The sequence below is a fragment of the Manis pentadactyla genome, chromosome 19, assembly GCF_030020395.1.
Source record: "Manis pentadactyla isolate mManPen7 chromosome 19, mManPen7.hap1, whole genome shotgun sequence".
Taxonomy (NCBI): Eukaryota; Metazoa; Chordata; class Mammalia; order Pholidota; family Manidae; genus Manis; species Manis pentadactyla.
Genome location: NC_080037.1, coordinates 428,853 through 500,941, shown reverse-complemented (window position 1 = coordinate 500,941; position 72,089 = coordinate 428,853). Strand labels below are relative to the sequence as shown.

General features: G+C 44.5%; 1 protein-coding gene across 1 annotated transcript; it reads left to right on the top strand.

Annotated features, from left to right (window-relative positions):
* The first annotated feature begins 26,511 nt into the window (after positions 1-26,511).
* MROH9 (maestro heat like repeat family member 9) lies at positions 26,512-68,958 on the top strand. Its single transcript, XM_036896841.2, has 19 exons — positions 26,512-26,675; positions 28,299-28,434; positions 28,958-29,044; positions 30,724-30,828; positions 36,933-37,068; positions 42,673-42,791; positions 45,680-45,829; positions 47,848-48,002; positions 51,227-51,392; positions 51,898-52,040; positions 52,498-52,635; positions 53,968-54,088; positions 57,785-57,922; positions 59,312-59,488; positions 61,603-61,755; positions 61,853-61,969; positions 62,484-62,586; positions 67,122-67,184; positions 68,512-68,958. Exons 1-19 carry the CDS (start codon positions 26,512-26,514, stop codon positions 68,817-68,819), a joined length of 2,679 nt encoding a protein of 892 aa, XP_036752736.2. The 3' UTR covers positions 68,820-68,958.
* The last annotated feature ends 3,131 nt before the right edge of the window (positions 68,959-72,089 follow it).

Here is a 72,089-nt window from a genome sequence, read left to right as displayed (position 1 = left end):
GATCCAAGAAGGGCAACACCAAGACACATAATAATTAAAATGGCAAAGATCAAGGACAAGGAAAGAGTGTTAAAGGCAGCTAGAGAGAAAAAGGTCACCTATAAAGGGAAACCCATCAGGCTAACGTCAGATTTCTCAACAGAAACCCTACAGGCCAGAAGAGAATGGCATGATATATTTAATACAATGAAACAGAAGGGCCTTGAACCAAGGATACTGTATCCAGCACGACTATCATTCAAATATGACGGTGGGATTAAACAATTCCCAGACAAACAAAAGCTGAGGGAATTTGCTTTCCACAAACCACCTCTACAGAACATCTTACAGGGACTGCTCTAGATGGGAGCACTCCTAGAAAGAGCACAGCACAAAACACCCAACATATGAAGAATCGAGGAGGAGGAACAAGAAGGGAGAGAAGAAAAGAATCTCCAGACAGTGTATATAACAGCTCAATAAGGGAGCTAAGTTAGGCAGTAAGATACTAAAGAGGCTAACCTTGAACCTTTGGTAACCACGAATTTAAAGCCTGCAATGGCAATAAGTACATATCTTTCAATAGTCACCCTAAATGTTAATGGGTTGAATGCACCAATCAAAAGACACAGAGTAACAGAATGGATAAAAAAGCAAGACCCATCTATATGCTGCTTACAAGAAACTCACCTCAAACCCAAAGACATGTACAGACTAAAAGTCAAGGGATGGAAAAACATATTTCAAGCAAACAACAGTGAGAAGAAAGCAGGGGTTGCAGTACTAATATCAGACAAAATAGACTTCAAAACAAAGAAAGTAACAAGAGATAAAGAAGGACACTACATAATGATAAAGGGCTCAGTCAAACAAGAGGATATAACCATTCTAAATATATATGCACCCAACACAGGAGCACCAGCATATGTGAAACAAATACTAACAGAACTAAAGGGGGATATAGACTGCAATGCATTCATTCTAGGAGACTTCAACACACCACTCACCCCAAAGGATAGATCCACTGGGCAGAAAATAAGTAAGGACACGGAAGCACTGAACAACACAGTAGAGCAGATGGACCTAATAGACATCTATAGAACTCTACATCCAAAAGCAGCGGGATATACATTCTTCTCAAGTGCACATGGAACATTCTCCAGAATAGACCACATACTAGGCCACAAAAAGAGCCTCAGAAAATTCCAAAAGATTGAAATCCTACCAACCAACTTTTCAGACCACAAAGGCATAAAACTAGAAATAAACTGTACAAAGAAAGCAAAGAGGCTCACGAACACATGGAGGCTTAACAACACGCTCCTAAATAATCAATGGATCAATGACCAAATCAAAATGGAGATCCAGCAATATATGGAAACAAATGACAACAACAACACTAAGCCCCAACTTCTGTGGGACACAGCAAAAGCAGTCTTAAGAGGAAAGTATATAGCAATCCAAGCATATTTAAAAAAGGAAGAGCAATCCCAAATGAATGGTCTAATGTCACAATTATCGAAATTGGAAAAACAAGAACAGATGAGGCCTAAGGTCAGCAGAAGGACGGACATAATAAAGATCAGAGAAGAAATAAATAAAATTGAGAAGAATAAAACAATAGCAAAAATCAATGAAACCAAGAGCTGGTTCTTCGAGAAAATAAACAAAATAGATAAGCCTCTAGCCAGACTTATTAAGAAGAAAAGAGAGTCAACACAAATCAACAGTATCAGAAACGAGAAAGGAAAAATCACGACGGACCCCACGGAAATGCAAAAAATTATTGGAGAATACTATGAAAACCTATATGCTAACAAGCTGGGAAACCTAGGAGAAATGGACAACTTCCTAGAAAAATATAACCTTCCAAGATTGACCCAGGAAGAAACAGAAAATCTAAACAGACCAATTACCAGCAACGAAATTGAAGAGGTAATCAGAAAACTACCAAAGAACAAAACCCCCGGGCCAGATGGATTTACCTCGGAATTTTATCAGACATACAGGGAAGACATAATACCCATTCTCCTTAAAGTTTTCCAAAAAATAGAGGAGGAGGGGATACTCCCAAACTCATTCTATGAAGCTAACATCACCCTAATACCAAAACCAGGCAAAGACCCCACCAAAAAAGAAAACTACAGACCAATATCCCTGATGAACGTAGATGCAAAAATACTCAACAAAATATTAGCAAACCGAATTCAAAAATACATCAAAAGGATCATACACCATGACCAAGTGGGATTCATTCCAGGGATGCAAGGATGGTACAACATTCGAAAGTCCATCAACATCATCCACCACATCAACAAAAAGAAAGACAAAAACCACATGATCATCTCCATAGATGCTGAAAAAGCATTTGACAAAGTTCAACATCCATTCATGTTAAAAACTCTCAGCAAAATGGGAATAGAGGGCAAGTACCTCAACATAATAAAGGCCATCTATGATAAACCCACAGCCAACATTATATTGAACAGTGAGAAGCTGAAAGCATTTCCTCTGAGATCGGGAACTAGACAGGGATGCCCACTCTCTCCACTGTTATTTAACATAGTACTGGAGGTCCTAGCCACGGCAATCAGACAAAATAAAGAAATACAAGGAATCCAGATTGGTAAAGAAGAAGTTAAACTGTCACTATTTGCAGATGACATGATACTGTACATAAAAAACCCTAAAGACTCCACCCCAAAACTACTAGAACTGATATCGGAATACAGCAAAGTTGCAGGATACAAAATCAACACACAGAAATCTGTGGCTTTCCTATATACTAACAATGAACCAACAGAGAGAGAAATCAGGAAAACAACTCCATTCACAATTGCATCAAGAAAAATAAAATACCTAGGAATAAACCTAACCAAAGAAGTGAAAGACTTATACTCTGAAAACTACAAGTCACTCTTAAGAGAAATTAAAGGGGACACTAACAGATGGAAACTCATCCCATGCTCGTGGCTGGGAAGAATTAATATCGTTAAAATGGCCATCCTGCCCAAAGCAATATACAGATTTGATGCAATCCCTATGAAACTACCAGCAACATTCTTCAATGAACTGGAACAAATAATTCAAAAATTCATATGGAAACACCAAAGACCCCGAATAGCCAAAGCAATCCTGAGAAAGAAGAATAAAGTAGGGGGGATCTCACTCCCCAACTTCAAGCTCTACTATAAAGCCATAGTAATCAAGACAATTTGGTACTGGCACAAGAGCAGAGCCACAGACCAATGGAACAGACTAGAGAATCCAGACATTAACCCAGACATATATGGTCAATTAATATTTGATAAAGGAGCCATGGACATACAATGGCCAAATGACAGTCTCTTCAACAGGTGGTGCTGGCAAAACTGGACAGCTACATGTAGGAGAATGAAACTGGACCATTGTCTAACCCCATATACAAAAGTAAACTCAAAATGGATCAAAGACCTGAATGTAAGCCATGAAACCATTAAACTCTTGGAAGAAAACATAGGCGAAAACCTCTTAGACATAAACATGAGTGACCTCTTCTTGAACATATCTCCCCGGGCAAGGAAAACAACAGCAAAAATGAGTAAGTGGGACTATATTAAGCTGAAAAGCTTCTGTACAGCAAAAGACACCATCAATAGAACAAGAAGGATCCCTACAGTATGGGAGAATATATTTGAAAATGACACATCCGATAAAGGCTTGACGTCCAGAATATATAAGGAGCTCTCACGCCTCAGCAAACAAAAAACAAATAACCCAATTAAAAAATGGGCAGAGGAACTGAACAGACAGTTCTCCAAAAAAGAAATACAGATGGCCAACAGACACATGAAAAGATGCTCCACATCGCTAATTATCAGAGAAATGCAAATTAAAACTACAATGAGGTATCACCTCACACCAGTAAGGATGGCTGCCATCCAAAAGACAAACAACAACAAATGTTGGCGAGGCTGTGGAGAAAGGGGAACCCTCCTACACTGCTGGTGGGAATGTAAGTTAGTTCAACCATTGTGGAAAGCAGTATGGAGGTACATCAAAATGCTCAAAACAGACTTACCATTTGACCCAGGAATTCCACTCCTAGGAATTTACCCTAAGAATGCAGCAATCAAGTTTGAGAAAGACAGATGCACCCCTATGTTTATTGCAGCACTATTTACAATAGCCAAGAATTGGAAGCAACCTAAATGTCCATCAATAGATGAATGGATAAAGAAGATGTGGTACATATACACAATGGAATACTACTCAGCTATAAGAAAAGGGCAAATCCAATCATTTGCAGCAACATGGATGGAGCTGGAGGGTATTATGCTCAGTGAAACAAGCCAAGCGGAGAAAGAGAAATACCAAATGATTTCACTTATCTGTGGAATATAAGAACAAAGGAAAAACTGAAGGAACAAAACAGCAGCAGAATCACAGAACTCAAGAATGGACTAACAGGTACCAAAGGGAAAGGGACTGGGGTGGATGGGTGGGTAGGGAGGGATAAGGGGGGGAGAAGTAGGGGGGTATTAAGATTAACATGCATGGGGGGGTAGGAGAAAAGGGAGGGCTGTACAACACAGAGAAGGCAAGTAGTGATTCTCCAACATTTTGCTATGCTGATGGACAGTGACTGTAAAGGGGTTTATAGGGGAGACCTGGTATAGGGGAGAGCCTAGTAAACATAATATTCGTCATGTAAGTGTAGATTAGTGATAGCAAAAAAAAAAAAAAAAGGGCAGTTCCTGTGTGGTAACCTCCAACGAGTTCTACACAAGGGTATAAAGGGCATATAAAAGTGTAGGCAAAGGGTCTGTTTGTGTTTATACAGAGGATCAAAGCCTAATTGGGCTACCCCGAAAATGAACTAAGATATGATATGAAAAAGAACTTCCAACATCTGCACCCTCTGGAAGACTCATGCCAGAAGATGATCATCAAAAAACCCCAACAAAGATCCACGCACTGCTACAGCTGTAGATGCACTCATCCCACCAGTTCCTGGACCTGCCATGGGAATGAGGAAGGAGATATCTAAGCTGGCCTGTGCATACAGTAAAACAACAAATTTGACTGGATCTATACTGTTGGAACGCAACCAAGAATTTGGAGAAGTGCAAATTGTAGCGCTCCAAAGTCTTACAACTACAAACTATTTATTGTTAAAAGAACATATGGCATGTGAACAGTCCCCAGGAATGGGTTGTTTTAATTTGTCTGATTTCTCTCAGACTGTTCAAGTTCATTTGGACAATATCCACCATATCATAGATAAGTTTTCCCAAATGCCTAAGGTGCCTAACTGGTTTTCTTGGTTTCACTGCAGATGGCTGGTAATTACAGATATGCTTTGGTTATGTAACTATAGTCCTATTATGTTAATGTGTGTGTGCAATTTAAGTAGTAGCTTAAAACCTATACATGCTGAAGTTACTCTACAAGAAGATATATCAAAGAAATAATCAATCTTCCCATGTTTTCTTCCGCCTGCTACTTCTATAGCTTTTCTTCTTCCTTCCTAATTACAACCCTTAAATAGAATTCGTGCCTCATATCAAATTTACCGAGTATCATAATTCTTCCAAGTGGTAAAGATACCTCAAGACAAATGCTGGGCATAGAAGCCACAGGGCATAAATATGCAAAGAAGTAAAAAGCTAACTTTTTCAAACAATAAGGCTTCTCTCTCACTTACCAACTTCACATTTCCCTGTATGGCCCCGGAAGATGACTGGTTAGCCAGAGACGGGTAAGATTCCTCAAGGGAGGAACAACCTAAGACAGGCACAGTCGCAGGGGGGCCATCAGGTGAGAAATTGGGGATCAACAGAGGTGAGGCTTAGAACCTCACCCCCCCGTTCTGAGAGAAATCTTCTGCATACGTGGATGTTTTATTGCCCTGGTCTAGCTTAGATTAACACATAGTCTGCAGGCACACACCTGATCATCTACATGTGCTCTCTTACAACACTAAACTATGTTTTCTACCTTTATCTTGTATCTACCTACCACTTCAGCATTTTATTAAAAATAATAATAATAAAGAGAGAAATGTGGTATCCACATATAAATCAAGTATAAAAACCAAATGAGTATTCATATTTGAACTGACTGTTTAGAGTTCATAATGCATGAGCAAAACCGAAAGTTTCTGTGATGACTGCCCTTGTACTGTTCACTATGTAACTTATTCATTATGTAAGAATTTGTTCTACATGTAAAAACTTGTTTGTTATGCCTCAGAAGATTGGAGACTGACAAAAATTAGGCTTGGGGTGGAATAATGATTGTGCATTGAGCATTGACTCCCCTATACAGAATTTTATTGTCGTTAACAACCATTTGATCAATAAATATGAGAGATGCCCTCACAAAAAAAAAAAAAAAAAAAAAGGACAGACTTCCAATGGTAAAATAAATTAGTAACCGGGATGTAATGTATAGCATAAGGAATATAGTCAAGATATTGTAACAGCCTGGTAGGGTGATAGCTGGAACCTAGAATTATGTATATAAATGTTCTACCACTGTGTTGTACACTTGAAACTCATGTAATGTAATACTGTGTGTCAACTACCCTTCAATAAAAAATAATTATTAAAAAAAAAAACAAAACAAAAGAAAAAAAAAAAAAAAGATTAACATGCATGGGGGGGTAGGAGAAAAGGGAGGGCTGTACAACACAGAGAAGGCAAGTAGTGATTCTACAACATTTTGCTATGCTGATGGACAGTGACTGTAAAGGGGTTTATAGGGGAGACCTGGTATAGGGGAGAGCCTAGTAAACATAATATTCGTCATGTAAGTGTAGATTAGTGATAGCAAAAAAAAAAAAAAAAGGGCAGTTCCTGTGTGGTAACCTCCAACGAGTTCTACACAAGGGTATAAAGGGCATATAAAAGTGTAGGCAAAGGGTCTGATTGTGTTTATACAGAGGATCAAAGCCTAATTGGGCTACCCCGAAAATGAACTAAGATACGATATGAAAAAGAACTTCCAACATCTGCACCCTCTGGAAGACTCATGCCAGAAGATGATCATCAAAAAACCCCAACAAAGATCCATGCACTGCTACAGCTGTAGATGCACTCATCCCACCAGTTTCTGGACCTGCCATGGGAATGAGGAAGGAGATATCTAAGCTGGCCTGTGCATACAGTAAAACAACAAATTTGACTGGATCTATACTGTTGGAACTCAACCAAGAATTTGGAGAAGTGCAAATTGTAGCGCTCCAAAGTCTTACAACTACAAACTATTTATTGTTAAAAGAACATATGGCATGTGAACAGTCCCCAGGAATGGGTTGTTTTAATTTGTCTGATTTCTCTCAGACTGTTCAAGTTCATTTGGACAATATCCACCATATCATAGATAAGTTTTCCCAAATGCCTAAGGTGCCTAACTGGTTTTCTTGGTTTCACTGCAGATGGCTGGTAATTACAGATATGCTTTGGTTATGTAACTATAGTCCTATTATGTTAATGTGTGTGTGCAATTTAAGTAGTAGCTTAAAACCTATACATGCTGAAGTTACTCTACAAGAAGATATATCAAAGAAATAATCAATCTTCCCATGTTTTCTTCCGCCTGCTACTTCTATAGCTTTTCTTCTTCCTTCCTAATTACAACCCTTAAATAGAATTCGTGCCTCATATCAAATTTACCGAGTATCATAATTCTTCCAAGTGGTAAAGATACCTCAAGACAAATGCTGGGCATAGAAGCCACAGGGCATAAATATGCAAAGAAGTAAAAAGCTAACTTTTTCAAACAATAAGGCTTCTCTCTCACTTACCAACTTCACATTTCCCTGTATGGCCCCGGAAGATGACTGGTTAGCCAGAGACGGGTAAGATTCCTCAAGGGAGGAACAACCTAAGACAGGCACAGTAGCAGGGGGGCCATCAGGTAAGAAATTGGGGATCAACAGAGGTGAGGCTTAGAACCTCCCCCCTCATGTTCTGAGAGAAATCTTCTGCATACGTGGATGTTTTATTGCCCTGGTCTAGCTTGGATTAACACATAGTCTACAGGCACACACCTGATCATCTACATGTGCTCTCTTACAACACTAAACTATGTTTTCTACCTTTATCTTGTATCTACCTACCACTTCAGCATTTTATTAAAAATAATAATAATAAAGAGAGAAATGTGGTATCCACATATAAATCAAGTATAAAAACCAAATGAGTATTCATATTTGAACTGACTGTTTAGAGTTCATAATGCATGAGCAAAACCGAAAGTTTCTGTGATGACTGCCCTTGTACTGTTCACTATGTAACTTATTCATTATGTAAGAATTTGTTCTACATGTAAAAACTTGTTTGTTATGCCTCAGAAGATTGGAGACTGACAAAAATTAGGCTTGGGGTGGAATAATGATTGTGCATTGAGCATTGACTCCCCTATACAGAATTTTATTGTCGTTAACAACCATTTGATCAATAAATATGAGAGATGCCCTCACAAAAAAAAAAAAAAAAAAAAAGGACAGACTTCCAATGGTAAAATAAATTAGTAACCGGGATGTAATGTATAGCATAAGGAATATAGTCAAGATATTGTAACAGCCTGGTAGGGTGATAGCTGGAACCTAGAATTATGTATATAAATGTTCTACCACTGTGTTGTACACTTGAAACTCATGTAATGTAATACTGTGTGTCAACTACCCTTCAATAAAAAATAATTATTAAAAAAAAAAACAAAACAAAAGAAAAAAAAAAAAAAAAAAAAAAAAGATTAACATGCATGGGGGGGTAGGAGAAAAGGGAGGGCTGTACAACACAGAGAAGGCAAGTAGTGATTCTCCAACATTTTGCTATGCTGATGGACAGTGACTGTAAAGGGGTTTATAGGGGAGACCTGGTATAGGGGAGAGCCTAGTAAACATAATATTCGTCATGTAAGTGTAGATTAGTGATAGCAAAAAAAAAAAAAAAGGGCAGTTCCTGTGTGGTAACCTCCAACGAGTTCTACACAAGGGTATAAAGGGCATATAAAAGTGTAGGCAAAGGGTCTGATTGTGTTTATACAGAGGATCAAAGCCTAATTGGGCTACCCCGAAAATGAACTAAGATACGATATGAAAAAGAACTTCCAACATCTGCACCCTCTGGAAGACTCATGCCAGAAGATGATCATCAAAAAACCCCAACAAAGATCCATGCACTGCTACAGCTGTAGATGCACTCATCCCACCAGTTTCTGGACCTGCCATGGGAATGAGGAAGGAGATATCTAAGCTGGCCTGTGCATACAGTAAAACAACAAATTTGACTGGATCTATACTGTTGGAACTCAACCAAGAATTTGGAGAAGTGCAAATTGTAGCGCTCCAAAGTCTTACAACTACAAACTATTTATTGTTAAAAGAACATATGGCATGTGAACAGTCCCCAGGAATGGGTTGTTTTAATTTGTCTGATTTCTCTCAGACTGTTCAAGTTCATTTGGACAATATCCACCATATCATAGATAAGTTTTCCCAAATGCCTAAGGTGCCTAACTGGTTTTCTTGGTTTCACTGCAGATGGCTGGTAATTACAGATATGCTTTGGTTATGTAACTATAGTCCTATTATGTTAATGTGTGTGTGCAATTTAAGTAGTAGCTTAAAACCTATACATGCTGAAGTTACTCTACAAGAAGATATATCAAAGAAATAATCAATCTTCCCATGTTTTCTTCCGCCTGCTACTTCTATAGCTTTTCTTCTTCCTTCCTAATTACAACCCTTAAATAGAATTCGTGCCTCATATCAAATTTACCGAGTATCATAATTCTTCCAAGTGGTAAAGATACCTCAAGACAAATGCTGGGCATAGAAGCCACAGGGCATAAATATGCAAAGAAGTAAAAAGCTAACTTTTTCAAACAATAAGGCTTCTCTCTCACTTACCAACTTCACATTTCCCTGTATGGCCCCGGAAGATGACTGGTTAGCCAGAGACGGGTAAGATTCCTCAAGGGAGGAACAACCTAAGACAGGCACAGTAGCAGGGGGGCCATCAGGTGAGAAATTGGGGATCAACAGAGGTGAGGCTTAGAACCTCCCCCCTCATGTTCTGAGAGAAATCTTCTGCATACGTGGATGTTTTATTGCCCTGGTCTAGCTTGGATTAACACATAGTCTACAGGCACACACCTGATCATCTACATGTGCTCTCTTACAACACTAAACTATGTTTTCTACCTTTATCTTGTATCTACCTACCACTTCAGCATTTTATTAAAAATAATAATAATAAAGAGAGAAATGTGGTATCCACATATAAATCAAGTATAAAAACCAAATGAGTATTCATATTTGAACTGACTGTTTAGAGTTCATAATGCATGAGCAAAACCGAAAGTTTCTGTGATGACTGCCCTTGTACTGTTCACTATGTAACTTATTCATTATGTAAGAATTTGTTCTACATGTAAAAACTTGTTTGTTATGCCTCAGAAGATTGGAGACTGACAAAAATTAGGCTTGGGGTGGAATAATGATTGTGCATTGAGCATTGACTCCCCTATACAGAATTTTATTGTCGTTAACAACCATTTGATCAATAAATATGAGAGATGCCCTCACAAAAAAAAAAAAAAAAAAAAAGGACAGACTTCCAATGGTAAAATAAATTAGTAACCGGGATGTAATGTATAGCATAAGGAATATAGTCAAGATATTGTAACAGCCTGGTAGGGTGATAGCTGGAACCTAGAATTATGTATATAAATGTTCTACCACTGTGTTGTACACTTGAAACTCATGTAATGTAATACTGTGTGTCAACTACCCTTCAATAAAAAATAATTATTAATAAAAAAAAAAAAAAAAACTAAAACCAAAGAAAATATGAATGATAGGCAAATAATAGGAACAGGTAATATTCAAAACAAAATGTAATGTAAACTAAGATGATTAAGTTAAGACAAAATGCAATATGTCTATCATTTTACAAAAAAAAAAAAAATCACAACTGTAGAAACTGTTACTTTGGAAAAATAAGCCATAAATCTAAGTATGATTGGCTGTTTAAAACTCTTCCCAGTAATAATACTGGTCACTTTGTTTAATTTGTTAAGCGGATGATCAATAACTGACACCGAGGATTTGAACAAACTTTATGAGAGGGTAATTTTATACTGAGGCGATCCTCCCCACCAGCCTTTTGTCTGTCCACCAGGCTGATTGGGAAAAAGTGCTCGCCGTCCCGCCAGCGACAGCCTGGGACCATCCGCAGCGAACACGAGGACCTCCAGTGGCTGTGGCCCCAGGGTCGGGGTGGGTCTTATACTCAGTGTTACTCGCCCTTTTAATGTGACTAATACGCAATATGAATTTGCAAAACAAGGCCATCACTAGAGAATCCTTGCTCACAAAGTATGTCCCTGAACTGGAAGTCACATAGCAACATGTTCTTTAATCACCACAGACTCTAAGAGGGAACTGACCATTCTAAGGGAAAAAAACTAATTTCCTATTATGACATTTTTGTAGCACGTTACAATAAACAATGTATCTAAGAGTAATAGGGGGTTAAGCATGAAGAAACTGTGGTAATAATTAATGCATTTATTTACTCATTGTCCCATATGTCAGTAGATATTCTTGGAAGTTGCAAGAATAGATAAGGTTTGCTACCTCAGAGAACAGAGAGGCAGCAGCCGGGGCCTACTGGAGGAGAAGGAAATGGCTCTGGGGCAAAGATCCAGCGCGCTGCACAGGCGGGGGGTGGGACGGGAGCGTGACCCCACCTCGTGGGCAGAACTCCCCTATTTCACCTGTGTGCACACCTCTTCTCCCAGAACCGCAGACAATGTCAGGTATGTGAGGCGGCAGAAGTCAGGATGCAAGAGGAAAGGCTATTTTTCTAATCTTGACTTATGTATTAGTAATGTTTTCCTAAAATTAAATATCATTTAGCTGTATATTTCTATCAGTTAGGATTTTATCTGCAAGTGATAAAATCTGAAAACAGTGGACTTGAAGCTATTCACCATTGATGAATGAAGTCCAGAGGTGGACCGCGCCAGGCCCCCAAGTCAGTTCCATCACCCAGCCCATGTTGTCACGTCCCCGCTGCGGGCAGCCACAGAGAGAAAAGGGGGACAAAGCCAGCCCGTCCACGGGAGGCTGCTTCCAAGGATCTGCATGGGGGCCGTGGGGAGGGAGGCTGGGGAGCACACAGTCCCTAACAACTGGGACTTCTGTCATCAGGGAAGGAGAGAATGCCACAGAACTCCTTCATGAAGGAAAAGTATATGAAAGAGAAATTTTGGAGTATATTAAAGAAAATTAAAGTGTATGGGAGCCAAGGAAGCATGGCTGGCCAGGAGAAGATGGTCTGCTTGCACCTTGGAAGCGCGATCAAATGTTTCTTGCAGGCACATCTGAATACCTCAAAAGCAGCATTCAACTAAAGAAATGTCACTACCCTCCTCATCTCCTCTCCCACCCTCTCCAACCCACATTAGGGCGTCAGGAGGGGCTGAGTAAGACAAAGAAAAGAACCACACCCACCCCCCTTCCTGAGGCGGCCAGACAGCCACCAGGCCCAGCTTGGGCGAGGCGAGGACAGGCTGTGATTCTCAGTGAAACTGGTTGAGTTATTAAATGAAATTGGACGGTTTTAATTGCTAAATTGTGATAGTTCTGCTACTTAAAGTGATTACAGAACTTTTTCATAACACCAAGGGATCGGAAATGTCATGGGTGTGCCTGAGGGCGTTGCAGGGAAAGGGTTCTCCTACCGAATGTAGTGTGGAGGGCTGGTGAGAAAGAAAGGCCGCCTGTGACTGTATCCCATAGGCACTGCTTGCTCAAAGCAATGTTTACAATAACTCCCTTTTCAGGTTTCTTTGGTGAAGATTATGTATGAAAAAAAAAGAATGTAAGAAAGTTAGAGAGCAAAATAAATAAATAAATGAATAAAATAAAATAAAGAAAGTTAGCAAGGCACAGAGAGGCACTAAATAAATACTGGCTTCCATCCGTTGATCCACACTATTCATTCAACAAATGTGTATTGAATTCATACTATTTGCCAGTTACAGTTTTCAGAATGAAGACATAGAAGTGAAAAAAAAAATCATAGCATAGTAAAAATGGATTTGAAAAAAATCTTACCTCAATTCTCCACTTCTATAGAGAATTTGATTTATCTGATTCAGGCCACCTGGGAGCAGCTGTGGAAATTTCAGCACAATTCCCAGGAGGGACTCTGTACTTGAGGTTTGGAATTTTATGCCTTTTCATTAACAGAGTCATCCTGTACCATCCTGGAGTTTTGCAAGCTCATTCAGTTTTCTGTGAAAAGCTGATGCCAACCCACATAGGGACACACACAGGAAGAATGGGGTCTAGGATCATTTCCTGGGGTGTTGGGCTGGAGAGAAGCCACTTTCTCTGCGTCATCTCAAGGCAGGCGCTCCCGTTTCCCTGGTAACGGGGTGGATTTCACTAACCTCTTCTTGCTTTCTGAGGGGCTGCGTCTGATTCCCACGACGTTCGCCTCACTGACACCTAGTGGCCGTGTAGTGATGAGAACGCTGTGGGGAAAAGGAGAGAAACAATGTCAAAAGTTTCCTATCTGGAGCAGAGACATGCAACGGGGATTTTTAGGGAGGAGGAAGCCGATGGTTCACATTTTCCTGTCTGGTTTGTACTTGTGATTATTTAAAAACAAAATGAAAACCAGAATTTGACATTCCAGATTTGAAAGCCACTTCAAAATCACTTTATAACAGACCCAATTGTGGTTCGGCAGTTATTTGTCTTACTCATGTCTTTCCTCTCCACCCATAGATTATAAAAAATTGAACTGAGTCAAGTGAATTCCCAAAGAACAGAACAGAAAAATCCAGTCCATCAGGCTTTTCTTCTTAAGTTTAAAATAGAAAAAAAGCACAAAAATAATGTAGCAAAGGCTGCATGTGCATATTTCTTTAATAAAAAATTTTTAAATATTATGGAATAAACTGACCGTACTTTCTTCACTCCATTCCAATCCCATTCTCCATCACTATTATGCATATGGTATTTATCCTCCCAGCCCATACTTTGTAAAAATAATTTGCTCTCTATATATGCATCCATCAAAAATATCATTCAGTGTGTATTTTAATTATATAAATATTAATATATTGTAGGCATCATTCTAAGTTTTTATACCTACCCATGTATTAATACATAATCTTAGTCCATTATTTTAACTGCTGAGCTTGATAGTATGAAAAGATCACAATTTATTTGTCCATTCTCCTACTGTAAGAAAAAATTTTCAACAGTTTTTTCCTAGTAAAAACAGCACTATGCAAGTACTTTTGTAATGGTGTAGTAAGGACTTCTAAAAATTTGTTCCTCTATAAAAGCAATGAGAACACTGGCAAAATTTTCAAAACCAACTTTTTGGAACCCAGGGAAATAATCAAAGGCTTGCAATCATGTAAGCAGTATTTATTTTTTAAAAGTGGCTGTAAACCAACAACCTCAAAACCACAGTAGCTGCTGAAAATATGCAGCCTTAGCCACTTCTAGAGAGAGCAGAATAGATTTATAGCTTCCCTCAAATTCCCAGGGAGCATCATTATTTGACTTGATTGTTATCTTCCTGAAAAGTACCATTCACAGAACTTGTCTTTATTTTACATGACTCAGAGCTCCTTCAGCAAAAACAGGTCTATTTCCAGAGAATTTGTCAAAACCAATCAGTGGCAGTTGTTTAACACTGCAGCTTTCTGAAGTACTAATACCAGTTAGGGCAAACAAGAGGCTTGACAAAAAACTTAAATGGAAAAGTTGGGGAATGAAATGTGCATATGGGGCTTTGAAAACTCTGATATATTCCTGAGGATCTAGAAGTCATATACATGTGCAGGGCTCTGCACACAGCAAGAAAGACCTGACCTGGGTGATCTTGAGGCTCTTTGCAATCAGAAAGTGAAGGCTGACAGTGTTGTAGACTGCGGGAAGTGTGTAAAGCATTCTACAGCACACACACATAGATCCCCTTGGCAAAGCTGGGGAGACTTACTGGTTCAAAGCCTTTAAGGAAATCTCTGTCTAACCATCAGCTAGCTGAGCAGAGGTTTCAGTGACCACAGATGACAAAGAGTGCAGACTGTAGAACACTAGTCCAGGAAAGTCACCACATTCACAGAATAAAACAAACAACAATAACAAGCAGAAAAAAAAACTCTGAGGAAGGAGTGTGATTTCCAGAGCTGCTTATGACACTATTTTAAGTGCCCAGACTTAAATGGAACTTATGACACATGCAAACTAAAAGGAAAGAATGGCCCATATACATGAAGAAAGAGCAATCAATAAAAACCATCTCCGAAGAAACCAGGTGTGGTGCTTACTGGACAAAGACTTTCAGTGACCTGCTACAATTACAGTGGAAGAGCTAAAGGAAACCATGACTTTAGGAACTAAAGGGAAACATAAAAACAATGTCTCTTTCAACAAATAGAGAATATCAAAAATTAAGTCAAAATTATACAACATAACCTAAAAAGAAATGAAGTGACTCAAATAATGTCAGGCAAAACAAATTTTAAAGCAAAAATTATTACCAGAGGCAAGAAGGACATTTTATAATGATAAAATAATCAATCCATCAGGAAGATACAACAACTATAAACATATATGCACCTAACCAAAGAGCCCCAAAATATATTGAGCAAAAGCTGATAGATAAAGAAAAGAAATAGACACTTCAGTAACAATAGTTGGAGACTTCCATACCCCATTTTTAAATAATGGGTAGAACAACTAGAAAATCAAGAAGAAAATAGAAAACTTGAACAACACTACAACCTAAGTGGACCTAAGAAACATTTATTGAACACTCTCCCCAACAACAGAATAATACACATTTTTCTCAGGTATACATGGAACATTCCCTAAGACAGGCCATAAGAAGCCATAAAACAAGCTAGAATGCATTTTTAAAAATTGAAGTAATACGAAGTATGTTGTCCATTTACAATGGAATAAAATTAACTAAAGGAAATTTGGAAAATGTTCAAACATGCAAGAATTAAACAGCACCCTCCTAGGTAAACAATAGGCAAAAGAAGAAATCACAAGGGAAATTATAAAATACTTTGAGATGAATGAGAACAAAAAAAAAAACTTAACACACCAACAGTTATAGGATGAAGGCAAATTTAAACAGTAAATACCTACATTAAGAAAGAAAAATATCATAACTCCTCCAAGTGGTAAAGATACCTCAAGACAAATGCTGGGCATAGAAGCCACAGGGCATAAATATGCAAAGAAATAAAAAGCTAACCATTTCAAACAATAAGGCTTCTCTCTCACTTACCAACTTAACATTTCCCTGTATGGCCCCGGAAGATGACTGGTTAGCCAGAGACGGGTAAGATTCCTCAAGGGAGGAACAACCTAAGACAGGCACAGTCGCAGGGGGGTCATCAGGTGAGAAATTGGGGATCAACAGAGGTGAGGCTTAGAACCTCACCCCCCCTGTTCTGAGAGAAATCTTCTGCATATGTGGATGTTTTATTGCCCTGGTCTAGCTTGGATTAACACATAGTCTACAGGCACACACCTGATCATCTACATTTGCTCTCTTACAACACTAAACTATGTTTTCTACCTTTATGTTGTATCTACCTACCACTTCAGCATTTTATTAAAAATAATAAAGAGAGAAATGTGGTATCCACATATAAATCAAGTATAAAAACCAAATGAGTATTCATATTTGAACTGACTGTTTATAGTTCATAATGCATGAGCAAAACCAAAAGTTTCTGTGATGACTGCCCTTGTACTGTTCACCATGTAACTTATTCACTATGTAAGAATTTGTTCTCCATGTAAGAACTTGTTCGTTATGCTTCAGAAGATTGGAGACTGACGAAAATTAGGCTTCGGGTGGATTAATGATTGTGCATTGAGCATTGACTCCCCTATACAGAATTTTATTGTTGTTAACAACCATTTGATCAATAAATATGAGAGATGCCCTAACAACAACAACCAAAAAAAAGTACACACTTCCAATTGTAAAATAAATAAGTAACCGGGATGTAATGTATAGCATAAGGAATATAGTCAAAATATTGTAACAATTTGGTATGGTGATAGCTGGTACCTAGAATTATCATGTATATAAATGTTGAATCACTGTGTTGTACACCTGAAACTAATGTAATGTAATACTGTGTGTCAACTACCCTTCAATAAAAAATAATTATCTAAAAAAAAAAAAAAAAAAAAGAAAGAAAAAAATCTCAAATCAATAAACTAATATTAGGGGGAACATAAATGAAATAAAATTATGGGGTAAAAAAGAACAATTAATTGAAACCAAACGTTGATTCTTTGAAAAGATAGCAAATTGACAAACCTTTAGCTATATTGCCCAAGAAAAAAGTAGAAGACTTAAATGGCTAAAATCAGGAATAAGAGGACATGACTATCAACCTTACAGAAATTGAAAAGATTGTAAGGGAATGTCCCAAATAACTATATGCCAAAAAATTAGATAACATAGAGTGAAATGGACAGATATCGAGAGAGACACAAACTATCAAAATTGACTCAAAAAGCAGAAAAACTTTGAATAGAACTATAACATGTAAAGAGATTAAATTAGCAATCAAAAACCTTCCTAGAAAGAAAATCTCAGGACCAGATGGCCTTACTGGTGAATACTACCAAATGTTTAAAAGCAAATCGACCCCAATGCTTTATAAACCCTTTTAAGAAACACAGAAGATTGCACATCATCCAATTCATTCTGAAGCCGGCATTACCCTGATACCAAAACCAAAGACATCTCAAGGAGAGGAAACAAGAGACCAACCTCTTACAAATAGCAATGCAACAATCCTCAACAAAATAGTAGCAACTGAACCTAGCAACATATAGAAAGGATTATATCTCGTGGTCATGTGGAATTTATTTCATGGAAGCAATGATGGTTTGATATCCAAAAATCAATTAATACAAAACACCCTGTTAACAGAATAAAGGACAAAAATATTAACACTTTAAAAGACAGAAAAAGCATTTGACAAAACTGAACACCCATTCGTGATGAAAACACTTAAACTTAAAAAGGCATTTCCTCAGTCTGATAAAGGAATCTATGAAAACCCACAGCTGACATCATACTTAGTGGTGAAAGACTGAATTATGTCACTACTTCTATCTATATACAATGTCAACATTTTAGCCAGGGAAATTAGGCAAGAAAAGAAAAGCAAAAGGTGTCCAGATTGGAAAAAAAGGAGTAAAACTATTTCCTTTTGCAGACAACAAGGTCTTGTATATATAAAAAGAACACAGCAAAGAGCTACTGGAACTAATAAGTAAATTCAGCAAGTTGGCAGATTACAAAATGAATATACAAAAATCGACTGTATTTCTATACATTAGCAGTGAACATTCCAAAAATGAAATAAGAAAAAACTATTCTCTTCAGAATCACATTTAAAAGTATAAAATATTTAGATGTAAATTTAATGAAGAAATGCAAGACTTGTACACTGAAAACTACAAAACAATGTTGAGAGAAATTAAAGAAAAGCTAAATAAATGGAAAAATGCCCCATGTTCACAGATCAGAACGTAATACCAGTAAGATGTCAATAATCCCCAAACTGATCTAAAAATTTGATGCAATCCCTATAAAAATGTCACCTGTATTCATTGTAGGAATTGACAAGTTGATCCTAAAATGTGTACAGCAACAGAAGGGACCCAGAACGGCCAAGATAATCTTGAAAAAGAAAGCCAGTTAGAGGGCTCACACTTTGTGATTTCCAAAATTACTAAAAAGCCACAGTCATCAAGACTGTGGTATGGACGTAGGATAGACATATAAAACAATTGGGTAAAATTGAGTCCAGAATTAAATCCTTACCACTTTAGTCAATTTATTTTCAACAAGGATGCTGAGATGATTCAATGAGGAAAGAATAGTCTTTTTAATAAATGATACTGAAACAACCAGATATCCACATGCAAAAGGATAAAGTTAAACTCCTGCCTCACACCATATACTAAAATTAACTCAAAATGGATCAAAGTCCTAAATGCAACTAAAACCATAAAACCGTGGAAGAAAACATAGGTTTAAATCTTTGTGAAGTTGTTTTAGGCAATTTTTTTCTTAGCTATGCCATCAAATGCACAAGCAACAAAATAAAACAGTAGATAAATTGGAATTCATTAAAATGAAGAACTTTTATACTTCAAGGGACACTATAAAGAACCCACAAAAAGGGGGAAAATATTTACAAATCATATATATGATAAGTGTCTAGTATCTAAAATATATGAAAAATCACTTATAACTCAATAATAAAAATAAAATAAATAATTTTTTTTAAATTGGCAAAGGTCTTGAATAGACATTTCTCCAAAGAAGATAAAGAAATGGCCAGTTAGTAGATAAAAACATGCTCAACATCATTAGTCATTAGGGAAGTACAAATCAAAATTGCAATGAGATACCACCTCACTCCCACTAGAATGGCTGTAATAAAAATAATGAAAGACTGTATCAAGTGTTGGAAGCATGTGGGGATATTAGAACCTTCACACACTACTGGTGAGGTGATGAAATGGTGGAGCCATGTCAGAAAGGAGTTTGGTAGTTTCTCTAAAAGTTAAAAATAAAGTTACCACGTGGACCAGCAGTTTCACTCCTAAGTATATACCCAAAGGAAATAAAAGACATGTCCACACAAAGCTTGTACTGGGGTGTTCAGAGAAGCATTAGTCACAGTAGCTGAAAGTAGGAAACAGCCCAAATGCACATTAACTGATAAATGGGAAAACAAGGTGGTATGTCCATAGAATGGGATATTATTCAGCCAAAGAAAGGAATGAAGGGCTGACACTTCCTACAACATGGACATCATCTGAAAACACGATGCTAAGTGAATAAAGCCAGGCACAAAAGGCTGTATATTGTAGGATTTCATTTATATGAAATGTCCAGAATAGGTAAATCCATGGAGACAGAAAGTAGCTTAGTGGCTGCCACGTACTAGGAGATGAAGGAGACGGAATAACTACCAGTGGGCACAGGGTTTCTTTTGGGGTTGATGAAATGTTCTAAAGTTTACTCTGATGATTGTACAACTCTGTAAATGTAACTACTGGGTTGTGTCCTTTAAAAGGGTGAATTTTATGGAATGTGAATTATATCTTAAATTTGTTATAAAAATATTGCTGCATGAACGTCCTGCCCTTCTCCCCTACTGCACAAATTGTACAAATGTTGTCTGTGAAGCTACAACTGGAAATTCAGGGTTGTAGCTTTTCAATTTTGCTAGAACTTGACAAATTGCTATACAAAATAGCTATATCCATTCACACTTCCTTCAGTGGCATGAGAAGCTCTTGTTTCTTTATATCTTTGCCAATGTTTGAACTCACTGATCTTTACATTTTTACTAAGTTTCAAATTTTTTTACTGTCACTTATTTGTTGTGAGATGGTATTTCATTGGTTTGTATTTCCATGGCTTCAAGGGAGGTTAGGCATCTTTTAATATTTAGTGATCAGTTTTCCTCGTCTGTGAATTTCCTGTTCGTGTATTTTGCCCACCTTCTACTGGAATGCGGGTTCGCAGCACTACCTTCCAGCTGGTAATGCAGGAACGAACAGCTTCGCACCTCAGCGGTTGGGGGGAGAGTAGGCAGCACAGGGGCACGTCTGCCCTTCCTCGGCAGGTACCACGTGCATTCCAGATTGGAACCTTTGAAGTAGATGGTTGCCATGGCAAGTGACAAGCTCTCACAGGATTCCTTTGCTTGAGAGGGTTTTCCCACAGGCCAGAGCTCTGGGACTGAGTTTCTGCTCACTACACTGCTCAGCAACAATTACAGAGAAGTTATACACAAGTAAGTGGTTTATTTCTATCAGCCAAAATCCTGTCTTCTTCCTAATCTTGACTGCTTTGCTTAGTTTTCGTTCTTTTAAAAGAAGAATTATGGCCCTATTAGAATTTGCCTCACTGTGAGCTCTCTTCTGAAGCTCGTAACAACTCTGCCAGTTGGAAGAGTTCCTCTCTGTTAATGGATCTCCTGTCTGTCTGTCTGTCTGTCTGCTTTCCCCCGTCTGACCCCCCTCCTGCCCTACAGGCCGCTTGAATGCTGTGCTGCCTGGCGGCAGGTGCACCATCTACAAGTTGGCACCCACCACAGTCTGGCCTCATCTCAGACACTCGAGCTCTGGGACTGAACTTCCCTCCAGAAAACATTCTGTTCCCAAGACAAAGATGTACTTCAGGGAGTCGGAAAATAGAGACAATCATCAGGTGGTAAGAAGTTCATGAGACTGAACAGTTTAAACATCAAAAAAGAAGTGTTGATCACTATTTATTTATTTAAAAATATGTACATGCAGAAACATAGAATAGCAAAAACTGTATCATGGGGAAAGTTGTAAGTCTCTCTCAAAATTTCTTTGTGAATGTGTTTAATCCTGTGAGCAAATCTTTGCTAAAGTGGACTTTGATAGGGTCTCTGGTAAGCGCCATTTAGTAAAATGTGGAATGTTTGAAAATAACGATGAAAACACTCTGGGAATGACATAGAGCTGAATTATGAGTAAATATGGCATGGAATGAGGCTTTTGTTCACATTTTGGGTCCAGATATACCTCCCAGGGAAGAGGAACGGTGTCTTCTGGGGAGATGCAGGTGCAGAAAGAGCACCTCTGTCGGCTCTGATTTTGTCGGAGGAGAAGCCGGGGAGTCTGGGCTGAACAAGACGAGTGTCACAGTAGGAGGCTCAGGATGGAAGGGGGAAAGCTGTGCAGCGGCTTGAAGCTGCCGGGACCCAAGAGCCGGGCAAGAATCAGGCTAAAAGAGCAAGTTTACGTACAGAGTTTGGGGTCAAGGGGAGAACCCCTCCACATGGAAGTCCAGCAAGCATTCAATCTGAGAATAGCCCACCTCATTCAATACCAAGGAATGATTAAAAAGGAATCAATAGAGGATGTAAACAAAGACTTTACAAAAATAAAAGCAGGAAGTTAATATAAAGGTAAATGACAGTTAAATAAGTCTAGAAAACAGCATCTAGCGCAGATGAAGAAGAAAACTTTATACTCGGATGAAAAAGTTTTATTTATAAATTATGATCTCAAAATAGAGATATAAGAATTTAGGAAAAAAGTGGGGAGAAAAATATTCTCACAAATACAATAGTATGTTGGAAACAGTGCAAAGAAAATAAACATTGCTGAAAACATAGTAAGAAGCACAGTCAAGATAGAGGTAAACTAGGAAGACTTCAAAAAAGAGTCAAATATATGCATAATTGGTGTCACCAGAGAAGAGAGTTAAAATGATAAAAGAGAAAATGTTTAAATATAATTTTAACAAAACTTCTCATGAAGACATAAATTGAAATGCAGACTGTCCCCAGATAAATTAAGTCAGGATAATCCACCATGAGCAATATCCTAGTAAACATACTGATTTTCAAGGATCAACAAAGAATTCTTTGGTACCAGGACAAGAAAACAATGTTCAATTCATCTATTTAGGAGAAGAAAACATCCAACTCCCTTGGACAGCACCAGAGGACAGTGGAGCAATGCCTAGGGAAGCTCCAGGAAAGTGTCCAAGAACCGTGGCCCAGGAAGGCTCCACCCACAGCCAGACTCCAGCGCAGACTGAATGCAGACTTGTTACGTGGAGACGTGACTCCCGTCCTCAGTGTAGACTGGCAGAAAATGAACTCCAGCCCAACCAGACGTGAATGGGGAAGGCACGGCCTCGTGCCCTGGATCTAAGTAGGGCTGAGGCATTCAGGCAAAAGGGAATTACTGTCACAGAACTGAATGTCGACACTGTAAACCTCAGGAGTACAGAAGTGACATGACTAACAACACACTAAAAAGTTAGGAGAAAAGGCAGAAAGTGATGTAAGTGTGTTGATTTCTTCATTACTTAAACTTAGGGGTTAATAAGTAATCAAGTAATATAAACGAAGAGGCATAAAGATTTGGCTAAGTAATTTTAATCAACTAAAATCAAGTGGGGACTAAATTAAAAGAGGGGAGAAAATAAAAATGAACAAATTTCATCTTTGCTCACAGTAGGGAATCCACAGATTTGGTCTAAAGTTTTGAGGAATAAATTATAGAAAGTTATAGTCGCCTTAATCATACTCACCACAGAGATATAAGCCTTTCATAGCAAAGAAGCACACAGATAAAAACGAAGGGGCTTCAGGGAGGGGGGCCAGAGATGCCCTTCAAAACCATGAAGGGGCCTGCGGAGGAGGTCTGCCCAGTTGCTCCCCGGGGTAGGGGGGGGATTTGTTAATACAGAGCAGGGGGCTTATGTCTTAACTTGATGTTATTGCCCAACTGTGTCTTTCAAACACAGACCAAATGTAACGTGAAAGTTCCCCAGGACCTGTTTCTCATAATAAAATAAAATATACTTGAGTATTCCTCCCAAAAAAGCAACACGCAAACACACCACATCATATACACATGAAAAAATAAGGGGAAAACCATCGAATAGTATTTGAGAGCAGCAAAAACGAAAAAGCATAAAATAAAATACAGGATGCAACTAAAACAAAAATCTGTTATGCAGCTAAAATGGCTTGAACTGCCCTATGAGAAGAAAGGAATCGGCTCAAATTACTAGTGAAACCCAGGATTATGCTACATACAAGAGACTTGTATAAAAGCAATCTCAGACAGGTTATAAATGAAAAGAAGGGGAAAAAGGCCCACCAGGAAATCATAAAGAACAGTAACTACGAATAAAGAGATGGGATGCAATTCAGAAAACCTTGAACTGCAGGCTTTAAATGAAGTTTTAAAGCCCTATATGTGGTTTTTTGTAAAAGCATCGCATAATGAGGAAGTTTATAATCCACTATGAAGATAAGATGATCATAAAAAACAATGTGGTAAGAATTTTAGCCTGTTCCCCCAACATTCCCATCTCAGCATCCACGCCTTGGATAAGTCCCTCCCCTCATAGCTGAAAAACTGTGGATGTGGGCTGACGCTCTGAAACAGGAAGGGACAGGATTATGTTACATAATACAGCAAGACGGATTTTACACAGGTGATTAAGGTTACTAGTCAGTTTACTCTGAGTTAAAGAGGACACACCTGGTGGTCCTGATGTGATCACAGGAGTCTTTAGGTCTGGTCTAGAGGCGGCAGACAGGCCTGCGACGGGCCATGAAGCAGACCTGCAGACAGACAGACTGTAGGAGCAGACAGACGCCCTCAGCCTGACAACCTCAGGAAACCAAACTGGGCCAACTATTTGCAGAGTTATGGAGGGCCCTGTGCCTCAAATGAGATGGCCGTCCCTACAGACACCTTGCCTGCAGCCGAGTGAGGCCCTGAGCAGAGCCTGGCCTTCTGGCCTATGGAAACAGTCAAATAATAAGGGGGCTCTTTTTAAAGCCAGTTTGTGGCAATTTGACTTCTGACCCAGTTTGCTGGGAAGGATTTCCACAGTGTCAATGGGGGGAGGGTGTGACTATTGCAGCAGGCTGGCCGGTGATGGGTCAAAACTTTCACGCTTTTGAGTCAGTGTGGAAGGTCCTGTCCCGGGCACCCAGGGGTTAGCAAGAACGTGACCGCAGGGAAGGAGAAGCTAAAAGGAGCTTCCAGCCAAACCCCCTGTTTTCCCATCTATGCACACAAGTACTTGAAGCATTATTTATGACCAAGAACGACAACCAGATATTGAGCAAAAATGTCAATGATATAAGATATATATGTAAAAAGCACACAGCAGCTTAAAGAAGAGAACCAAAATAATAAATATGAAAGCTGAAGGCCTACCAGTTTGGTCCCAGAGCCCAGCAGTATGACATTTATTACAAAGTACAGATTTCCAGGATTGTGTCTATTTCATCATTTTGTTGTGGGTTTCCAATAAGATCCTCAGTGATTAAGGAATAATTGAAATGAGATGAAATAGAACTTGTCCATGTAACAGAAGTTAAAGCCAGAATGGTAATCAGACCTCCCCAGATGAGGTACCAAAGAATTTCTGGGAACACTGGTGAGCATGTTACATACTCTGAATAAGAACCCAAACCCTAACTGGGGAAGCAGGTGAAATCCCAGGCCATTCCTATGACTCTTCAGGCTGATACCTTTGGAGTGTCAGTTTATGTTTCTGACAATCCTTATTTCTCGTCACTGGGTACATTGCTTTTGACATTAGATACACACCAGTGGTACCTATGGCTCAGGTGAAGCATGCCAGTAACCCAGAAGGGACACACTGGAAGTCATTCACAGAAGGCATGATGCTACAGGACCCTGTACAGAGCAGCAAACTGGCGAAGGACTCCTAGCAAATTTGGCTCCGTGAAGCAAAGGGAAGCCGCTAGTAGATGGGAAGCAGAGATCTGTGTAATCAGCGATCACAAACAGCAACTGACTGCTGCACGAGGAGCTCTGGGATGGAGTGGAACTGCTCGCTTAAAAAGTGCTTCTCAACCCTGGCTGTACATCAGAATCCCCTGGAAGAAACTTTTTTAAAACATTGCTGCCTGCTCTTGAATACAGACCTATTAACCCAAATCTCTGGGAGTGTGGCCCAGGAATCAAAATCAGCATTTTTCAGCCGTTTAGGGCACTGCCGGTGTTGAGAACCAATGTTTTGATTTTAAGTGTTACAAACTGGTTTCCAAAGACTGAAGCTCAGTTAGGACGTGGTCTGTGAGGAAAGTTCCCACTGAGGCACCGTCCCACTGGGTCCTGCTTACATGGGGTCCGATGCCCAGAGAAATGGGACTAGTGAGTTTCCCACTACTTGAATAAAAATGGTGACAAGGACAGAAATGTCTTATTTCTAAATAAACAAACCCCCTTTATAGTTTCATGTTACAGCCGGTGTGGTCTGCCATGTGGAAGGTTTTATGTTTTCTAAGTAATAATAATGCATAACAATAAGTGATAACCTGCTAATGAGCAACATGGCAAAGAATGATTCCTTAAGGTTAAGTCAAGTCGTGTTTTGTGTTGTTAGGAATCACCGATAGGTACGGAGGTAAACACTTTAGAGAAATGAGAATGACCCTCCACGCCAGTCTGAGCACAGCCCAGAGAGGTGTCAGAAAGCACCCAAAGGGCCATCTCCCAGGCCGCCCAGCTAGGGGGCTCATGCCTAGTGGGGAGGTGGCGGGTTCGGCTCAGATCCCATCAGAAGTTTCTCCTCCCGTCCCAGTCGTCTCTGGCAGGTGTCACAAGACACCATGGCCTGGGTAGCTCACACACTTCCCAGAGTTCAGAGGCTCGGCAGTGCAGAGCGCTGCAGACTCGGCGTCTGGGAGGCTGTTCTTCCTGACAGTCCGATGGCCGCCCTGGGCCTGCATCCTCGCAAGGCAAGTGAGCTCCCTGCTGCCCCCTCTTATAAGGACCCTGTAAGGATGCTCGGAAGAATAGAGAGCTGTTGCACCAGGTTTTCTCTGGTTCTCCAGTTTCTTGAATATATTGGAAAATCTGAATGGGGTCTCACTGGCAACCATTTATAAGGAGCAGCGTCCATGGTGGACACTGACCTGCGTGGCCCTTACGCCACTGTGTGGTTCTCTGTCATCGCTGACCCCCGTCTCTCCCGGTCCATACAGGAGCACATGGCTAGCTGCCTATTGGACATATACTCGGACTTGCTGGATCATCAAGCCATCATCCTGGCCGTGAACTCCAGGTACGTACCATACACTGCTCTGCCCCCTTAGTCCACTCACTGAATACCTTTAAAATGCAATGGAGAAACATCCAATTGTGAAAAGTAAAAAAGTCACTCTGGACCCCACTACCCTAATTCAGTGACTGTGCTTCTTTCTTCCTGTGTTCACCCCCACTTCTTCTGCACAGGGGGGCTGGTAGCTATTGCTGAGCCATGAGCAGATTCTTGAAATTACACTTGCAAAAATATACATTGCCTTTTTTGTTTACTGATTATATAAGACTTATTGCTTCATAATAGGAAAAAAAATGAAACACATCCAAGAAATTTTTAGTATGTTCGGTCTACCTCTACTTCTTCCTTCATTCTAATCTTTGAAACAAATATTTAGCTTAAAAGTTAACAAAGACAAATTCATACACCAATTTAGGGAGGAATGCTTTTTCTTTCTTCTTGACTTCCTTTCTGTATCACCTGGTCACACATCCTGCAATACAGGAGCATAAACACTGCGATTCTTAATGCTAAGATGTCCCTTGTTGTAAAACACATCAATAATTTAATAACTACTCTTTTGAAAACAAATTACATGTAGACGAAAAAAATGTGTACTTGCTGACACTTGCTCACATTGACCCATAAATCTGCATGTGGCTTTCTCCTCTAGTATCGCCAACGTCTGACTCTCAGCCTTCCTCATGTTTAAGATCTGAAGATCCTTTGCCTGTCAGCAGCTATGCATGACATTAAAGTAACATGGTACTGTCCTACTGTGTGTTCATGACCTGGACCATTTTATCATTTTTAGGACTGGCAATATAACTTCAAAGTACATTGAAATACGCTATTTCCTACTTCATCAAAATCTTAATTTTGCTTTTCCTAATTCAAATCATGTGTCCCTAGAAGCTAAATACCTTCCACTAAAAACTCGACTGGAAGCCTTTGATAAAAAGCTGTTCAGAGTCTGATAGTCCATTAAAACCAATGAGAAAGTCAAATCACTCTTCCCAACATTTGAAAATTATCTAATGTTTTCCAAGACATTCCACTTCAAACAGTTGATTTCAGATATTTAGACTTTCTTGCCTGGTAGATTCTGTGTACAGCACAAGATTTCTTACCTCACCATGATTTCATGAAGTAAAGAATCATTTCATAAAGTAACGGCTATTATGCAAATCACATATACCTAAAGGGATAACGGCTGTGTCCTGACTTAGTTTCTGCTGCTGACGGACAGCTTTCTTGTGCCATCCCCTGGAAAATGTATCCCAATATTAGAAAGATTAAACTGTGAGAAACATAGTATCCTGGATTACAGAAAATGTGACAGGAATATATTTCAACCGCCCAATTCCTGGGCACGGCTGGGAATGTAACCACTCTCTCTGCAGGTATGTCTACAGAGAAATATATTCTGATTTCTAAATAACTAATTACAGATGATTTTTACAAAGTAATTCATCCCTTTCTATTTAAAACTGCATTGTCATTTTTATGAGAATACTTAAGGCCCAGGGGTTACGGGAAGCCAGAAGCTGGGCCTCATTTGCCGGTAGGTTCTCTTACACCAAGAAAAAGCCACTCTTGGGTTACATCTGTTCTCACCTCAGTTTGAATCACACCTTCCCTTGTCAGCTTTGTGGATCCCTTACTGCAATTTGAATCCCAACTGAAGATAATAGAGAAATCCTTTAAAATGGTGTTTTCAGTTCCGAATCTTGACGAAGTGAAGGACAGGGGGAACAGCCAAAAAGCCAGAAAGGACCTGGAGGTAAGGTCTGTTTGTGTTCTCGGTGGTGGCAGCCTGCAGGTTGTCTCTCTGCAGGCCACAGTCTCTTCTGCTTTCTCCACCACTCTTTTCCGAAATAATAGATAAACAGTACATTCCAGCACTGATCTATACCCCTGGACTCCCTATGAATGCCACCACCCATGGGACTCAAAGGACTGGACAGGATTTATAGCAGCAAATGGGTGAAGAGATTTTGGGTTAAGGATGGGGAGTTGACTGGCAGGTGCTGCAAAGAAAGAACTAAGAGCAGGGGGACGGTGGCAGTGGGGCAGGTCCTGCAGCACGATTCACTCCTGTGGGGCCATTTCCTCAGCAAAGCTAGAGGGGCACTTGCCCAATGGTGTGGAGAATAATCCATGGCTCTGAGGTCTGCACAGCTACATGTCTCCTTTCTCACCTTCAGTTTTATGGGGAGACCTCAGGACCCCAGGATGAGAACTATAGCACTGGGTAAAATTTCACCTGAGCTGGCTGGCTGATGTGTGACTTTTCTGTTTTTCAGACCTTATACTGCAATATTTTAAACATATATGAGGCCACTCTTCTGATCTTAGTGTCTGAAGACCTCTACAAACTGCAAATCTTAAAGGTAAAGTAAAGGGAAAAATAATCACTTTGATTCCTTGTCATAAATCTAAAGAACTCAGTGTATTTCCCATGTAATTTTCCATGTGACATACCTGCATTGCCTTCAGCTGAAATGTTTCCTTTTTCTCTCAAGATGGGCAGCTGTCCCCCAAATCAGGTCACTTCCCTCTGTCAGAGTTGCAGGGACATACTTTTAAGAATTCAGTCGTGAGAGGGCGGCATCCACAGGCCGGTGAAGCCAAGTGCTGTGTGACAGTGTGAGCACGCGGGAGGAGCGGCGGCCTGGACCCCCTCCGGGCCTTCGGGATGGCCCACCTTGACTGCGGCTCTGTGCTCACTTCTTCCCAGCAGCTCTGGGCCAGGGGCTCCTGGTAACATCCCAGCTTCATGGATGCCACAATAACAGAGAACGACTAAAAACTGTCCAAAAGCCCACATTCACGTCCAAGACCACACGTGCTTTCAGTGTCCCACCCAGAGATGGAGGACCGCCCTGGCCCTCGGTGCTCCATCCCCAGCATAATGGCGTCAGGGACAGAGGTCAGGAAGTACGAGGAAACCAGACAGACTGCCTCGGCCAGGAGCGGCCAGGGGTGTGCAGTCACGGAATATGTTCACGTAAAGGAGCAGGATGGTGCCTATGCAGATAAGAAGACACGTGAGGGTAAATAAAATATACGGAGCTGATTCATGGCTAATGGGAGCCAAACGTTTTTGTGCATTGAAATTTTAACCTCACAACCGCTTGAGGTGGTTATCACCCCCATTATTACAGCCCTGTCCCCACGTGTGCTCCTTCAACTGCAGGTGCTGTTTGCTGAGCATTGACACCACATCAGGCACTAAACAGTTACTGCATGTAGGGTGTCTTTAAATCTTTAAAATAGCCCTATGAGAAAGTACTACTGCTTTCCCCACTTGGCAGACCGGGAGATGAAGCAGAGGGAGACAATAATGTCTGCAGGTGCAGGAGCTCCTCTAGGTAAAGCAAAGGGGGCGGACACTCAGCCAGCCTCGCACGAGCACCGTGGGCTTGGACAGGCCGCCTTAAGAGCCCTGGGACGGGCAGTCCTCACGTGACGCATATGCAGTTTTCTTCCCATCCCAAGGTTGTAAACATGTCCCTGCATCCGAGGATTTAGAACAAATAGATGCTATAGCAAGACAGCTTCGGATCAAAATTAGCAAGAGCTTTGTGACCAGGCTGCCCCCAGGGATGTACGCTGTAGCCGTGAGCCAGAAAACACCTGAGTAGGGACGGTGCAGAGAAAATTCAGAGATAAGAGGGCATTTCAGGATAACACTTCAATTCTCTCTTAAAACTGAAAATAAGCTCCCATGATTTTTAAAAATAAGAGAAAATACATATTTTGAAAGAAAAAGAGGAGGAGAGGCAGCTGAAAATCCCATCATAGTTGGTGTTAAATTTTGTGGCTCCTGACACTGCGACCGTTTGAGGGGACGCTAGTAAATGCCAGCTGGATGGAACTGAATCAACTAAAACCCAGGTGTGGTTTCTCTAGTCGATGAAGCACACCAAGCTTGTTGCTGTACTTCTGAGATGAATGTAGGTTGGAGGTAAACCCATCAGGAAGTGTGGGCACCTTAGATGCGGTGAAGCCGCAGACGAGGAGGAGGGGACCGGAGGAGATGGAGACCCGCGCTTCTGTGTTTCTGCAGGAAATGGCCACGTGGATGAGGGAAGACAGCCGGTGGCTGCATGAGCGAGCCCTGGTGATCATCAGCAGGGTGCTAAGCTCTGCCTCCTGCAAAGTCAGGGGATCTGTAAGTCAATCACGCCTCCCGCTTCCCAAGGCTCATTTCATGAGCTGCTCTCCAAGCACAGGGTCTTGCAAGCACCAGATGCAGGCTGGCGCCCTCATGCAGGCAGGCTGGGATGCTGGGGCGGAGTCAGTGTCCGATGACCGCATGTCACCCAGAGCAGTGTCCCGAAGGGGCCCGCAGCCGGTATGAGTGTGAGTGCCAAGGCGGGTCCCGCGGGCCTCCGGATTCTCCTCTGTGGACCTCAGGCAGTGTTACCTGTCACTTCGTAAATTCTTCCATCCTTACGTTCTTTATTTCTCCATTTCCTAAAATAATTTTTAAACCAACATTTATTTATTCTAAATGTATACAGGTAATTCCTGAGAGCTTATGCCGTACAACATACTAGAAATAAAGCAGAGCCTCCCTTTACTGCCCTCGCCCCCCTGCCCGGCCCTGGCCATGGGGGGCCATGTGCTTCCTGCCGGCAGCTCTCACCCCACACACACCCTGGGACGCACAGCTGGCTGCTCGGTGTTGCCCTTATTCCGTGAAGTTGCAGGTGCACCCATGGCTGTGCAATGTGACCTTTTCATGGAACAGTCCGTCCTACAGACGTTTTCATGACAGTATGTGTAGATTTCATTCTCTCAGCCAAAGCATTTAGCCCATAGTTTTGATGTATTACAATCTACCTAAATCCTCTTCAGTTGATGGACATCGAGGTATATTTTAGTTCTTTATGCTTCAAGCAATATGAAAATGGTCCTCTTTCTGCAAGTACGATGTGCGTAGAGCTGCTCCCCAAGACAGCAGACTGGAGAGCACGGGCGGGTGAAGTCAGGGTGATGCGGCCGCACGCCCCCCACCGCTCCCGGAGCGCTTCTCAGCTTCACTGCCGCCCTCCAGACGGAGACCAGACAGACGCGTCCCCATCGCCGGCATCCACTGAGGATCCTGTGTTTTGAACGGCACCCCTGGCTGCCCCGTACGGAAGGCTTGCCTGGGCGCCTGAGCCGTCGCGGGGGGCCAGAAGCAGCACGCATTTGGGGCACCGGCCCCCCGTGTCCACGTTCTAGCATCTGCACGGGCCCCGGGCACACGGAGGCAAAAGACCCCACAGGCCTGGTACAGTGCCTGAATTCTGGAGATCGGTCTAAAACACGACCTGGATGACTCACGTCGGGGATCAGTCCCGGGTGCCCTGGGCGCAGCGCTGACTCCTCGCGTGGGTCCCAGAGACGCGCGCTTGTCTGAGAGCCATGATTCTCCTGCCTGGGAGGCCTCGGCCCGCTGTTCAGAGAGTGCAGGCACCGAGTTAAGTCCAAGTCTGGAAGGTTCCCCGTAGAACATGTGCGGGGCGACGCGAGATTGCGTGTCCCACTTCAGCCTGGCTTCCACATGGCCCCTGGCGCTCCGGGCGCCCAGCGCAAGTCTGGGGGTAGCGGGGTGTGGGCTGCGGGCTGCCTCCCTGCATCTGTGTGCAGACACACACCCATTCCGGTGAGCCCCCTCGGCGGCTGTGAGGCGTTTGGGGGCTCCATCTTCTGCCACCCCCTCCCTCTGTCGCACCGCAGGGCTCACTGTCCCTTCGCCCGGCCTGCTCCCCACCTGTGCCGCCGAAGCCTCTCCAACTGCTGTCGCTCCCACCTGCCGCTGGGGCTGCCCGGAGAGGCCGGGCGTGGAGCGCGGACTGTTCTGCAATGTCCCCAAAATGCCAGCAGGTGGAGACACAGCAGCACATTCCCGGATCGGGACGGGCCAGTGTCAACCCCGCAGGGAAGCAGAAAGCCCACTCCGCTAACCTTCTCTTTGAGCCAACGTCCTGGGCTTACGTTTCAGGCAGGGCAGTTAGTGCGGGAGGGAAGACAGATACACAAAGGAAACGGTCACCCCTTAACAGGTGAAAAGCTGAGGCTGTCTCCACGCCCAGCACACTGTGGATGGTCCATGGACGTGCGTTCTGCCCTGTAACTAAGTGTGACTACCTATCCTCTTCTCAAGTTCCGTCTGTTCATGGAACAAAGACTTTTTCTCCATGAATCACCTCAACCTACATCCTCCAGGGTCTCAGAGGCCCTCATCCTGCTGAACTATCCTATTATTTGTGCTTTATCAGAAATACCCTTTGAAGTGGTGATTCCCCTTAATGACCTGGTGCCCTACACTGGAAGTGTTTGTGTCCCTTCAGTTAAACATTCAGTTGTCAAACAGGTGAAGAAACGTGAGCTAAACATGATATCTCATGGCTTTAACAGAAAGATTCTTCCTCGGTTCGTTCCTTTGGCACGCCAGCATGTGAAGCGTGGTGGGAATCTGCACTCAAATTGACAGACTGTCCACCTGCTTCCTCTCATTTCCCACCAGAGTCCTCGCAAAGCCGTAAGGGCAGGTGTTAAATCAGCAGGGGTTTCCCGTGGGCTGGTGACGGCCCACACTCCTGGGTGGTGGAACAGATGGAAGATGCAGCCGATAAAGCCTGGCAGGGAGGCTGAATGGCTGGACCCACGAACACAGGGCTGGGCAGCTTCTCAGGGGGCATTTTACTCCGGGAACCCCAGACACACCGGTGTTGGAGGGCCCAGTTGATGGAGGGTGGGGGCAAAGACAGCTGGAAGCCTGCATTAGCTGAAAGGACTCGCGGACGCTCACACAGGGGAATCTTACTCCACAGGCACCCGAGTTCATGGACAGGCAGAATGGGAGGGCTTTTTCCCCAAATAATGATAAATTCCGCAGAAAATCATCTGGATTCTGTTGTTGAGACGTAGTCCCCACGGCCTCCCTGCCACACCAAGGCATGGCCCCAGGTGGCCCTTGCTCAGCACAGACCCCACCAAGAGACCTCACACACTCGGATACAACTAGACGACCAAGATGGGCCAGGCCTTTGAGGAAACTCCCCCGATACAAGAGACAGCCCAAGGTAAATCGAGAGGAAAACAGGACTGTCAAGAATAGAGGGATAACGCAGGGTGCAGCTGAGAACTGAGTCTCAAAGAAAGCAGAGAAGACATATCTATATGCCAAGAGAAATCTAATGAACGGGAGCCTGGCTATGCACGGAATTCTTTTACTTGGTCACAATAATGAGGCCACATTTTTTATTTCCAACTTTTAGGGTCAGTCTGTGAGCAACTGCAAAAACCTCAGATAGGATATGGAATACCAGTGTAAATGCTGTGAACGCAGCAAGGCACAGATCACATGCAGGGACTAGCTGAGTGGTTCTTTGGCAGTTACACGTCGAATACCACGTGACCCAGGAATCCTAGGTACATGCCTGGAAGGATTTAAAACAGACGTTCAAAAACATATCCACAAACGTTCATAGCACCACAGTTCACGATAGCCAAGAAGCAGAAACAACCTCAATGTCCATCAACAGACTAATGGATGACAAAAATCTGTCTATTCATGCCACGGATCCCTCAGCCATAAAAAGGAATGAAGTCCGATATAGTGACGACATTGATGAACTCTGAAAACATTTGCTAATTGAATGGAGCTAGATGCAAATGGGTTCATGTTGTGTGATCCCATTTACATGAAATAACCAAACAGGTGGATCTATAGACAGAAAGCAGATCAGACCCATGGTTGGCAGGAGCTGGAGGTGGAGGAATAAGGTGGATGGATGCATGGTTCTCACCTGAGGGGATGAAAAAGTTCTGGGATAAGGTAGTGACGGCTGCTCAATGCTGTGAATGCACTTAATGCCCCTGAGTCACAGACTATAAAATGGGAAATTGTAGGTGAAGTGTATTTTTTGCCACAATAAAACAAAATGCAAAATTAAGTGCAGGCAACAGAAAGAGGGAAGTAGAAATCACAGAAGGAGGTGAAGGGAAATAAGAGAGCTCAGAAACGCTTTATAAAGTGAAAGATCAACAAGATATCTGTATATTATGGAGCAAGAAATAAAAGTATGCCATATCATTAAAACTCAAAAGTGCAAACTAAAAACGGTAATGTGCCATGCTAGGTGACATGCCATTTGAGCGGGCTGTGGCTAAGTGGGAGGGTGTAACTGAGCTGAGCCCTAATTTTTCACAGCAGGAACGTACAGGGAATGTCCCAAACTGATGTCAGAACAGAGGAGCAAGTCCATTGTCAGAGATTCAGAGGGGCTTCCGGGAGCAGCAGCTAAACACCTTAGAAGGGGTTGCCTCTGGAATTTAGACCTTAAAACTGTGCTTATATGTAAGATAAGGAACTAGAGAGACCAGATCTACAAAGAGGACGGGGCCCAGTAAGAAAGGGTCAGGGTAGTGGACAGGGCTGCTTAGGCTGAGGCCGGGCACCGAGAACCTCCCCTTCCCAGGTCTCAGCTCCTTCCTTCTTTCAGCAGTCGGGCTGGGTCTCAGCAGAGTCGGGGCCCCACTGCACCAGAAGTCTCCAGTCCTGTGTTTGAGGGCGTGTAACTGGTGCCACCCTCGTGCAGGGGCTGTGCAGGGTGGTCGTGTGCTCTGGGGGCCACGGGTTTCCCTCTCTCGGCTTGTCCTCAGGCACCTGCTCTCCCCACGCATGCAGTCTAGACGTGGCCACGCCTACACAGACCCATCCAGCAAACAGAATAGACGGGCCACTGGCAGCTTCATCTACAGAACACCTGCTAAGAATTACACACCCCCAAGTTCATGAGCAGGGATAATCAGAGACAATACTCAAGGCAAAAACTATAATACAGCAAGACTTTAGGGCCAATCCCTGCAAAGGGTCCCCACCCTCAGTGAGCAAGGCTGAGATCTTCCTCATGCCCAGTGAAGACATGTTCCAGCCCTTTCTCTTAAGGCCTACAAGGCAGGTGGTTCTTAAAATCTTGCCATTAGATGGAGAAATCCCTGGAGTAACAGTCCACAGAACACCAGGGGAAAGAAAGCATTTCTCCCTAGGGCCTTGAGTAGGGCAGCCCCCCTCTCTGCTCCTACATCCTCACAGGACTCCTACATAAGTCATAGGACTTTCAGAATAGGGGGCACCCAGGCCAGCCTTACAAAGAAAAAGTTCTACAGAAGTGAGAGATCATTTTCCCTCTGCCAAGGCCCTCCCTCCTGACATCCTGGTTCAGTGATGCCCTTAGCCCATGACCCAAGTGCTTGACATTCTTCTCTAGGAATGACTGTGTGTGTGTGTGTGTGTGTGTGTGTGTGTGTGTGTGTGCATGTGTGCATGTATGTGAAAGACTGAGAGAAAAGCAGAGATCAGGGGGCATGAGAAAAGGAGAAACAGGCCTTGGGTTCCCAATGAGCTGGCTTGGATTCTAACTTTTACCTCACACATTGCTTCTATCATCAAAACATCTATGTAGGAAAAGAAATTGTCCATCTTAGAAGCAAGATTCTGCAGGCACATTAGTTCACCAAACCTACTTGTGGCTGAGCCCTCTTTTGTTAAAAAAAAAGAAGAAAAGAAAGAAAGAAATTGGCAACTGGAGTTACACCCTCACCAAGCAAAATGTCTCTTTTACCTCTCTTTCTGCTTTTATGTGTCTACTCCTTTCTCTATTCACATTCTGGTCCCACCAAACAAACCAGTCCAGATGAAAATCTAAATATTTGAACAGCCTCTGTACTAAGGAGGCTCTGGGGGGAAAAACACATAGTGTATCTATCTCTGACATCTGAAGTTAATGCTCTGACTTCTAAGAAAGTGAATTTGCCTGGGAAAAATCAGAGCAGTTCCAGGAGGTAAAGCCTCATTTCTGCAGTAACCTAGAAAGAAATTGTGCCTCACACACAGAGAAAAAAGCACGAAATATTTTGGGTGTCCATACCCCACCCCGTTTCCTGGGACTTCCCTACCTGCAAATTGTCATGTGATTTATGGAATAGAAACTAACATTAGTCGAACCCCTATTACTTCCAAGAACTTGGCCAGGAACCTTCTTTTTCTCATAATGTTTCCCCAAGTCCCCACAATAACTGTAACAAGTAGCATTTGTTTTCCACACTCACAGATGAGAGACTGAGGCTCAGTTACCGAGGCAGGATTTGAATACAGAGTTCGTGAACTCTGCTCCTCCTCTAACCCTGGTCTGATACTTGCTGTTCGAGGACCAGATGTGGACATTTAAGGTGAACTGGACGTGACACCTGCCTCCTTCTCCTCTGTGTTTCCACCAGGCCAGCGTCGATGCCCCGTGTCTGGGTGTCCTGGCAGCAGAACTGTCCCTTTTGTGTTCCCACACCGATCCTTCAATCACACAACAAGCATTCTTAGGAATGTACCACCTTCTGTGCATTGCAAAGTTTCAAAGCGGTAAGAAGGGTTCACCATCTTTTAAAGGGTTACTAAGAATCTGTTCCTAACTATTTCACCTGTGGCTTCCAAGAAGGCTCTGTGCCTGTAGATTTCTAAATCTTATCCTAAGATCCAGAGGTCCACTTTGTAAAATGTATTTTAACTTTTTTTAGAATGATCACAAATGCTGGCCATGGCATAGCTGTTTCTCCAAGATCCACTAAATATGGTGCTTAAATTCATGTTGGGTGTTCACAGACAGGAATGCTGGGTGGAGGCAGAGAAGAAGAGAGGTAACCAATGGAAATTTCAAAACAGAGGCATATGTTTTCCCTCTACTAGGCCCCCAAGTAGAATACTCAGACTGCTGCTTCAGTGCTGGGGGAAAAGTAGCCCACAGCTAAAACAACCCTGCTCTGATAGGCCTAACAAATCATAAAGGCAAGAACTGAAAGTATCAAAGTATCTTCAAGTAGCTAACAGAAAATTGGTTTGCTCTAAAAATTATATTAACTAAAAAGTTATATTAACATCGATAACACAGGACAAATGATTCCTGAGAGATGGGAACAAATGAGTGGGGTCTACACCTGCCTGAGTTTATCACCTGCAGTCCATTTCTAGTAGCAATTCCGTGGGGTCACCACATGGAAGAGACAGAGCCAGGAACCCAGAGAGGTCAAGGGGGCCAGAGTTCACAGGGAAATGTGCAGAGACAGGTGCACAAAGAGAGAGCTCCAGAGAGCTGAAGAGGGTCCGCTTTAGCCGCTTGGCCATGTAGAGATCAGAACATGCACGTGAGGGAACCACCTGAGGCAGGCAGGGGCAGGAGAGACACCCAAATGATTCAGAACTTCCCATAACTCCCACAGGCTGGGAATAGCCCCCATGACTATAAGCCAGAATTTAAAGACATAATTCACAAGAGGCAAGGTAGAGCATTCAAACGGATTTGCCTCATTAGGGGGAAAAAGTGATCCCTAGACAAAATTTGTTTTAATGCCACTTAACAAAGCTTCAAAAGAAGACCTAAAAGTATCAAGTGATTTCCAAACACTTTAACTACTCATCAGGGCCAAACTCAAGGCTACTTCTAGGACTACAGGAAGTCCAGCACTCAACAGGTCCAAATCAACAAAGCCTAACATTCAACAAAAAAATTACTAGGCGTGCAAAGAAGCAGGATACAACCCATAATGAGGAAAAACCTAAACAAAAGGTGACCCAGAAATAACACAGATGATGGAATTAGTAGAAAGAGACATTAAAACAATTAATATGACATTTCATTTTTCTAAGGACTTTGAAGAAAGGATGAACTTGTTAGGTAGAGGCATAGAAAAATTTCTAAAAGACCCAAAGTGAACCTCTGGTGATGAAAACTAATGTATCTGAGATGAGAAACTCTCTGGCAGGGATTAACAATGTCATCTGAAAGAGATCCACAGAAAAAAAAAGACATTTCATTTAGAGAAACCAAAACAGCAAGTTTCTCACCATAAACAATGACAGCCATAGACAGTGGAGTGACCTCACAATGTCCTCAAAGAAAAACCATCTATCTAGAATTTTAAACCAGCAAACATCTTTCAAAAACAAAGTGAAATCAAGACATTTTCAGATATACAAGAGCCAGTAGAATTTATCACCAGCAGACCTGCACTGTCAGAGATATTAAAGGAAATCCTTCAAGAAAAAAAAAATGAACTGGCTGAAAATCTACATCTACAAGAAGGAATGAAGAGCACTGGATTGCAACTGTATAGGTTAATATTAATTTTTTCTTGATTTTTCAGTCTCCTTAAATGATAATTAACTGTTTAAAGTAAAAAATAACAATATAAAAGCTAAATATATGACAAAAATAGCACAGAGGCTTGAAAGGGAGTGAAGTATGAATACTGTTTAAGGGTCTTATACATAAAGCTATGAAATATCACTGAAAAGCAACCTGTGATGTTAAAGATGTAGAATGTAAACTCTGAAGCGGCCACGTAGAAATATAGCAAAATATTATACATACTCCAGCCAAAATGGAATCATAAAGAGCAATCAAAAGAAGACAAAAAAGAGGACAAAATAGAAGGACAAATGGGAAAAACAGAAAACAAATTGTGAAGTGAAGACTTAAACCTATCCAGAATAAATGTGAACATTCTGAATACTTCCAGTGGAAAAGCAGAGATTACCAATTGGATAAAAAGCAAAACTCAACTATTTGCTGCCTATGAAAAAAATCCATTTTAAATATAATGACACAAATCGAATAAGAGTTAAACATTGGAAAATTATATAGCATACCAACACTAGTCAAAACAAACTGAAGCAACTGTACCAGTTTCAAAAAATATATATTTCAGAACAAAAAATGCTTCCAGGGAAAAAGAATAGATTATTTCTTAGTGACTAAATAAGAAGATGTAACAGTCCTAAATATTTATGTATCTGTATGCAAAAATATATTTTTAAAAATCAAAGTACACTTAAGAAAAACTGATAGAATTGCAAGGATAGACAGATCTATAATTACAGTCAGATAATTCAGTACCTCTCTCTCAATAATTCGTAACTAAGCAGAAAATCGATAAGGATATAGATTCAAGCCAACTTGACCTAACTTATCTTTACAGAACACTCCACCAGTAATGGGAAAATGCATGTTCTTTTCAAGGGAAAACAGAAAATTTACCACGGTAGACCATATTCTAAGCCATAAGACAAGTCTCAAGAAATCAAATGGTATTTAAGTCATACAAATATATTCTCTCGCAAATATAGAGTTAAATTAGAAATCGAAACCCCAGATATCTGGAAAATCCAAAATATATGGGAACTACATAGTCTACTTCTAAACAACCCGTGTGTCAAAAAAAAAAAAGTATTAAAAAGAGGAATTGAAAGTACTTTGAAGCAAATGAAAATGAAATAAAAAATTCCAAAATTTATGGGATGGAGCTAAACGAGCTCCCAGAGGGGGAATAAATAGCACCCTACGCCTGTGTTAGAATAGAGAGAAAAGGTCTCAAATCAATGACCTCAGCTTCCACCATGAGAAGTGGAGGAAGAAGAGCAAAAAGAATGCAAAGTTAGCAGAGGAGAGGAAGAAATAAAGATCAGAACAAAACAAAAACAAGCAGAAAGCAGAGAAACAGTAAGAGAAAAGCAATGAAGCCAAAAGCAGTTTCCTTGAGAAGATTGGGGGGAAATCAGAGATTACCAATACCAGGAATAAGAGCAATGACGTCACCAGATGGTCTGTGGGTAATAGAACAACAGTGAGGGATATCACGGACTTTATGCCAATACATTTGACAACTTAGATAAAGTCAATGAATTCGTTGAAAGATACAAACTTGCAAATCTCACTCAAGAAGATTTAACCTGAATACTCTGTATCTATTAAAGAAATTGAGCTAAAAACCTTCTTGCAAAGAAAACTCCAGACTAAAGTGATCTAGCAAACATTTAAGGAAGAAATTATACACATTCTTCCAGAAATGTGAGGAGAATACTTGGCCACTCATTCTATGAGGCCAGCATTACTCTGACACCAAAACCACATAAGGACATAACAAGAAAAATAAAAACGAAAAACTACTGACCAATGTTCCTCAGGACATAGATGCAAAAGCTTTTAACAAGCTTAGCAAATCAATTATTACAATACATGAAAGAACTAATGTATCATGTCATGTGGAATTTGTCCCAGGAGCACAATGTCAATTCAACATTTGAAAATCAATCAGTGTAACATAACACACAGTTCCATACTAACAGATGAAAAAATATGACTACATGATCATTTCAGTAGATACAGAGAAAGCATTTGATAAATTGTAATGTTCATTCCTGATAGGAACTCATAGAAAACTAGGACAAGACAGGGAATTTCTCCACTTGCTGAAGTGTATCTGTGAAAAAGATATAGCTAATATCATACTAATAGTGAAACTGAATGATTTCCCCAAAAGATCAAGAAAAAGACAAGGATATGTGGCATCATTACTTCTACTCAGCATTGTGCTGGACAGAACAGAATAAACAGTTCAGAAATAGGTCCACACATATGTGGTCAAGTGATTTTCGACAAAGATTCAAAGGCAATTCTATAAGGAAGGATTAATTTCAATAAATGGTGTTGGACAAATTGGTTATTAATGTGCAGAAAACAAAAGCTAATTCAAATGGACAAGAGAAGTAAATGTAATACTTAAAACTAGGAAAGTAGGAGAAGTCATCATACCTTGGGTTAGGCAAATATTTCTTAAATGCACAACTGAAAGTGCTATCTATAAATGGGGGGAAAAAAGATAAGTATTTCTGTTTTTGAAAGATACTGTTAAGGAAATAGGTGAGCCAAAGACTACGAGAAAATATTTGCAAGTTATGTATCTGATAAAAGACTTGTATCCTGAATTTTAAGAACACTCAAAGCTCAATAAGGAAACAGACTACCAAAGTTAAAAATAACATTAGGTTTGAATAACCATTCCACCAAAAAGCACCCAAGGCAGGGAGACCCATCACGGGAGGTTCAAAATAGGATCATGGAAGGAATGCGAGTTAAAAACTGCGATGAGATCCCACTACCCGCCCATCAGAATGTCTGCAATTGAGAAGGCTGGCCCCCCATGTGTCAATAAGGATGTGAAGCGGCTGGAACCCCCCTACGCTGCTGCAGGGAAGGGGAAACGGTGCGAGTTTGGAAGATCATGGGACAGGACCCTAAAAGTTACACACGCATCTACCACACGAGTCAGTCGTTCCACACGTAGTACTTGCCTAAGACAAATGAAAGCAAGCATCCATAAGAGGCTTGTTGACAAACTGGCGGCCCTCCGAGTGCCCCAGCGGGTGGGCACTGTGCACACGGCAGGATGGCGCGCCTCAGGAAATGGAGACAGGCGTCCACGCACAGCCGCCAAGTAGCAGCATGAGTTCACTCACATAAAATTAGAAAACACAGACTTGGCAGAAGGCAGGCCAGTGGTTGCCTTTGGGTCCAGGGTGTCCACCAGTGTGGGGAGTTAAAAAGGACCTGGTTTTGGGGGCGATGAATGGGGTGGGTGGGTGGCTGGTGTTTGACTGCACTAGTGTTTTCATGGTTATGTGCGTCTGTGAAAACCAGCCAAACTGGACAGTTAAATAGTTTATCAGCTATATACCTATAAAGCTGTTAAGGAGCTCACAAACATTATTTAAAACCCGCTTTCTCTGGAACTAAGGACATCTGTCCCTGCAGCTTCTGCTGGGAGCTCCTGGCTGTCCTGCAGCCACTCCCCCAGCTCTTTGCAAGAGGCCCCAAGTCCGCTCCCCTAGACTCTCCAGCCAGTGGCTCTCCCGGAACACAGGACGCGTGTCTGAGGGCCTCACTGTATCTGACATCCGGCCAACCTATGAAAGTTATGTCTTCATTCCTGTTCACGGAGGCCTCTCTTAAACACTGCATAAGCTCTGGGCCAGTACAACCACAATATTTCATCGGACTGAACTATCACATAGTTAAATATCCAGAAAACTTAGGTCCCCAGAACTGGGTAGAAGAGGGATCTGGAAAGGGAAATGTGTGCAAGGAGCCAGTGACAAAGTAAAAACCTTGAGCTCTTTTCTTTGACGCAGCAGATATTGAAAAAAATAAAACTACAATGTGCAAGCCCAGAAATCATTGCCTTTCCCACTCTCCCTCTGAAATGGAATTCCTGCCCAAGATCTTGCAAAGGGACAAAACCAAATTTGCTCAGGTAACTCAGCCCCCACTTTATCCCACGGCTTTTCTTTCATGTGTATTACTACTTTTAGTAGCAACTTATGGCAAGAGTTTACATTTTCAGTAAATTTTTTCTATTTTTAAAAAATGTAGTGAAGCAAAGAGTGAACAATATATAGAGTATTTGGACCCCCGAGTTCCATGTTAATCAGTAGGGTGCCTATTTTTCCTGACAGCAGCAATTTATTCGACTTTATTTAACCCTCATAGAATGCAAGTGAGGTGGGCATTTCCTAGTTTTATGTTTCGTTTGTCTGGCTAACAAACAGGTCACTAAAAAGGAGGAAGTTCTAGCAAAATTAATGGAGTCACCAATCAACAGGCTTTTCAGTAGTAGTATAATTTACTCAGAAACTATCAAAATACTGTGATACAGATTTTTAAAAACCTATTAAATCAAAATATTTTTAAGTGATAAGCCTGAGCACCAAGTACATAGTTTTTACACTGACCCCACCCTCGGGAGGCCCTGGGGCTCTCTAGCCCTGGGTCCCTCAGGTTCTTCAAAGCCTGGCCTGCCTGGCTCTTGGGAGGTGGGCCCACCCTGGGCCCTGGCCGGGCAGACCAGCACAGCAGAGCTGCTGGAGAGCCCCTCCAGTCACACCGTCTCAGGCCAGGAGGGTTCAGGTTCCTCCTAAAACCACAGATGGAGAACAGAGTCTCTCCTCCCCTGGCTGAGACAGAGGGCGCTGTGGGCGCCAAGCAGGTGCAGGGCCTAGACATCACACACAGCACGATTGGACGCTGTAGGAACATCCTGTGTGCGTGTCTGCATGACGGCACGGCTTCCAAGACCGAGCATTCTTGGCCCACCTCCCCTCAAAAATCAAGCCTGATTGACGATGTTGTTCATTTGCATGAAGAACAACCTGTGTGGGTTTACTAGAAACTCCTTCTATACGCCCTCCATCCTCCCCTCCAGGGCCCTGGAGACAGACCCTGAGCATGGCTGGGCTAGTGAGCCCAGGACCACAGCCTACCCTGGGCCCCCGCCAGGCCACCCACAAGGCTCTCCATGCCTGCGCCCAGGCCCACCGTCCTGTCTGACAGGAGCCTGACATCCCGAACACTTAGAAACCCTCCCGTTTGGGGCGTATGCTCTGGCTTCCACATTCAGTTCCAGCTGTGAGGCTGTGCAGGCCCAGGGCTGGCTCTGTGCACAGGTGCAGCTGGGAACCTGGGCTGAGGGCTTTCCGAGGCAGACCGGGACTGGGGGAGCAAGGTTCTCGGGTGGAGCTGGGGACCAGGAGGATCCCCAGTCCAAGGGTGCACACAGTAGGGTGAGCATCGAGGTTTGTAGCAAGAGGGCAAGAAGCAGAGCACCTTCACACAGGAGAACTGGGTTTTTTGAAAAGCAGCTGACTGAGTAAGGGGCTGCCCTGTGGAGTGGCCACTGTGAGAGAGGGCGCCACATTCCTGGGGCCCGCAAGTCCCAGACTAACCGTTAGCAGCAAAAGGGTCACACCCAGAAAACTAGAAACCCCACTCACAGGAGCAGAGAGGCAGGGTCTCCACATAACAGATCTATTTATGAGAAGAGGCTCCTCACAGATTTGTGACTTAAAAAATAAAGGTAGGTCAAACATGGAGAAATAAACAAGTGAATATCAGTCAATAGTATGTTATGCAGCTATCACAATGACTGTCATTAGGACTGTTTAATAAGATGGTATAATAGGGACACAGAGGAGGAGAGAAAGGCCTCCCTCAAATCCAGACCGTCCCATGTGACTGGTATGTCTCTGAAGAGCCATGTGTTGGCCACATTGATAAGGTGACCCTCTCATTTGATGCACTCCACTGTCCCCCGTGGACCCTAACACCAGCTCCAGGTTCCACTGGGACTTGCTCCTTCTACAGCTTTTAAACAGACATTGAAATAAAGTATTTCTTTGAGTGAACACATATTCTAAAGAGATCAGTCTCCCTTACAATGGTTTTTTTTTAATTCAACATCTTAAAGAATTAAATCTGGCTTTCTTGAAGCAGGACAAACTTAATAAAATTCAGTCCACTTCTCCAAGCCTCAGCGACCCACCTTTCGCTTCTTCCACAGCTGGAAAGAATATGTCCTTGCTCAGACCTCAGTCCTGCCCTACCCACCAAAAAGAGCTACATTTCATCCCCTTAAAGGGGATGCAGAAAAGCTTTTGTTGACAAGAGTGGTTTCCTTCTGTCCTTGGAAGAATGACTATACGTGTACATATGTGTGTATTATATGCAATGACATGATACATACATACAAAAAGAGAAAATGTGGCTCATTCATCTTCCTTAACTGAGTGTTCCCCATCACAGAATTCTGCTCACATTTTGTGTCCGCGGATGTTCCTCTTAAAAGGGGTTGTCGGGTGGCAGCTTCACTATGGACATAAGGGCTTTTTCTCTTCCTTCTTCCTGATCTTTCCCTGGGGGACCCTCGGCCACCCTGCCTTTCGGGCTCCATCCCCTCCTGCGTCTTCTGCTCGTCAAGCTTGTTTCTGATCTGAGCAAACCCATTTCCAAAGCTGAAGAAAGCCACAATAATCTCCAATAGTTGAACAGCTAAACTGGGGCAAAGTCGACATTGGACGATTCCTTCTCATTTTAATGCCCCAGTTCTCCACGTCCCCCGGGCCTGCCCCAGAGCTGACTTAACCAAAGGAAGTGTTTTCATTGCTTTAAAAATCATAAGAATGAGCACAAAAGTAATTCAGTTTCAACGATAGTCCTCTTCATGCCGACACAGTAGTAAATATAATCCTTAACTTGCTTTTGGGAGAGGAAGCCCGAACGGCTGAGTACCTAGGGCCCACCTGGCCCCGGAGGTCAGCCGCCTCCTCTGCCGCAGGAAGGCCTGAGCACGCCTCCCCCTGGTTTCAGATCATAGGACAAAGCCTGCAGCCCTCCTTGCTGACCGACTTTGTGTGGACCCTCCTGATGACCCTCTCCACGGCCGATGGCTCCACGGCATCCAAGGCAGCCACCCTCCTGCAGCTGACCCTGGAGCATCACACCCACAAGGTCACCGCGGTGAGGCGCCGGCCCGAGCGGGAGCGGCCACTCTCTGATGCTCTTTCTGCCTTTACTGCATATCTTCTTTTCATATCTATTCACCTCTATGGCTCATTATGTCACGTTAATATTTTTTGTGTGAAATATTTTAAGCCTACAGAAAAGGGTCCCAATACCCATCACGCCGAATTGTAACATTTCACCATTTTTGTCTCACATTTTTAAAATAAATACATTAGTAACAAGGAAACAGGACAGCTGTAGTTGAAAGGCCATGTGTGACCATTAAGGGCCCCCAGCTTGCGGGAGGGCCGGCCACTTAACTGTGGGGCCCAGCGTAATACAGAATGTACGGCTTCTTGTTCAAAACACAGGAAAGGACTGTAAATGAGCAAATACATGGGGTGTTTCCCTTTCCCCCACCATTTCTCTCAATTTGCCACTGTGTTTTTAGTTTCTATTTTATGTCTTTGTTAGTAAAGGCAACAGCTAAAACTTTAAATTGTGAGCAGGAATTTTACCACCCAGCTTCAGATTGTTCAGTGCCAGTTATAGATGTAAATGTGAGAGATTCATCTCAACAAAATAATGCAACTCGTATTTCACGGCATCCTTACCCCAGGAGTGGAAGCACTACACCGCTGACCCCACATGTCTGCTTCACTCCGGCCATGCACACTGCCTCTAACACGCATCACCCTCCACCCCCAGCTTATTGGTCAGCAAGGAAAGACTGAAAGGCAGAGAGGTTGCAGGTGACCCTTTTTCTCTCCTCCTATGGCATCATTTCAGCCTCCCACAGAGCCCAGGGCTGCTTCCCGAGGGGTGTTCCCAAGGGCCGGCTCCACTGAGGGAGCACTGGGGGCCCAGGACAGCCCTTCCCTGACCCAGTCGTGGCTCATCCAGAACTGTGAGGAGGCCCAGTGGTGCCATGCAGAGCCCCTGCAAAGGAGGAGAAGCCAGCCAGAGACTAGGCGTGTACCACCAGCCTCCCCTCTGGAAAATCTCTCAACGCAGAGGAAAACATCACAGAACTGGGGTCTGGCAGTTAGGCGCCCCACCCCAGCTCCCACAAAGAACCCCACTGCTCAGCACCGTGGGCTCTTGTCCTAAACGGGGTTAGCTTCTGAAGTCAGTCATGAGGAGAAATTGTGTGTGGTTAAATTATCCCTGAGAACCCCTGTATTACACTTTGATACATGGATTTATAATCTCTGAGTAATCCTAATGTGGCAAGTCTCTCCTTGAGGACTGAAGCTGTGGGGTCTGTGCAGACCAGTGTCAGCATCTCCCACTCGCATGCCGGAGCCTCAGTCCTGCACAACGTAACACTTCACTTGTCACTTTTTTTGTTCAGGGCAGAGGGTTACACACAGGTAGTTAAGTTGTATGTGAGGCAGTTGCAATGGGACGTAAGGTCACATCAACCAAGTGCTCAGCTTATGTTTCTGAGAAGTATTTTCAAACTAAGAAGGGAGGTGATCTCAGTGGATTAAATCTGACATTGAACATACAACCATTCAGAGGAGATGAATTCCAGATCCAGCTAGAACGAATATAAAGGGGAAAAATAAAGCTGGCATGAGGCCCTGAGCGGAGCCTGTGAGGCTATGGCCCAGCACTGACCAAGCCGGGCCGTCACCCACGCGGCTCCCCTCTCCCGCCAGAGACTTTTTTGAACTATGTGGTTCTATTGTTATTCCATTCGGTTATCTTGACTTTCTTCTCAACACATGGGTTATACATGTGTTTTCTATATTGATCTTATGTGTCTTACATAATGAAGTCTATCCCCCCAAAATAAACTTTTCTTTTAAAAAAGGGTATTTTCCCACCATCAGTCACGGCACAGGTTCATTCCTCATCCTAGTAGTAAATATCGTGCGGTGGCGGTCACACTCCTAGATCGCTTCCTGCGAGTGCCGGCCGCCGTCCTGGTCGTGCTGAGGCCTGACTTCGCAGGTCCAAGAAACACCTCGGTTTGGAGCGGCCGTGGGACAGGAGACGCCTGTTGACTCGTGCAATTGTTTTTCCAGGTGTCCAAGATCGTGGATGCTATTTATAAGCAGCTGTGTAGAAACTCCTCCCACGTCGTGAAGGACGCGATGCTGCGGATCATCACCTTGCTGACACGCACCTACCCTAAGATGGTCATCTTTCAGCTTATGGACTGTCCGGTCCCTGCAGACCAGTAAGGCCCCCACGCCTCCCACAAGGGTTTGCTCACAGCCTGCAGAGCCAGAGAGCCGGGTGCCAGGCAGGTCTGGCTGCCTGCGTGCTCAAAGAGGCCGCATCGTGGGGGATGAGCGCAGGGTCTGAGTAAGATCTCGCATGTTTCTCGCATCCGTGTGCACTACCTGGCTCACCATAGACCGTCAAGGAAAGATCAGTCACTGGGGTTGATCCAAGGCTTTAACTGTTCCACTGCATATCCCAGAGGAAAGAACCTCTCTTCAAAGGGGTAATAGGCTTTTCTCCCCAATACGTGGTAAAATTCAGTAGGTTTTTTTTCCTTGTTTATGAAGGACAGATGTAAGGTGCTTCTACTCACTAATAAGATAATGACACATTAAGATTCCCAGATATAACTGGGAGTCCCCTGTCCTTTTACCGTTTATCTGAAATTCATGGCCCACAATCACAATAAATATTTAAGAAGAAAAGAATGCTGATGTGGTCCTGCGGATGGTGTGGCCCCGGCAGGCCCACAGAAGGCCTTGCTCAGGGACTTCAGCCCTTTCCTGCAGCTGGTACACTGGAAAGGAAGGCATTGTTTCTCCACTATAAACAGGGTAAAATGCAGGAAGTTTTATTATGGGAAAGATTCAGGCTTTGGAAACAAAAAACCAGCCATGAGGTGGTCCACAATCCCCAGCTGTGAAATGAGGAACGTTTTTTATAAATCTGTTATATGGGCTGATGTCTGTGAAAGATGCATTGAAAGCAACAAAATGCTAGACCAATTATATGACAACTTCCTTTTTCCAACTCAAAGATGGTATTTATTTAGGAAGCTTTACTATTTAGAAAATTCCTGGAAACCAAAAATCTCATTTCAAACTAAGTTTGCTGTGTGTGTGTGTGACCAGCCTTCCAGCACTTTGTGGAAGAGAGGGTATCTGCCCACATTGACATAAGATAAACGGTGCCAATGACTCCAATACCAGCAATATGTCCTGAGGAGGTACAGAAAGCATGATTGGTTAGGTGGACCTAATTAAAACGGTTGCCCACAGGTTTGTGAAATACTAGGCAAGGTCTAGGGAAGGCTAGGATTTGGAGGGAAGCTAAACCAGAGAAACATGGGAAGATCTGATCACAGAAATATGGCCAAGATCTAAGGGACCAAGACAGGGGGAGTGGGGTACAGTGTGGCCATGGCTCTCAGAGGGAGAGCGGGTGGGAGTGGCTCCAATGCAGGAGCTGAGCACGTCTAGGCCCCTGGGCCAGGCCCTCGGGGCAGAGGCTGACACAGCGTTCAGAGCCTGCAGGGCTGACCGGGCACCAGGAATATGTCACTGAAGAAGCATGATGTCCCCTCAGGGGCCTGTGTGCTGCCATGGGCGTGCAGTAGAGTGGTTCCTAAATGTGCCATCGTAGGAGAAACCTTGCAGAGAGGCTGGGCATGTAGGGAAGGGGCTGGGGGACCAGAGGAGTGGCCAGAAGATGGGGACCTAGTCACTCTGTGTTACTAAGAGTGTGACATTCAGCAAAACAGCCCCCTCCTCTGAGCTCTGTTTTTAAATTTAATTTTCTAATTTTTAATTCATGTTGTTAGTTTTCTATGTTGTTTTGCACCTAGTTGGTTCTATCCACTGGCCTCTATTTGTATGTTAATCTGTATTTTCATGCCAGTCTTTAAATACTCTATTACCCTGGACAGACAAGGTCACAGGCGGGCGGGACAGAGAACGGTGTACGCACAGGGAGCTGGCCAGTTCCAGACGTCAAGCTGGGCAGATATTTAAATAGCAGCAGGAAATGAACTTGCAGGCCTGCAGACTGTGTTTTCCAGAAGATCTTATGGAAGCTCATTCTCTGCTGTCAAGGAGATCCTTTCCAAGTAGGATATCAGTTTGTTCTGGATGGGTCTGCAGTGTCTCTGCTGTGTGAACACATAAACCAGGACTCGCCCTGATCCATGTCACAGTCACATGTGGGAAATGAATACCTGCGGTGGCTACCGGAGGGGGTGGGGGGCTGTGTCTGCAGCCCCCCGATGACCCCCGGGGCTGTGTCTGCAGCCCCCCTGATGACCCCCGGGGCTGTGTCTGCAGCCCTCATGATGGCCCCCGGGGGGGGGGGTGTCTGCAGCTCCCCTGATGGCCCCCGGGGGTGTGTCTGCAGACCCCCTGATGACCCCCGGGGCTGTGTCTGCAGCCCCCCTGATGGTCCCCGGGGGGGGTGTCTGCAGCCCTCATGATGACCCCCGGGGCTGTGTCTGCAGCCCCCCTGATGGCCCCCGGGGCTGTGTCTGCAGCCCCCCTGATGACCCCCGGGGGGGGGTGTCTGCAGCCCTCATGATGATCCCCGGGGCTGTGTCTGCAGCCCCCCTGATGACCCCCGGGGCTGTGTCTGCAGCCCCCCTGATGGCCCCCGGGGGTGTGTCTGCAGCCCCCCTGATGGCCCCCGGGGCTGTGTCTGCAGCCCCCCTGATGACCCCCGGGGGGGGTGTCTGCAGCCCTCATGATGATCCCCGGGGCTGTGTCTGCAGCCCCCCTGATGGCCCCCGGGGCTGTGTCTGCAGCCCCCCTGATGGCCCCCGGGGGTGTGTCTGCAGCCCCCCTGATGACCCCCGGGGCTGTGTCTGCAGCCCCCCTGATGGCCCCCGGGGGTGTGTCTGCAGCCCCCCTGATGACCCCCGGGGCTGTGTCTGCAGCCCCCCTGATGGCCCCCGGGGCTGTGTCTGCAGCCCCCCTGATGGCCCCCGGGGGTGTGTCTGCAGCCCCCCTGATGGCCCCCGGGGCTGTGTCTGCAGCCCCCCTGATGGCCCCCGGGGGTGTGTCTGCAGCCCCCCTGATGACCCCCGGGGCTGTGTCTGCAGCCCCCCTGATGGCCCCCGGGGCTGTGTCTGCAGCCCCCCTGATGACCCCCGGGGCTGTGTCTGCAGCCCCCCTGATGGCCCCCGGGGCTGTGTCTGCAGCCCCCCTGATGACCCCCGGGGCTGTGTCTGCAGCCCCCCTGATGGCCCCCGGGGGGGGTGTCTGCAGCACCCCTGATGGCCCCCGGGGCTGTGTCTGCAGCCCTCATGATGGCCCCCGGGGGGGGAAGGGGTGTCTGCAGCCCCCCTGATGACCCCCGGGGCTGTGTCTGCAGCCCCCCTGATGGCCCCCGGGGCTGTGTCTGCAGCTCCCCTGATGGCCCCCGGGGGTGTGTCTGCAGCCCCCCTGATGGCCCCCGGGGCTGTGCCTGCAGGTCTCTGGTACTGATGTGGCATGCAGCCGGTTCTGAGTCAAGCGTGGCCCCTCACATGCTGCAGACAATTTTGCTGATCCTGAAAGGGAAGCCTGGGCAGACACAGGACAGCCCGATGGAAAAAAGACGCTTCTCTATGGATGCTGCCAACATGATGCCTGTGGTGGTAAATCACGCACGACTGTGCCCTTTCCCCAACCGTAAGCATCTCCACCCACCCGCTTGGTGCAGTCCTGCACTCAGTGTTCATTCACCCCACACACACTTACTGGGTGTGCACCGCGAACCATGCCTGGCCACAGGGCCATCAGTTCCAGTAAGAGACGCAGACAAGAAAGCGGAGCAAACGGCTGCCTCTCATTAGCCATCCCTCTGCCCTGGGCGTTAGGCACACAGGGACCTGCCTTCTTCACGCCCCGTGTGAGGGGGGCTGGGGCCATGCCCTCCTGGGGAACGGGGCTGCTTCCTGCTGGCTGGCAGCCAGGGCACGGTGGACAGGGCCCCGGGAGCCCATGGCCAGAGCACCTCAGCACAGCTCCTGTCCTTGAATGATGGGCACACACTGCTGCCCGGCCTGCTTCAAGGGGGGTGGGGGCTGCACAGTCTCCCACCCTCCACACAGTGAGGGGTTTTGAGGGAGAAGACACCACCGGCATCCTTTTCTCCTGCAGGCATGCCAGGCCCTGTGCACACTGCTGCCTATGAAGTCTTACAGGAAGACGGTGGCCCAGTTCTTCCCCCAGCTCCTGATGGCCCTCCTACTTCAGCTGTTTTACAGCAGCAGCCTGAGACTGACCACTGGGGAGAGGCCTTTGTGAGATGGTTTTGTTATTTCAGACTGAATAAGGGCTGTCAGTCATTTACACCCCGTATCCCGTATCCGTATCCCGGGGGCAGGGCACCCCTTCCCTGCAGACTCCTCCTCTCAGGAAGACAGAATATCCCCAGAAAAGCCAGTCCTCAGTACCTAGAGGCAGCTGACCTCCCCCGAGCGTGTGTGGGGTTGAAGAGCTGCCCCGCAGAACAGGTTGATTCCTGCAGCCACAGGGTCCATGGGGGGAGAGCAGGGATTTTACAGTCTGTAGACAGGTCCACCCCGCATCCCAGGTGCTGCTCATCAGGGAGGCGGACAGCAGCTGGCTGGCTTCCTCTCTGAGAAACGGCCCCTTTCCCAAAGCTGCATCCTGCCCGGGATGGAATGAGAAGGTAGGGCACACACGCTTACATGGCAGCCACTGCCCGGCGGTGACCCTGCTCCTCTCTGGGGCCAGGTTTGCCCAAGATGCCCTGCGGGCTCTGCTGAGTTGCTCCGGACTGCAGCAGGTGGACTGTGCTCTTGAGAGAAGGAAGTTATGGAGCCAGTGTTCTCACGAGCTGTCTCACCACCACGGGGTCCACCTCATCGCCAAGTAAGAACAGGTCTTTGCACGGGGTCTCAGCCCACTTCCCCCTCCTCCTGCAAGTCAGTCACTCCCTCTTCCAAATCTTACTGATGATCCGAGGTGCCATCTGATTTCTACTTCGCCACTCACTTTGAGGGGCTTTTACTCTGCGGCAGTTCTCCCTTCCCTTGCCCTCTTGTCTAGCCCGGATACCCAGCTCCACAGAGCACCTCCTCTTTCAGATTTGGATAGCTGGCAGGGAACCCGTTTCCCCATTCTGGCTCTGCAGGCATCAGACGGTTGTAGATGGACTTCCATTTATAAGAGGGCCAACAAAACCTGCTCTCAGTGAGACAGAGACACGTGGGACAATATAACAGAAAGGAATTATACTTTTCTTGTACTAGAAAGGGTATTTCTTTCTCGTTAGCCTCTTTGTGAATAGCAAGCTTCTGATTAGAAATCAGGTCTTTCTGATGAGGAACCCAGATGCGTGGGCTCACAGCCCCATGGCCCATCGGGAAGTGCTGACCCAGAAGGTGCCGTCCATCTGGTCTCGGTGCTTTCAAAACAGCATCTGACTTGCGCGTGGATTTCAGGAGCACATCTCGTTTTGTGAGCGTGTGCTGCACCCGCCCCTGCCGTGGCCCCCGTTGAGTCACTCCACCCTGTAGCACCTCAGATCGTCTTGCTCAGGCGTGGTCTCTAGACCAGCAGGAACACATTGCCTGGGGGTTCAAAGCACAGGATGCTTTGGCTCAGTCCCCGGTTGCTCGGTCAGAATCTGCACCACATTGAAGTTTGAGAAGCCCCAGCCTGGAGCACTGACCGGGGTCCTCAAAGAGGGTCTGTCACACCATCCTGCCCAATCCTGCCGCTGCCCATCTGATCAGGGCCAGCCGGACGGCCGCGTGTCAGGGGAATAGCTAAGAGCATCAGGGTACCCCACCTTCCTCCTGAGCAGCCCCGGAGAGCCCCGAACTCTTGGTCTTTATATCATTCAAGAGAAGAACTTGTTCTAAAGTCACAAAGGTGACCTGCGTAGCCGTCTTGGATCAACAGTGTGACTCATTTTCCAGCCCTTTGCTCAGACATGGATGGCAGCTTGTGGTGACCAGGTGTTCTGCTCCATGGACTGGGTGGGAGCGACGGGCATCAGGAGAGATGGCAGTGCCCAAGTATATGTTCCCAGAATTTGTGCAGAGCCCATACATGGGGCTGCTTGATGAGGGACTATTAGAGAATATCTTTCTTGTTATCTGGGTGGTAGAAAATAGGAAAATGATTCTTCGCGGCCATTAGCTGATGGGCAGGTGTCCCACCTTCTGTGCTGACGCGGCACTTTGTCCTCCTTCACAGAACTCTCAGCGAGTATCGCTTCCCGCAGTTCCCACAGACCCTGCAGTATCTCTACAAGCTCTCGGTGGAGGGGCCCAGAATGTCCAAACACAGTATCATCACAGTTACATTCCTCATGGAAGTGAGTCTGACTGGGAGACCAAGCAACCAGGTTCTATCTCCTGTCCCTACCCAGCCCTAAGTCAGCTCTCCACCCTTCACCTCCCTCCCTGAACCCTGGCGCTCACCCAGAGACTGGCGGAGATGGTGCCTCAAGTCCTGGGCATGAGGTGGAGGATTACGAGAGCATCGTGCCTCTGGCCTGCTCCGCGGGCTGGCTTTGGTCCTTTCCCAGGGGCCGGGGATTTGCGCAAACACTAATTTTCTTCTGTGCAGTACCAGATCACGTATCTCCACATGCTTGTTAAAGTGTATCACGGGCTAACTGGGTTCACAGAAGATGGAACACCTGGGGCCAAATAACGCTGTGGACTCTCCAGTCCAAATAACAGGGTGAAGTGAAGATAAGGGGCTGTTTTACTTCATATATGAGTGTTACACCATATATCTTAATGCCACGCTAGAGTCAAGCAAATCAAGGAAGTGCTCTTGCTTCTAAAAAGCATGTGGGAAGTTCTGTAAGTTGAAATGATCTGAGTCAAATCTAATTTTCCAAAAAAAATAATATATAGTAAGAAGTATTGGTCTAAGGGGCAAGGCCAAATATTTTCAGAGGTTTGACGTGAAGTCAGCCAAACTGGGAATTAACTGTACGGGCACATCCTGGCACTGCGCTGCCCGCTTGTAAAGCTCTCAGATGACGCATAAATCAGTTTGGCCAAGCGGTGCCGTGGCAAATCCAGTGTCTTTCAAACTGGCCTAATCCATGCAAATATCTCATTTTTATTATGGGACTTATTATTTTTGTTGTATTGTCTTTTAACGGACAAACATTAAGTCAGTCCAAAAAGCTCCCCTAAAATGGTACGTTCAGAAGAAATTTACAAGCTACATAAGACTGACATAAGCATCATTAATGTGACAGATCTGCATTAATGAGAACTAACTGCTTCTCCTGTCATGAGTGGTATTGTTTTTGTGAAAGTTCTTTGACATCAGAAAGAATGCTCCCTGCTGTGGGTGAACCACTTGCCTGGCCCTCCGGGACTCAGTGGAGACCACATTCTTCCACTACTTCCTCTGATTGGAACTTCCGGGCAGCCCTGACCTGCCAGTTCATCTTGAGGCCACGTGGCTTTGTTATGAGCATGCATTCTAGTATTTTACCTTATTTCGGTCTTATCAGCCTGCAAATTTAAGACAGTATTATCAACATGTATCCATTTATTTATATCCATTTGCTATTTCCAGTTTTCTTCTAATATAAATGGAAATAGTGCCTAAATCTTAGTGCATAAATCTTCTTTCTTTTCATACTTTAGATTATTTTCTTCCAGTAGATTCCAAGAATCTGAAATAACTACTAAAAAGTGTAAACATTCTCCAGGCTATGGATCTTTAATGCCAAACGGATTCCTGGGAGACATGCCAACCAGTGTCCCCCATGCAGCTTCTTAGGGACCCCTTGTTAATGGGTGACTTCCTCCATAGTTTACAGCTTTGACACACAAATGGGAAGACGGTTCTCTTAAATCTCCAAGTGTCTATAGGCTTTCTTTTTTTTCCATTTAAACTTTCTTCTCGGTTTCTTCTTTTATTATACATACCATGGTATATATTTTTTAAAGGTGCTTTTCAAATGTTTTGCTTTAGGGAAGTTACTGATTTTTTCTACTGCAGTATTGTCGATATGCCATCTTATATCGGTTTCAAGTAAAAAACACAGTGGTTCAACAGTTACCTGTATTATTAAATCCTCACCCCGACTAGTGCTATTACTGTCCATCAACATAGGAAGATGTCACAGAATCGTTGACTATATTCTCCATGCTGCACTTCCATCCCTGTGACCATGAAGTCACTGATTTTTTTTTTAATTATTTTTTATTGAAGGGTAGTTGACGCACAGTATTACATTACATTAGTTTCAAGTGTAGAACACAGTGATAAAACATTTATATACATAATTCTAGGTTCCAGCTATCACCCTACCAAGCTGTTACAATATCTTGACTATATTCCTTATGCTATACATTACATCCCGGTTACTTATTTATTTTACCATTGGAAGTCTGTCCTTTTTTTTTTTTTTTTTTGTGAGGGCATCTCTCATATTTATTGATCAAATGGTTGTTAACAACAATAAAATTCTGTATAGGGGAGTCAATGCTCAATGCACAATCATTAATCCACCCCAAGCCTAATTTTCATCAGTCTCCAATCTTCTGAGGCATAACAAACAAGTTCTTACATGGAGAACAAATTCTTACATAGTGAATAAGTTACATAGTGAACAGTACAAGGGCAGTCATCACAGAAGCTTTCGGTTTTGCTCATGCATTATGAACTCTAAACAGTCAGTTCAAATATGAATACTCATTTGGTTTTTATACTTGATTTATATGTGGATACCACATTTCTCTCTTTATTATTATTATTTTTAATAAAATGCTGAAGTGGTAGGTAGATACAAGATAAAGGTAGAAAACATAGTTTAGTGTTGTAAGAGAGCAAATGTAGATGATCAGGTGTGTGCCTGTAGACTATGTGTTAATCCAAGCTAGACCAGGGCAATAAAACATCCACGTATGCAGATTTCTCTCAGAACAGGGGGGGTGAGGTTCTAAGCCTCACCTCTGTTGATCCCCAATTTCTCACCTGATGACCCCCCTGCGACTGTGCCTGTCTTAGGTTGTTCCTCCCTTAGGAAGTCACTGATTTTTGTGATCTGGGCATTATTTTTGTGAAAGTTCTTTGGCATCACAAAGAATCCATGGTCTCTCCTCCTTCTCACCCACTCGCCCTCCCCTGCTCTCTATTTTTCTGTATACTCGATGTGTCTCAGTGATATTTTTTAATTCTCCCATGAAAATTGTTTTTATATAAAGCTGTCCTTGTGTTCGTAAGAGACATTTAAAATCTGTCTATGTTGGCTGCTAGTCATTTGATGCATTAAGGTTCTTGATATTTGCATCTGCATTCTGGACATTAGCCGCTTAAGACAAACTCTCCCCATGGCCCCCAGGTCCCGGCCCAGCCGCCCTGTCTGCCCTGCCGCCTCACACTCTCTAGCCTCCGCTTCCCTGCCCATCTGTCACCCGGCACCTCTCAGGTGCTCAGGCACAGCTGCTTGACCTGCCCCAGGGCCTCTGCACGTGGGTCACCCTCCTTGGACACATCTCCTCCAAATGCTTGATCTCACGAATGCCACTCTGCTTTCAAGGCTGAATCTACATATCGCCTTTCCTTCTAAACTCAATCTACATGACACAGTCTACATTCTGTACTATGGCTCACAGTCAGCAACGTTTTCATTAGGACAGTACAGTTTTCCATAACATGGGGTCATGTACAGTATCCGCATCCTCAGCTGGTTTATAAACCCCATGGCCATGGGCCGAGGCTGTTGTTTCCCCATTGACTGGCACAGGGCCTGACCTACACGTATAAATACTCGCCATCAAGGAGCTCAGCCACCTGACTGTAATCAATTTACATGTATGCACATAGCAAAGCATATATTTCCCACCACTACTGTCCCTCTCCTCTCCTTTCTTCTATGAGCGCAGAAACGTCTGCAGGCTCCTTACAAGCGCTCGGAGTCTTACTGTAACTTGTGTTCCAGTTTCACTGAAAATGTCTTGATTTTTACACCTCAAGCAGGGACTGTGCATCGGCCTTTATTCTGCCTATAAACTTATCAACTGTTTTCTTTCAGCTTCTGAATAACTTCTTCAAGGACCCATTGCCAGAAGAATTTATGATTTTGTTCAGAAACTGGGTCAATGACTCCAATCCCGCAGTGTGCAAACTGAGCCTGCGGAAAATCGCCAGCATGGCCCCAGTCATCAACGAGGTGCGTGTGCGGTCTGCGTCTGCGCCATCAGGAGTGGGAGTCTGAGATCTGACACCAAGCAGTGTCCTCGCTGGTAAAACACAGATGTTTCAGTGTCTGTAAAGCTGAGACACCATCAAAGGAGGATGCATTTAGTCAATTCAGTGGTGTTTACCCCTTACTTGTGCTTTTCCCAGAAAACCACTCAGACTTCCCAGCAGTGCCCTTCATGAGCTCCTCCTTACAGGCTCAGCCTCACAGAGACCTGGAAATTTCCCTCCGACATGCACAGGTGCATGCAAGCCAATGCTTATCTCAGAGCCCCCAGGCTTTGACCCCGCTGGTCACCTCCAGGCAAACGTCACTGATTCTGACCTCTGGCCGTCTCTTCCATCTCAGAGCCACACCAGCCAAGGAGGCTGCTTACTCCTTGTTTTGTGTGGATAGTTCTCCACACTGACTCTTGAACTGATAGCTTAGAGCCTATCAGTGGGAACCGTTTTGCATTTAGAATGAAGTGAGTCGTGGTCTGTTTGCTCTGTCCATTCTTTTTGCAAATGGAAAGTTACCTGTTGCCTTGTCTAATGACCTTCCCAATGTTATTAACAACTGAAAGGGGGCTTCCATGCCAAGGTCAGTCCATGAGAATGAAAGGGAAATAGAGCGCCTCTGCAGTGAGGTCTCACGCACCACCTACTAGTGAAGGCGACTTTCCAGCCAGACACGAGGGGCCTCTGGGGGTTACTGGCAAACGGTGTTTATTTCTTCACCCTTTTCTTTGCACCCTTTCCTTCTCTTCTTTGGTGCCTGCTTTTCATAAGCATTTTCCATTGCCTTACATGTTTCGTTGCCTTACAATTGATGCAGATCACCTGGCTTAGTGGCTCAGAGGCTTTTATATCCAAATAGGTCACTGTAGGTTAGCCCAGAGGTCACACTACCGGTGGTGTGTTGGTAAATGTTTTACGTATTAGGTCTCTGAAAATAAGACCAACTTCTCCGGTGAAAATACCCCCACCACGGCTGGTTCCAAGCTATCAAAGGGACGCCCTTGCACGTGGTGGGGGAGAGATGCACAGTACACACCAGTATTTACATTCCCACCATTCGATACAACAGTGTGAATAACAGCACATGTTTACAAGTGTAAGATGTAAAAAATAGGAAGTGGTAAGTTTTGACTTCTTATTACCATTGTTTCTATGTATCTCTAAGTTTATAAAATTTAATTTTTAATAGTGACTTTTGTTGATAGGTACAAAATTTTTGACAACTTGACAATTAATGACTCTTGTGATTCTGCCCCAGGATCTCTAGCCGCTGCCCAGACCCGCAGGTGGGCCTCCCACAGGCCAACTCAGGGCTCCGTCCAGTTCCAAAATCCCACCATTTTCCTCTTCTTCTGTGTAGATCGAAAATGTCTGCAGCTTATTAATATCCATCCTGGACGCCTTCCTCTCCAAAGACAAGACAGTTGTAATTCAAGCCTTGTTCACCCTTCGAACACTTTTAGGCAAACTGGACAAGGTGACCTATTCCTCTTTGTGCACCAGGATCGCCTCCGGCTACTGTCCCCTGATGGACCATGTGAGTTACACAGCTCGATGTGAGATGCTCTAGTTCAGCTGAACCCGGCTGAGGGGTGATGTTACAGCCCCAATCAGTCAACAGAAGACAGTCATTTTGTGGAAAGCCACCATTTCTGGTCCATAATTAACAATATTAGTCAACTCAGTACTGTCCTCTTTGAACTACACTGTAAAGACCTGGAAAAGTCTGCCTGTAAGAAAGGACAATCAAAGACAGCCTCTGTGCTTGGGTGAAAGAGGAATTGTGGCTGAGTGACTGTCTATTGGTTGCCCTGCATCTGGGCTGCCTGGGTTCAAATCCCCGTCTGCCTCCTACGAGCTGTGAAATCCGATTGTCTCCCCACCTGTACAGGAGAGAGGAGCTTCCACTGGGGATGAGAGGCCATTGTGTCATGCCCCAAATGTGTATTGTTATCCCACAAAGCTGTATGTAAAAAGCATCTCATCAGAAAGTTGTGCATTATGAAAACTCTCATCTTGTATGGCAAACACATTCTAGAAAAACTGGATGGCAGTCATGTATTTTCATAAGCAAGAACATCTTGGCATGTCATGGGGAATCTACTTAAGAGATTCTCTGATGAGTTGTTTGTGAACCAGAGAATTATTTTGGCAAATTCTACATTTTCCTAATTATTCAGATTCCATTGAAGAGGGTACAGTATTATAGAATCATAGAAAGACACAATTCAGTGGAAACAATTATCTCTTAAGGACATAATGATAAAAATAATGATAATAACAGTGGCTAAAATTTGTTGAGCATTTGCTATGCACCAGGCACTATCAAAATAATTACATGTGCTGTTCCATATAATTTTCTAAATAACTCTATTGCTATTATCCAGTTTATATCTAAGAAAACTGAGGTAAAAGGAAGTGAGCATTTGGCCAACTTGACACAGCTAAATAGTTGAAAGGTACATGTGAAAAAGTACTTCCCAAATGAAATCATTAGGAAAAACAAAATGAAACAAAGCTAAACGAATCAAACCAAACCATATGAAAAGGGAAGCCAGAGAGAAAAGAAACTTGGCCAACTCCCCTTAAGTCATTCTCTGGAGACAGAGAAAAATATCAGGATACTAATGAACTTACGTTACCATGTTCCTCCATATCACAAGAAAACACACAAACTTACTCAACCTTTGGGGGACAAAACTGTAATTTCAACAGTGTGGAGTCCCAGTTCACATAACCATGCAGTGGTTAGCATGCCTGCCTCCAACACTTTCAGACTGGCAGGGTGCTCACAAAAGGTCTGGGAATACTGGAGCCCACACACCCACAAGGCAGCAGTGTGGGGAGGGGGCTGCCCTCCCTGAGAGAGGCCAGGCGCCCCTTTATCCAGGCCCTGTCCTCTCCCCGCGTTCCTTACACGCCAGCCACTTCGCTCATCTCCTCGCCTGTCCAGCCTGTGATATATGATGATCACCACCACGCTGGTCCCCCAACCACCCCTGGGAAGGAATATATGAAGCCATATTAGCCATTTGTATTTTGTTGGGAATCTATCCATACATTCCTGAGAACAGAAAGGAAAAAAAAATTTTAATTGAAATCAGAAACGTTTCTTAAAAACTGCAAAGTGATGTTGTATTTTAAAAAGTTAACCTGTTCCTGTGACCTACAGTTTTTCTCTCACAGTCCTTGTAATCTGATCGCCTTCCTCTTTGTCCTGAGAGGCCCCTGTACCCACTGACCTCTGCAAGCGCTGCAGCGTATGAACACAGTGGGTCACCTTACTTCAGGGTCTTCACAGGAGTTACCCCCAAGTTATATAAATGATTCCAGTTTATATTTTAGGATGTTAAATACTGTCTTCTTAGATTTAAGAAGCTTTCACAAAGGATTTTTTTAGAGCAATCTAAATTTTGGTAAACAAATCTAAGAAGAGCTGATTACTTAGACTCAAGGGTGTATATTTTCTGAAAATAAGTGATAATAATTTCATTTACACGTATAAGTGTGCATATACAGATAGTATATATACACATAGAGAGTATAACTATATACATGTGTTTAAACACCTATGTAAAAATGTGAGCATACATATGAAACATGCTTAGAGTAATGTCCCGGAGTGACGCCGTGTCTGTGTGCACGTCCCAGGACAGCGGCAGCATTCGGAGCATGGCCGTCCAGCAGCTGGGCAAGCTGCTCAGGGACATGAGTCAGCACAAGTCGATGCTTAGGCACGTGGTCCTCAGAGGTCTTGTGCCTCTGATCCTGTTTTTAGAAGATACAGAGACAAGAGTGGTCAGAGTAAGTCCTGGAATCTTGTTTTCTTCGGTCTGCCTAGAATCAGTGCTTTTTGTACCGCCAGATAACAAACCCTCACTGACCTTTTCCTGCTTCACAGGCGTGTAAATTTACATTAGAAATCTGTGCCTCAGAATTAAACTGGTCAATGCCACATTTGCTCAAAGACAAACAGTACAGTTTTGACCTAGTGGTCCTGGACATCTGCAAAAACGTGGTGAGTGCCCACGTGGTTACTGCCCTAGGAACCTGGGAGGACACCCAATGTGGTGATGGTGTGGTGGGGATGGAGGGAATGGTGGCACACGAGAGGTCACACCCAGGGCTTGGGACCAGAGCAGACTTACGTTCCCACTGCCTGTCCCTTGCCATCCACCTAGTTTTCTTCCTCCGACCCACCTACTCTGAGCCACAGACAGTATAGAGGGAGGAACGGCCTTAAAGATCACCAAATAACCTGAAATCATTTTGCCTTCCCCTAATGAGCTGGTCCTCTCAAGTTTGAGCTGCAGGAGTAGACGCTGGGGAGGGAGAGCGCCAGTCAAGGGCGGGAACACAGTGGGGCTGGGGAGTCCACCCTGCGGGCAGAAAAGCCAAGTTCACACACAGAAGCCCTCAGCTTGTGCACCTGCACCAGTTTATAAGCAACCAGGTGCTTTTCTCCAAAAGCCTCTCCAGAGGGGGCAAATGTGCTTTTTCAACAACTGGCTTCTCCCCCTTGTTATTCTCAGCTTATTTCCCATGGGAGCTGCATTATGGATTTGATATATGACACCTTAGGGTTCCTGAGGAGCTCCCAGCCGTATCTGAAGAGAGCATCAATTATTTTGATAGGTAAATAAAATTCCATTCTGATCGCGTCATTTGCCCTAAGAGGTATAGAATGGAGTAGCAGCTGGAAGTCTTCTTCAAAAACATCATAAATTACCTTAGTTTATGATGGACAGCATCTGCATGGTGGAATCTGGGATGAACAGAAGTCAATATGTGTAATGAGGACAGAGTTGTCTTTTGTAAAGCACAGTGAGCACAGCTGGGTGATTAATTATAATACGAAGTGTAAGCAACAGGATAAAATTCACAGTTTCAGCCCCTTCATGGCACAAAGACCACTTCCCAAAGAGTAAGAAGAACAAACACCACCAACAGCGTCACCACCACACGCGGACGCCAGTGATCACGTCAATGACACCTAGAGAAGAGCTGCCAAAGCCTATGAGGTCCTGGGAGGTTGGGGGGGGTGCTGAAGGAAGCTTCTCTAAGGTGACTACTGCTTCTGTCCTGGACAGAGCTGACCAAGAAGGCTTTCTCCACTAGACTGTCACCGTCGCCATCAATTAGTAATCCTTTATTAGGAGTGACAGGAATCGAGCTCCCAACCTGGTAGTGGGATCTCCCCTTGGCCCTATTTGGTGTCCTGGCATTGCAGGGGTGCCAAGGACTAAGAGAAGACAGCCACGTCACTGGAGAGAGGAGTCGGTCGGTCAGGGCAGAAGACAAACTGAATTGTAATCAGCGCTGAGCTCATGATCTGTGTGATCAGAGAGGAATCAACACACACGCAAGCTCAGAAAACCCGGTGTCATAGGAACTTTCAAACCAGAACAAATTCCTGCTATCCTGGATTCTACCTGGAACTTTCCACCAACAGCAATCTGTGTGTAATGTTGCAAGATCCAAAAGTAAATAATTAAAAAGGGAAATGGCATTATGTTTCTACAGAGGTATTCCCAGGGGGAAAGGACAGGAAAGAAGAAAATCAAATTATAGAAAACGTGTCTACAGAACAGATGAAAATCATGATAAATATTTCTGCGAATCCAAACTTTTGGAAATAAAGACCTAAAGTGTAGATACAGGCACATGAAAATTAAGTTCTCAAAGATGGGGAGAAAATGCAAGAATAAAGTTTACAACCCTTACAAACAACCACACTGCACCCAGCAGAAGAGAAAAGAGAGATTGGTAATAAACCAGTAAGGGATGGGGGAGTGCAGGGCTGAGAAATGAGAGCAAAATAAAATGAAAGCCAGCAAGAAACAGTTTGCTGTTTCACACACACAGATATAGGAAATACATATATGGCATATTCTATGTATGGACAGAGAACTTTGGAGTTAAATTCTTTGAGCATTTAGGCAAAAAAGAAATTCACCTATAACTTACAAAATAAATAAATTTGTCATTAGATTTCTCCACTTCATATGCAACTCTAAAATATAGTAGAATAGTACCTACAGAACCCTAAGTAGAAAGAAAGTTGTGACTGAGGAATTTTATATTCAGCAAAATTATATCCAACTATAGAGAATTATTGTATTTATTATGCACAACTGTGAAGATCTATTATAAAGGTATAGAATTTTAGATAATCTGTACTCACCTAAGGAGAGACAAACACATCTAAGACACAGAATACAAAGCCTGCAGACAGACAGATCCACACATGTACAGATACCTGACATGTAAATCAGAACTGGCAGCATTATGAGGTCAGAAATGATGGGCTATCCAATAAAAACTCCAGGACACCTGGGAACACATACACACACATACACACAGGAATTCCTACCTGACACCCTACACAAAAATTAAGTCTAGGTGTATCAAGCCATGTAAATGCAAAGCATAAATTTTTAAAAAGTTTAAAAGAAAATGTAGTATATTTTCATAACCAAAAGTAAGCAGAATTTTTCTGAAGACAAAAAAAAGCATGAAAGTAAAGCAACAATCTGGGAGAAAATATTTTCAAAACACATAACAAAACCATACAGATATCCAGAATGTATTAGGTGTAATAACCTAATTTAAAAAACCGCAAAAATCAAACAGAACAAAAAGTGAGAAATACAAACAAAATAAACAAAAATAAAAACCACCAAAAGGAATTATGCAGATGGGAACACATGAATGCAGATAACTGTGTGAGAAGAGAAGATCACTTTTACAAAGGTGATAAGTAAAGAAGGGAGGAAAAAGGGAAGGGAGGAGGGGGAGGGGAGGGGAGGGAGGGTGTACAGACAGACATAAGAGAGGGAGACTGAAAAGAAACTTTGAAATGTGCCCAGCATTTCCATGAAGAAAACTTGCAAACATCACTGAAAGACACAAAGACTTGAATAAATAGAAAGATATAACCCATGTTTTGGGAAAGAAAGAATCAAAATTTTGAATGTATCAATTCTTTCCTAAATGAATCCATACAAGTAATGAGATGCCAATTAAAATGAATAAGGTTTTTTTCCCCCAAAATTGAATGTTGATTCTAAAAATAATGTGAGAGTTATCATGTGAGAAAATCCTAACCAAAAAAAAAAAGTGAGTAGCCCTGTTGGATATCAATTGGCTACAGGAATGAAAATCACATAGAATAAAATACCGCTCAGAAATAACCACCAAAACATGTAGTATTTTTAAGTGAATCATTGTTGGCTTTAAGTAACAGTGATGAAGATAAGGAATATTCCTCAAATGGTTCAGGGACGCCTGGCAAGCCATCTGGAATTTTTAAAATTGTTTTTATTCCTGTCTCATTCCTTACACAAATAAATTCCAGACAGGCAGAGGCTTGAATGGTAAAAATGAAACCATAATAACAAATAAAATTAAATAAAATCATACAGAACAACTTGCTTTACAATCATGGGATGGGTAAGATCTTTCTAAGTAAAAGTCAAAATGTAGGAACCATAAAGAAAAGTTTGATCAACTACGTAGACAATAAACATTTCTGCAAGGCAAAACCACTATACACAGAGCCGAAAGCCAAATTGGGACGAAATATTTACAGCACTTCACGTCTGAAGGGTGAATTCCTACCGTCCGAAACATCCTTAGAAATACATGCGAATGGACAGACAAGCCACTAGAAAAATGGACAAACAACGTGAAAAAAAAAAACACTATTTGGCTCATAAACATAAAAATTTCACCACTTCATCCAAAATGTGAGGCAAATGACAAGGATGACACGTTTTTGGCAGACCTGAGCATTTCTCGGGCGCAGTTTTGCCCAGGTTGCAGGAAGGAGGCCATCGTGTTCCTGGCGGTGAGAGTGTGCATGGCTACAAACCGCGACACAAGCAGCCTGGTCGGACCCATCCCAGTGTGAGATGCACACTCTTTCGGCCCAGCAGTCTCCTCTCCAGACGACTCACCCTCTGACAGTCACAGGTGAGAGAAGTGTGCTACATAGATGTTCCCTGCGTCACCCTGCCTTCGCCTGTGGCTTTTATCCCCATGTGTGTTTACTGGTCACCTTCTGCATTTCAACAGTATTACACCAAGAAGACAATGTTAAAGGCAAAAAGCTGTGTCTGGGCCTCCCGATTTTAAGGCTTTCTTCCAACTGCCAGCCAGTTCCCTTGTACCTGCAAGGACCAGGGCTGCCCGGCGCCACCACTAGTTGCCAGACATGCTTGGAATTATGGTTTTTCGGATGGGCAAGCAGGGGACGATGATATTGGATTGGCAGCAATGTGTCACAACTGCCAACCCTTAAAATTTGGGAGTTTTCACATAAGTATCTGGATTTCCAATTATTTGGGGAGGGAAAGGGGGCGAGAAGGCTGCCCTGAGCCTGCGTTCCTGCACAACCATCACCCTTTGCAATGGATTGCACTTTCTGTCCACTGTGGCCCCACCACCTACTGCTGTTCTACACAGCAGACATCACACCCATGCAAGCCCTGTTGGCATTGTGCTTAATTTACCATGTTTTACAGTTGATCAAATTCTGCTTGAATTCATTTGTGACTCATAAACCCTGGTGCAGCCACGTGGGAAGTGTGCGGTGATGATTAAAGTGAGCATAAGTGTATGCCTTCCGAGCTGGACACCAAACAGCCATGCACACAGATGGAGGCCACAGCTCATGGAGAGAATGCCCATAATAACACCGCCTTTCACAACAGCCTCAAACTGGAACCACATAGCCCACCACCACCGAACAGACCAGCCATGCTGCATCCTCAGATGGACCCTCACGTAGCAGAGGTCAACGAGCTCTGTAAAGTGCCAGACAGTAAATATCTGGGGCTACTGCCCTCTGGTCTCTGCAGGTACTCAGCTCTGCTCTGTAGGGCGAAGACAGTCGTAGATGATTCGCCAATGGACGAGCCGCTGAGCACCACTGTGTTTCTAGCAAACTCTATTTGCCGACTACGCCAAGTGGAAACAAGTGAACTAACAGGGATGAAGAATGTCCTGGGAGGGTGGAGGAGGTGCGGGAGGGCATGGAGCCTGCTCCGGACTCAAGTGTCATCGAGAGATGCTTTTCTTTGAAGACATCCATGAGGGCAGCCCAGTGATATGAGAGAGTGCATTTCCACATGTGTTTGGGGGTAACCTTAATCTCACTCTGTCCTCAGGGTACTTGACAAAACTGGGTGGCCACTTGCTGCTCAAAGATGAAGTCAAGATTATGCTGGACGGTGAGTATGAAGTTGTAATGACTCCTTTATGCAGAGGTGTTGGCAACTCAGTTCACACGCAAGTTCCACAGCGGTGCCGAGCCCGGCAGTCAACCCAGAGCCCGTGAAGGGTTGGTGGTGGACGGGGCACCTCCTCCTGTCTCTTCTCCTGCCTCCCTGTCTCTCTCCCGTTTCAGTCTCTCCATCTAACACCTGTCATATCCCAGCCCCCTTAAGAATTGCAGAGCTGGGGATTCATTCATTCATCCAGCCAACAAATGGTCTCCAGCCCTGCCATGTGAGGGGGCGTCCTAACTGCAGGGTGTGCAGAGCCCACAGGGCAGCTCCTTCAGGCAGAGGCCACGCACACTCGCACCAGCGGGAATTAGGGGAGGCGATTATCCTGTCAGACTTTCGGATCTTCAGCATCCCCCCCTCTTTCTTACTCTCTATTTCCCCAACAGGGTCAGAATGACACACAGGTGAGGGGGACAAGAGGGCAGCTGCCCGCCTTCCTTTTCTTGGTAATATTCTTTTAGAGTTTTAGGTTCACAGCAAAACTGAGCGTCTAGTGCAAAGATTCCCCGGGTGCCCCGCCCCCCACGCACAGCCTCCCCGATGACCATCTCCCCCACCCCTGCGGGGCACTTGCTGCCCCGGTGACCGCATCACTCCCTCTCTCACCCCCTGGGCTGGTGCTCACCCACGTGCTCGGTGCGTGCTGCCCACAGCCTGCTGAGCGCTCCCTCCACGCCTCTCAGGTCTCTTCCTCCTTCAGCAAATTGTCCTCTTTTACAAACCTGTTTCTTTTTTGCCTCTCTGTTTCTTTTCATTAAGAAAGAAAATAATAATGTCCCACAAGCCTAGTAACTGGATGTAATAATGACATTAACATTTTGATATGGATTTCATCCCTAACATAAGCTACTTCACATTTGTTCTTAAAACTATCATATTGTTTTAGACATTTTTTTTCACTTAACCATATACCAGAAACATCACTGCATGCCAAGAAATGCGGGCCTCCATCACCATGCGGATGTGCGTGCGCTATTTCATTTAATGGTATTCCTAATATGTAGGCAGGTCCCTATTGATGGACATTTAGACTGATTTCAAATTTTTCATTATTATGAGCAATGGTGGACCTCTTCGTGAATACACATGCTACCCAGTAGAATGCTTAGCACATGACATGGGTTGGCTAGTGAATCTCTCCCTTTCTCTAGTAATGAGGGCTGGCGGGGATAGAGCATGACCCCCCTGGACACAGAGAAACTGTGCAGGGAGGGCTCCATGACGGGCTTCCCAGCAGGGCCCCAAGCTAACAGCCCTTCTGCTGTTACAGCTGTGGACCAGGTGCTGCAGGATGAGGACCCTGTGATCAGAGAGTTGGCAGAGATAACGAGCAACATTATCAAGGAAATAGCCCACATGCTGACCTCCTCTATCTTTAAACAAAGCTTCCGAAGACTGTTTAACTGCATCTACATCAAAAAACTGAAACCTCTCTATAACTGTGACTGGTCAAGCAAACAGAGTGATGGGGAGGCCCTTCCCTACGAGGCTCATGAGGACTTCTTAACAAAGAGCAGCAGGTTCACTGGTGCCCAGGGGCGCACCTCAGAGGAGGGGACCCATTCCTCTCCCTCTTGATAACTTGAGTGCATCTGTAGATGCCTTTCTGAAGGGTGTTGGAGTCTTTACTCCTCTATCGGCTCTCCATTCAAATGCAGGAATCTGCTGCTTCTCTGTCTGACGGTGCCCAGAAGCCTTACTTCCTCCAACCCACTAATAAAATGAAAAATCATATAAGCAGAGAGAAGCTCTTGGAACTTGAGTCGATTCATACACATCTGTTGAGCACCTTCTAGGTACCAGACTTGGTGCCCGGCAGTGGGGACGCAGACAAGGCCCCCGTCCTCAGAGAGGTCAGTCTAGCCACACCCGTGGGGTTATTTCCATCCTGCTGGGAGGGAGGCTGCCCGGGGCGGTGCCCACTGAGGAGGAGGCAGGGAAGCAGTGAGGCAGCCAGGGAAGAGGCTCCTGGTAGAGACAGGGAGGCAAGAAGCCTGTGCGGAGCCTGAGAGCTCACTGTGGGTACAGCCTGCAGAGCTGAGACCCCTGGACGATCGTGTGGCTACCAGCTCAGAGCCATTAGCTTTCTGCAATGCAACACAATGGTCTAGTGGCTCCCCACTGCCACCAGGATCCATCTCACTCTTCATCCTGGTTTATAAGAAAGCTGATACTCAAACACAGATCTTTGGAGGCCTGCTGGGCTGGGACTCAGCTCACTGCTCCCACCCCAGCCTCAACCGCTCCAGCTGCAGGAACCTACTGGCTGGTCAGATGAGAGCCATTTATGCCCCACGAGGCAGGTGTTGTGGCTTTGTGACCTGGACCTGGAGTCCACGTGTGGTTCTGTTTCTCTGCCGGCTTCCCTGCTGGTGTGGCGCAGACCCTCCACCTTCCCATGGGCCTTCTCCAGCTTCCTGGGCTTCTGGGCCAGGTGGGGTGGTTCTGTGGGCAAAGGATGCCCACGTGTCCTGTGGGACGCCTGCATCACCACCATCCATGATGAGTGGTGGAGACCAGCAGGGCGCCGGGCCAGTGGGCCCTGCCTCTTCACCCCGACCTGGCTGCCCTGAAGAGACGGCGCTCCAGCATCTTCCGTGCCCAGGCTATTTTACCTGCTCCCGCAGGGCTCACGCCACACCCGGTCCTTCCTCCGCTGGACCCCAGCTGGCTTATCCTGGTGCACTGGGACACATCACCTTCATGTTCCAAGAACAATTTTCAGGTATTTATGACTGCTACTTCATATTAAAAATAATGAAAGAACGGATGATTTTAATTTTCCCTTCAATCCATAGTATTTCAAATATGGGCTCTGATGTCCCAGATCCACTTTGCCAAATCAGGGCAAAGTTCCTTCTCCAACTTCCAGACTAACAGAATGCATAGCGGGGTAGGCTGGATAGCAGCCCCTGAAAGATACTCAGTTCTTAATCCCAGAACTGGTTAATAGGTTACCTTCTGCAGCAAAAAGAACCTCACAGATATGATTAAATGAAGAATCAAGATGGGGAAATTCTCCTGGAAGGAATCAGTGCCTTCTTGTGAGGCCAGGTGTGGCTGCCTAAGGCACTGAGTCCTCATTCTCTGTGTCCCCACTGCATGCGGTCTGGGAACAGGGGCCCTGACCAGGTTCCCCGGGCTTCCCAGCCTGCACAGAGGGCAGGAGGCTCAGGTCCTCTGGGCCACAGCCAGCAGCCCCCAGAGCACATGCTCCCCTCTCCCATCAAGGGAACCAAACGGAGGGGTGACCACACCCCACGCTCCCGCTGTCCCCCTGCCATGGGGAGACTAGCCCTCCTGGCCTGGGGGAGATAAGGGGCACCCCTTCCAATCTTGGCTTATGCCCAGAGCCCACCGTTCAGTCCTTTTGTTTTCTGGGCTCCATTCTGCGCCTTCCCCAAGGGCGCTGCATCTCTGGCATCTGAAGGGAGGAAAGGATGTTGAAGCCCAGGAGTTCTGAGAACAATGTCTGCGACTGCATGAGGGCTGTCCCCCCGTGCGGTGACTACCAGTTCCCACCTGCTGTGACTCCCTTTAGAAAGTAGGGTTGGGCCCCGAGGCTCTGCAGCAGCTGAATGACCTGGGTTCAGACCCCAGCCCCACTGCTTCCTGGCCATGTGGCCTTGGGTGTCTGTGATTTCGGTGCCTCAATTTCCTCATTTGTGTCCTGGATGACGCAGTGCCTTCCCCGTGATGCCGTTTTGCATGTTGAATGAGGTAATGGATGTAAAGTGTTGGGACGGTGCACATGTCACCAGTGACTGTGGTATAAGCCCACCATCCTCTCCAAACATCCAGCAGAGATCGGTCGCTGAATGTGTGGGACTCCTCGGGGGAAGCACCACTGCATCCCTCCCAAAGAGAATGTCAAATACGCATCTGTAGGATGGGACTGAGTCTCTCTCCTCACCAGCAGGACAGTCAGACATGGGACATGAATGCAGGAACAGCTAACAACAGACAGTCTGGAAAGACCCCTTGCCTCCCTTTACTTGCTCATTCTATTTTTGTTCAGTTATGTATTTGCCTATCAGCTCCAGGTTAACCCTAGAAACTGGGGGATGTTTGGATTTCTCAGTCCTCACGAGTCGTGACATGCTGTTAAACGACTAAGTGCAACAGCCGCCCGGCGTTCCCTTGAGGTCCACGGTCCCAGGAGCCCGAGGGACACCCAGCTGCCCAGTGGATCCCCTCTCCTCTGCTCTTTCTCTAAGAACTTGCAGAATCACTGTAATTTTGGTGCCAGTTCCTGGGCAGTGGAGGAAAACTGGTCCGACTGGCCGTGCTGCAGGCAGGACGAAGGGACAGCTCTGGACGGCCAGCCACAGGAGGGAGACAGAGCCCGCAGAGCCATCGGCATGTCCCCATAGCTTGTGCCCACGTGAAACGAGGAGCCAGCGGGGCTTCACCTGCCAGGCCAGCCTGGTTGACATGAGTGTCTGTGCCCAGCGTGCTCAGACTGCACATGACCGTGTGGCCTGTAGAGTCGCTTAGCCTCCTCCAAGTTTTATTGCTCGTTTAGAAAACAGAGAAGATAGCATCTGTCTTGCGGACACTGGGGGGACCAGAGGCGATGCATGTGCCTCCTAGGAGCAGTGTCAGGTACCCGGTGGAGATGCGAACATGCTCCACACTGAGAGCCATGGGCACCCGCTTATCACATGACCGCGTGTCATCCTGGGACATCGCCGCGAGGTAGGTACTATGATCATTACTGTTCTGCACTGGGAGAAACCGAGGCTTACAGTGAAGTGGCACACCTGTGCCCCAGACCCTTACGATTTCCCACCATCCGCGGACGTGTCCCAGGCAACTGCAGGGAAACGGACTTGCTGCGTTAGTGGA

Excerpts from the sequence above, each read along its gene's own strand:
- MROH9 (XM_036896841.2), top strand. The coding sequence starts at position 26,512 with ATGGTGGACACTGACCTGCGTGGCCCTTACGCCACTGTGTGGTTCTCT. Across the intron at positions 28,435-28,957 it reads AAGCCAGAAAGGACCTGGAG|ACCTTATACTGCAATATTTT; the intron begins GTAAGGTCTGTT and ends TCTGTTTTTCAG. Across the intron at positions 61,970-62,483 it reads TGGACATCTGCAAAAACGTG|CTTATTTCCCATGGGAGCTG; the intron begins GTGAGTGCCCAC and ends TGTTATTCTCAG.